This window comes from Scyliorhinus torazame, chromosome 4 (genome assembly GCF_047496885.1).
Source record: "Scyliorhinus torazame isolate Kashiwa2021f chromosome 4, sScyTor2.1, whole genome shotgun sequence".
In the NCBI taxonomy this organism is placed as follows: Eukaryota; Metazoa; Chordata; class Chondrichthyes; order Carcharhiniformes; family Scyliorhinidae; genus Scyliorhinus; species Scyliorhinus torazame.
Genome location: NC_092710.1, coordinates 208,238,584 through 208,310,672, shown reverse-complemented (window position 1 = coordinate 208,310,672; position 72,089 = coordinate 208,238,584). Strand labels below are relative to the sequence as shown.

At 49.4% G+C, this 72,089-nt stretch overlaps 1 protein-coding gene across 12 annotated transcripts; it reads left to right on the top strand.

The window, feature by feature from the left end:
- The first annotated feature begins 43,607 nt into the window (after window positions 1–43,607).
- Window positions 43,608–59,797, top strand: tmem200a (transmembrane protein 200A). Of its 12 annotated transcripts, none has more exons than XM_072499209.1 (3): window positions 48,584–48,816; window positions 51,600–51,631; window positions 57,765–59,797. In XM_072499209.1, exon 3 carries the CDS (start codon window positions 57,780–57,782, stop codon window positions 59,229–59,231), a length of 1,452 nt encoding a protein of 483 aa, XP_072355310.1. In that variant the 5' UTR covers window positions 48,584–48,816; window positions 51,600–51,631; window positions 57,765–57,779; the 3' UTR covers window positions 59,232–59,797. The 12 variants fall into 12 exon arrangements, with proteins under 12 accessions (XP_072355312.1, XP_072355310.1, XP_072355307.1 ...); XM_072499206.1 differs by having other exon boundaries at window positions 48,584–49,447; XM_072499202.1 differs by having other exon boundaries at window positions 48,584–50,030.
- The last annotated feature ends 12,292 nt before the right edge of the window (window positions 59,798–72,089 follow it).

The window sequence follows — 72,089 nt, the reverse complement described above, 5'->3', positions numbered from 1 at the left end:
TGTACTGCCTGAGAATCCACCTAGGGCCCGTAAGGCCAGAAAGGTAGACACCAGTTACGTTGGCACGGGTGCAGGCACAGTATAGCGATAGGGACTAGGGCACAGATCTGGAAATACATGTTCACCATTTCACAATAAACATCTGTTTACAACCTGCCTTGGTGCTCTGTCAGACGGGTGTGCGGGATAGGCTGGGCTGGCTGCAGAGTGGGCGCTGGGGCCAGGGAGGGGAGATGGACAGAAGATAGGGTGGATTTGGGCAGCGACCCAAGTTCCGCCAGCGCCCACCGCTCCGGTGCACCACCCACATCCTTCTTCATCCCATGTCCCCCGTCTCCCCCCCCGCACCGCACCCCCTTCCCACCATCCCCAACTCAGCTATCCCAAGTGTTCAGTGGTACTCTGTGATGGATGGCCAGCTCGCATGCAGGGAACACCCAGGTAGACATTGCAAAGTGCCAGCATGGGCAAGAGTCAGACGCTGTCAAACGGTGTGGAGCACCAGAGCTCATTGCAGAGCACGTCGTCATCATCCTCCATGCTATGGACCAGACCCGCAGTTACTGCCAACCCAAGACCCGCACCCAGTAGTGGTGTGGGGGTGGTGGTGGAGAGTGAGTAGTGGAATGTGGGGATGGTGCAGTGGAGGGTGGGGGATGGTGTGTGGGGTGGTGAGGTGGGTGCATCCATAGGGCCAGCGTCACTCTGCATAACCATGGGCCACAGAGGGCTGTGAGTGGGGTGCAGGCTGTGGCAGTGCCGTTCCCGTGGGGGGGTCACCCTGACCCCACGTCCCAACCCGATTACCCCCCACACCCCCTCCCCAACCAGCCAAGCAGATGTTTCCCACGCCAGCCAGCCAACTCTGCCAGTGGCAGGACCGGCAGCCATAGTCGTGCCTCTGTATGTCCTGCCTCCTCTTTCTCCCTCATCGGCCTGTTTCCCAATTTCTGAAACCACAAGTGAAAAACGCCGTCGGTAATTCTTCCTGGCAGAGGCGGAGCATTGCAAAAGCTCTGTTTGGGCCCGATAATGTTATGCGAACGGTGTTTATAGTATGTGTGGAGTAGAAGGCATTGACGGCGTTGTGGAGACACCAGAGCATGGCACTTCGGCTGGCGCCAGGCGGCGGACAGGGTTTTGGCCTCACAACTGATTCTCTGCCCAATCGTCTTTCCCGATTTCGGCGAAGGCCAATGGAGATTCCTGCCCATGCTTTTTCCTGAGGGGTTCAGGATGCAATCACCAGGATAGAAGCCCAAGACATACCTATTTCTACAATTGGGCAAGTATGTATACCTGGTTTCCTCAAGCGTACCTTTGTTGATAGTATGCTGAGTTTTTCTGAGGGTGGGGAAAGTGGGAACGCATGAATTTAGTGAGTCTTTGCTTCTTCTCATGATGATGAGCCCATTGGATGATGGGTGAAAACTCTGCCCTCAGTAGCCCATCCCAAAATCCAACGAGCAGGTTATAAGCTGCTCGAACTGTGTCTCAGCCTAACCTGCACTGTTATGATGCCCCACCATTGAAGTTAGCATGGTACGATGCAAAAAGGGCCACACAATTAATGTTTCACACAAATGGTTTGTGAAATCTACATCTAAAATTCCACCACTTTGAGGCCATCTACCAATAAGATTAGAAAATATTGAATGTTTCTGTTAAGTGTTGTGGTACTAACATCAAACATTAACAAAATAGCAGCTTACATTCATAGAATTTACAGTGCAGAAGGAGGCCATTCGGCCCATCGAGTATGCACCGGCTCTTGGAAAGAGCACCCTACCCAAGCCCACAACACCCTATCCCCATAACCCAGTAACCCCACTCAACCAACATGAAGGGCAAGTTTAGACACTAAGGGCAATTTATCATGGCCAACCCACCTAACCTGCACATCTTTGGACTGTGGGAGGAAACCGGAGCACCCGGAGGAAACCCACGCACACACGGGGAGGATGTGCCGACTCCGCACAAACAGTGACCCAAGCCGGAATCGAACCTGGGACCCAGGAGCTGTGAAGCAATTGTGGTAACCACTATGCTACCGTGCTGCCCCATGTATTGCCTTTAACAAAGAAATACCCGAAGCAGCTTGACCAATAGTAAGGAAAATGCAGAAACACAGAAGAAGCAATTAGGAAGAGTGAGCAAAAGCTGTTCAAAGAGACAGGTTTTCAGAAAGCTTTTACTGGGAGAGACAGAACTGGATTGATGGGTGGTGATAGTGGTGGGGGGAGGGGTGGTTGTGGAAGGAGTTCCTTCGGGTTAAGCTGGATCATACGTTTCATCAGTGATAGATGGGGAGAGATGCACAAAACATCAGAGCTGGAGGACCAGAGAGTGTGGGAAGTTGAAGAAAGTTGCAGAGAGTGTGGGACAAAGCAATTGGAGGTTCTTTAAATTATAAACTTGCTTTGGAGACAATGTAGGTCATTGAAGGAAAGGGCAGTAAAATTATCTTCATGTCCAGGAGCTCATATTAGAAACCTTGGTAGCATTGCTCATGACATCTTGACCATTCATTTAAAAGGACAATGGACTATATGCAATGGACACATGCAAATTCCATTGTAGACTTCTGGGGCGTCATTCTCCGACCCCCCAGAGGGTCGGAGAATGGCCGTTGGCCGCCGTGAATCCCGCCCCCGCCGGTTGCCGAAGTCTCCAAGGGAGAAAGGTCGGCGGGGCGTTAATGGCGCCGCTGACGTCGGAGAATGGCACGGGTGGGCGCAAGGCAGCCGATTTTGGGCCTGCCGATATTCTCCCGTCCGGATGTGCCGAAGTCCCGTCGACGTGATGACGGGTCACGTCGAGGTAAATCAAACCTCCTTTTAATCGGCGTCAACCTGTGCTCCAGGTTCACGCCGACCAGCGTGGAGGTGGGTGACGGCCTGGGGGGTTGGCCGCTGGGCAGGTGATGGCGTGGCCGCAGTCTGAATTTATGGGGAGAGGTGTGTCTCGGGATGTGTGTGTGTGTGTGTGCGGCGGGGGGGGGGTGGTTAGAGTGGGCTGGGCTCTGGGGGAGTGCCGGGAGGGGGGTCAGTGCCGGGGAGGGGGATGGGGGTCCGTGAAGGGGAGGAGGATGGGGGGTCTGTGCTGGGGAGGAGGATGGGGGGCCCGTGCCGGGGTGGAGGATGGGGGGCCCGTGCCGGGGAGGAGGATGGGGGGCCCGTGCCGGGGAGGAGGATGGGGGGCCCGTGCCGGGGAGGAGGATGGGGGGCCCGTGCCGGGGAGGAGGATGGGGGCCCGGTGCTGAGGAGGGGGATGGGGGGGGGGGCGTGCCGGGGAGGAGGATGGGGTCCATGCCGGGGAGGGGGATGGGGGGCCTGTGCCGGGGAGGGGGATGGGGGGGGGTCCGTGCCGGGTAGGAGGATGGGGTTTGTGCCGGGGAGGAGGATGGGGGGCCCGTGCCGGGGAGGAGGATGGGGGGCCCGTGCCGGGGAGGAGGATGGGGGGTCCGTGCCGGGGAGGGGGACGGGGGGGGGGGGTCCGTGCCGGGGAGGAGGATGGGGTCCGTGCCGGGGAGGGGGATGGGGGGCCGTGCCGGGGAGGGGGATGGGGTCCGTGCCGGAGAGGGGGATGGGGGGGGGGCGTGCCGGGGAGGAGGATGGGGTCCGTGCCGGGGAGGGGGATGGGGGGGTCCGTGCCGGGGAGGAGGATGGGGGGCCCGTGCAGAGGAGGAGGATGGGGGGGGAGGGGGCCGTGCCGGGGAGGGGGATGGGCATGCCGGGGAGGAGGATGGGGGGGGGGGCCGTGCCGGGGAGGAGGATTGGGTCCGTGCCGGGGAGGGGGATGGGGGTTGGGGCCGTGCCGGGGAGGAGGATGAGGAGGGGGGCCGTGCCGGGGAGGAGGATAGGGTCCGTGCCGGGGAGGAGAATGGTGGGGGGGGGTCCGTGCCGGGGAGGAGAATGGGGTCCGTGCCGGGGAGGGGGATGGGACCGTGCTGCCGGGGAGGAGGATGGGGGGGGGGGGGCCGTGCCGGGGAGGAGGATGGGGGGTCCGTGCCGGGGAGGAGGAGGGGGGGCCCGTGCCGGGCAGGTGGGGTGCAAGGGCAAGTGAGTTGGTCCACCTGGCCAGGTGCCAGCCTCCAACAGTTGGACCCATGCGGTCCATGCCACCTGGCTGGGGGGAGGAGGGGATATGGGCAATGATGACATGTCATCGGTCCCCCCGCCCCCCCAACCAGGCCGTCATGTTTTCCGATCATCCAGCGATGTTGGGCGCCGTGGCGGCAGCCGCTAATTTCCATGTTGCCCTGGATGAGGAGGAGGAGGATGAGCGTGCCAGAGAGGCGGCGCAGGCTGCCGCAGAGGGGCAGGCGGCAGCCGCCCAGGCTGGAGGGACACCTGACCGACAGGACGAGGAGGGGGATGAGGACGTCGCGGCCCCACGGCAACGGAGACACCCGAGGGCGCCCCGTGTGTACCGGCCCCGGCAGTCATACCAGGACCTCACGGATCGGGAATGCAGGAGGAGACTCCGGATGAGGCGGGAAACCGTGGCACACATCTGCCACCTGCTGGCACACCTGTCACCGCGTGGCACTGGCGGGGGACACCCTCTCCCCATGTCCGTCAAGGTTACGGTGGCCCTGAACTTTTATGCAACGGGGTCATTCCAGGCACCGAGTGGGGACCTGTCCGGCATATCGCAGACATCGGTGCATCGGGGCAGTGACAGATGCCCTATATGCCATGGCGCACCGTTACATCCGCTTCCCTGTGGACCGGGCCAGCCAAGATGCCCGGGCCGTGGGCTTCTCTGCCGTGGCCGGGTTCCCCATGGTCCAGGGCGCGATTGATGGGATGCACGTCGCCGTGCGGCCACCTGCAGATAACAGGGCCGTGTTCACCAATAGGAAGGGGACCTATTCGATGAACATACAGGTGGTCTGCGACCATCGCATGATGATCCTGCACGTCTGCGCCCGTTACCCAGGCAGTGTACATGACTCATACGTGTTGTCGCGGTCATCCATCACCGGCTGGGGGGCTGGTTGCTGGGCAACAGGGGCTACCCATTGCGATCGTGGCTGATGATGCCTATACAGAGGCCACGCAATGAGGCGGAGAACCGCTACAATGATGCCCATGTAGCGACAAGGGGAGTGATAGAGAGGTGCTTTGGCGTGCTGAAGATGCGTTTCAGGTGCCTGGACCTTTCTGGGGGCGCCCTCCAGTATCGGTCAGATAGGGTCGGCCGCATCATTGTGGTGTGCTGCGTCCTGCACACCTGCGTTGTGTCGTGCTCTTCGTCCCACTCTGAGTCAATGGCACTTTGGGGTGGGGGTTCGTCTTCACCCATCCACTCTGTGTCACTGTCCGGTATTTCGTCTTCCTGGGTAGTGCTGTCCCGGGTAGGGGTGTCCCGGGGAGGGGTGTCCTGGGTAGGGTTGTCCTGGGTAGGGGTGTCCTGGGTAGTGGTGTCCTGGGTAGTGGTGTCCTGGCTCGGCTGTGACGGGGGCCTGTGGCTTCCCCTCTCGTCGCTGGGTGGCACACGCCTGCGTCGTCGCACCCACACGTGACGGGGGCATCGTCGCCCTGTTGCTCCAGGTCTCTCCGTCTCCCGTGGTCTCCAAGGGACATCCTGCGGGCGTCGCATGCCGGAGGGTCCGGGTCTCTCCGTCTCCCGTGGTGTGCGAGGGGCATCCTGCAGGCGTCGCATGCCGGAGGGTCCGGGTCTCTCCGTCTCCCGTGGTGTGCGAGGGGCATCCTGCGGGCGTCGCATGCCGGAGGGTCCGGGTCTCTCCGTCTCCCGTGGCCTCCGAGGGGCATCCTGCGGGCGGTCTGCATCTGCGGGGATGGGTGCCTCGACGTTTGCTCCTGCGATACACAATGAAGCATGCATGGTTAGACATCAGGCAGTGATCAGGTGCTATGGGGGAGGGGGATATAGGGGAGGGGGGATATGGGGACGGGCTGTCGGTGGCTCACTTGCTAGTACGCCCCCGACCTCTGCATCAGCAACCTCCCGGTCCTCAGGTCCGCCAGCCAGTTCCAGGGCCCTTTCCTCGTGTTCGGTCAGTGGCCTCTCATCAGCGGGGCCTCCTCCAGTCCTCACATGCTCCCTGGTGTTGTGTGCGCGTTTCTCCTGTGACGGGGGGGGGGGGGGGGGGGCGGGCGAGGGGGGTGGTGGCAGGGGTAAAAGGCAACAGTGTTAGACAGGTATATGAATGCACGCCATCGGTTGCGCGTGTATTGCAGAGGTTAAGGTTAGGGCTGGATTCACTTGGGGATATGGGGGAGGGGGGATATGGGGGAGGGGGGATATGAGGGAGGGGGGATATGGGGGAGGGGGGATATGGGGAGGGGGGATATGGGGGATAGGGGATATGGGGGATATGGGGGAGGGGGGATATGGGGATATGGGGAGGGGGGATATGGGGGGGAGGGGATAGGGGGGAAATGGGGGATGGGGGATATGGATATCGGGCAGAGGGGGGAGGCTCTCCCTGCCTGCTCTGACGAGGTCATTCACCTTCTTGTGGCACTGGGTGCCTGTCCGTGGTGTCAGGGCCACAGCGGTGACGGCCTCTGCCACCTCCCTCCACAAACGCCGGCTGTGGCTTGGGGCAACTCTGCGGCCGTGCCCGGGGTACAGGGCCTCCCTCCTCTGCTCCACTGTGTCCAGGAGCGCCTCCACATCCCGTGACTGGAACCTCGGGGCTGAGCGGCGGCCGGCCATCGGGTCGGGTTTTCCGGTCGGGTGTTCCGGTCGGGTGGGGGGGAGCAGCGCGGCCTTATGAGCCGTCACGCCGTGCGGCGTGTATGACGCTGCACGGCGTGAACCACGTGCGCAAGCGTGAATCCCGTCACGTCGCTGCTAGCCCATTTCGGGCCGGAGACTTTGCGACGATTTTTGCGGCGTGACGCAGGTCGGATTTGCGCCGTTTTTTGCGCCGATCGGCGGACTTTGCGCCGATAACGGAGAATTTCGCCCCAGATGAGTGAGATTCCTCACAGGACTGAAAACTAAGAAAGTGACCCCATTAGGTATTCGGACTGTATTTTATTTAAGAAATAATCGTTTGAACGTGCATTGGGATTTCCTGGCTCTACTTCAAACCTCTCATTTAAATAAATGAGCAGCAGTGGTGTGCTCTGAAAGTTAATCATTGTCAAGTTATCAATGATTACACTCTGTTATTTTGTGATATTACATTAAAACTCATCCCTTGGTGTTTATTTTCAAAACTGCATAATTGCAGTTCTGCCTTTAGGTAAGATATGATTTGAATGCCAAACTAACCAATGGATGTTGTTGAAGGATGCTGTTTTGCTAAATAACGATCAGCAAAAATATTTTGTTTAAAAAGATAAAAGGGACAGAATAGCTGTCATTTTTATTCCATTCATGTCACAGTGTCAGAAACATGTTTCAAACTGATTTCTATTTTTCTGTTCTTTGTTTGAAAGCAATGCCCATTTAAATGTTGAATCAGCAGCAGTGGCCCAAATAATTCAAGCTTCAGGATGTGCTCTTTCATTAAGTTTGATATGGTATCAGTGAACACATTGAGCTGCTATTGCAAACCATGAACTGAATAGCAAACAATGCCTTCCATGATCACTTTTTATATTTTAAGACGAGTAAATTGCATTTGACAGAGAGGACCTGACATCCTTGGATGATTTCTAACAAGGGAGCTATGTATAAAGAAATTGATATCAGGCGAGATTCTCCGACCCCCGCCGGGTCGGAGAATGGCCGGGGGCTGGCGTGAATCCCGCCTCTGCCGGTTGCCGAATTGTCCGGCACCGGATATTCGGCGGGGGCGGGAATCGCGCCGCGCCGGTTGGCGGGCCCCCCCCCCACGCGATTCTCCGGCCCGGATGGGCCAAAGTCCCGCCGCTAAAATGCCTGTCCCGCCGGCGTAGATTAAACCACCTACCTTACCGGCGGGACAAGGCGGCGCGGGCGGGCTCCGGGGTCCTGGGGGCTCCCGCGCATGCGCCACCTGGAGATGTCATTTCCACGCCAGCTGGCGGGGCACCAAAGGCCTTTTCCGCCAGCTGGCGGGGCGGAAATTCGTCCGGCGCCGGCCTAGCCCCTTAAGGTTGGGGCTCGGCCCCCAAAGATGCGGAGCATTCCGCACCTTTGGGGCGGCGCGATGCCCGACTGATTTGCGCCGTTTTGGGCGCCAGTCGGCGGACATCGCGCCGATACCGGAGAATTTCGCCCCAGATAATTCCATTTACAATAACAGTGACCCTGGGCGAAATTCTCCGTAAACGGCGCGATGTCCGCCGACCGGTGCCAAAAACGGCGCGAATCAGTCCGGCATCACGCCGCCCCAAAGGGGCGGAATCCTCCGCATCTTGAGCGGCCGAGCCCTAACCTTGAGGGGCTAGGCCCGCGCCAGACTGATTTCCGCCCCGCCAGCTGGCGGGAAAGGCCTTTGGTGCCTCGCCAGCTGGCACGGAAATGACATTGCCGGGCGGCGCATGCGCGGGAGCGTCAGCGGCCGCTCACGGCATCCCCGCGCATGCGCAGTGGAGGGGGTCTCTTCCGCCTCCGCCATGGTGGAGACCATGGCAAAGGCGGAAGGAAAAGAATGCCCCCACGGCACAGGCCCACCGGCGGATCGGTGGGCCCCGATCGCGGGCCAGGCCACCGTGGGGGCGCCCCCCCCAGGACCCCGGAGCCCGCCCGCGCCGCTTTGTCCCACCGGTCAGAGAGGTGGTTTAACCCACACCGGCGGGACAGGCATTCCAGCAGCGGGACTTCGGCCCATGCAGGCTGGAGAATCGCCGGGGGGGGGGCCGCCAACCGGCATGGCGCGATTCCCGCCCCTGCCGAATCTCCGGTGCCGGAGAGTTCGGCAACCGGCGGGGGCGGGATTCACACCAGCCCCCGGTGATTCCCCGACCCGGCGGGGGGTCGGAGAATCCCGCCTCCTGGTCCTAACCTGCTGTCAATACAATTGTCTGGATGCTTTCCTCCCTTTTTCTTTTTACAAAGCTGATGCTCCCAAATGAGGTCTCATAATAAAATGGAATACTGACCCCAGTCAAAGTGAACTTTCTGAAATTTAGGGCTGTATTGTCGTGCTTACAAACGTACAATCTTGTACTTGCATAACACCTTTAACATACAGCAACAACAAAAATAGGTACCATCCTACAGAAGTAGATATTAGGAGTGAGTAAAAGCTTGCTGTGTTTTCAGGAGTGTCTTCAAGGTGGCGATGAAGATAGAGAGGTTTTGAGAGGAGATTTCAGAGTATAACATCTAGATGCTGAAGGTAGATCACTATTGGTGGAGCAAAGGTGGATTCGCAGAACACCAGACGCTAGGTTACAGCGAAGAACAATGAATTCTCAAAGCATTGCAGGGCTTATGAATGCCCCAGGGATAGGAGTGCCAAGGCCATGAAGTGTTTTGAACACAAGGAGGAAAATTATACCTCTGAATTTGTGGCTCTGTATACTGCTAAAGTGGCCAAAATAAAATAAAAAGCACAAAAATGATTTTCCTCATGGTATCATTCCTTTATGTTAAAGGTAAAATAACAAGCTCTGAAAATGCATTTGCATGGTTCACAATCCAGTAATTATGGTTGGAAAGGCATGATGCTGCTGGGGGCTTGTACCATTATAACTCGTATCTTGGACATTCACATGTTCCGTACTGCCAGATCTCTGGTATGGGGGGGGGGTCATGGAATTCCCAGCAACCCCCCATGGATCACTTCACCTCCATCCTACCCAATTACCTTGCGTTCCCCTGTGTCTCTTGGCTTTAGTGTATCAGATCTGATAGATGTGAGCTGAACATCGTATGTTCATGGGACCAAACTCATGACAAAACGGGGCTGGTTTAGCACAGTGGGCTAAACAGCTGACTTGTATTGCAGAACACGATCAGCAGCGCGGGTTCAATTCCCATACCAGCCTCCCCGAACAGGCTCTGGAATGTGGCGACTCGGGGCTTTTCACAGTAACTTCATTGAAGCCTACTTGTGACAATAAGTGGTTATTATTATTAAAATGGCATTTTCCAGGAAGGTAATAATAATAATTATCGCTTATTGTCACACGTAGGCTTCAATTAAGTTACTGTGTAAAGCCCCTAGTCGCCATATTCCGGCGCCTGTTCCGGGAGGCCAGTATGGCCTTGTTCTGCATTAGAAGCCAGCTGTTTAGCCCACTGTAATAATAATTATGATAACCTCATGCAATAACCTCAATGCATTCTATGCTCGGTTCAAGCAGGAAACCATCAAACCGCTGTCGACTGCCCCAGCAACCCCGGACACACCCGTACCCACCGTCACAGATTCCGAAGTCAGATCGGCCTTCGTTGAAAGTGAACCCTCGGAAGGCGACGGGTCATGACAAGGTCCCTGGTCGTGCACTCAGATCCTGCACGGACCAGCTGGCAGATGTGTTGGCAGACTTCTTCAACCTTTCCCTCCTCCGTTCCGAGGTCCCCACTTGCTTCAAGAAGACCACCATCAAACCAGTGCCAAAGAAGAACCAGGAAACGTGCCTCAATGACTATTGTCTGGTGGCCCTGACATCGGTCGTAATGAAGTGCTTCGAGAGGTTGATCATGAGGCACATCAACTCCATACTCCCAGAATGTCTAGATCCACTGCAATTCGCACACCGCCACAACCTGCCCACAGCAGACGGCATCTCCTTGGCCCTAAACCCATCCCTGGAGTATCTCGACAACAAGGACTCCTACATCAGATTCCTATTTATTGCTCCACCTTCAACACTATAATCACAACCAAGCTCACATCAAAGCTCCAAAACCTAGGACTTTGCTTTTCACTCTGGAACTGGATCCTCGACTTTCTGACCCATAGACCACAATCAGTAAGGATAAACAACAACAACTCCTCCACAATGGTTTTCCATACTGGGACCCCGCAAGGCTGTCCCCCTACTATACTTCCTTTACTCGCATGACTGCATGCCAAAATTTGGCTCCAACTCCATCTAAAGTTTCCTAACGACACGATCACAGTGGGCCGAATCTCGAACAACGATGAGTCAGACCTAGTGGAGTTCTCTATCTCCCTCCCCCTTTGGGCAGCACAGTAGCATTGTGGATAGCACAATTGCTTCACAGCTCCAGGGTCCCAGGTGCGATTCCGGCTTGGGTCACTGTCTGTGCGGAGTCTGCACATCCTCCCCGTGTGTGCATGGGTTTCCTCCGGGTGCTCCGGTTTCCTCCCACAGTCCAAAGATGTGCAGGTTAGGTGGATTGGCTATGCTAAATTGCCCTTAGTGTCCAAAATTGCCCATAGTGTTGGGTGGGGTTGCTGGGTTATCGGGATAGGGTGCTCTTTCCAAGAGCCGGTGCAGACTCGATGGGCCAAATGGCCTCCTTCTGCACTGTAAATTCTATGAAATCTATGAGTGGTATACCGACAACAATCTATCCCTCAATGCCAGGAAAACTAAGGAGCTGATCATTGACTTCAGGAAGTAAAAGTATCGTACACACGGCTGTCTGCATCAAGGGGGCCGAGGTGGAGATGGTTGATAGCTTCAAATTCCTAGGTGTGCACATCACCACCAATCTGTCCTGGTCCACCCACGTCGACGCTATGACTAAGAAAGCACAACAGCGCCTATACTTTCTCAGGAAACTAAGGAAATTCAGCATGTCCACATTGACTCTTACCAACTTTTATAGATGCACCATAGAAAGCATCCTATCTGGCTGCATCACAGTCTGGTATGGCAACTACTCGGCCCAAGACCATAAGAAACGACAAAGTCGTGAACACTGCCCCGTCCATCACACAAAGCCGCCTCCCATCCATTGACTCTGTCTACACCTCCCGCTGCCTTGGGAAAGCGGACAGCACAATCAAAGACCCCTCCCACCCGGCTTATTCACTCTTCCATCGGGCAGGAGATGCAAAAGTCTGAGAACACGCATTAACAGATTCAAAAACAGCTTCTTCCCCACTGTTACCAGACTTCTAAACGACCCTCTTATGGACTGATCTGATCTCTTCACACACCTTCTCTACTGAGTAGTACTACACTCCTGTATGCTTCACCTGATGCCTGTGTCTATGTATTTACATTGTGTATTTTATGTTTGCCCTATGTCATTTCTTCCCATGTACGGAATGATCTGTCTGAACTGTACGCAGAACACTGCACCTCGGTACACGTGACAATAAACAAATCCAACTAGATATTTCACATATGCAATACTTCATTTCCCTAAAAGTACACTGTGGTAGTATGTATTGGGGGTCATGTGGGACTGGAAGCCCTAATGTCATTGGCTGACAGATCCCGGGTCCTGGTTGGCCGTTGACCTCATGCTCCGCCCTGAAGGCGAAGTATAAGAAGCCGGAGTCTTCCCCCGCAGGCCAGTTTACTATCGGGCTGCTGGGGAACAGACACGCTTAATAAAGCCTCATCGACTTCACTCTATTCGTCTCACGGAGTCTTTGTGCGCCACAATTTATTAAGCGTGCCTAAAAAGGACTATGGAGCTCAGGATCATTCCAGAATGCCTGAGGATCAGCCCCCACGCAGTGAATGCGGCAGCAGCCTTCAAACACTGGCAGACTTGCTTCGAGGCCTACATCAGATCGACCACAGGCCGAGTCTCAGACGAACAAAAACTGCAGGTCCTGCACTCGAGGGTGAGCACGGAGATTTTCACCCTCATTGAAGACACCCACGATTTCCAGACGGCGTTCACAGCACTGAGAAGTCTCTACGTTCGCCCAGTTAACCAAATCTACGCTCGCTACCAGCTCGCGACAAGACGGCAAGCTCCCGGAGAATCGATGGACGAGTTCTACGCCGCGCTGCTGATTTTGGGAAGAGCCTGCAGCTGCCCGTCGGTGAATGCAAACGAACATACGGACATGTTAATGCGCGATGCTTTTGTGGCAGGTATGCAATCCTCCCAAATCCGCCAAAGACTTCTAGAAAAAGAGTCGCTAGGACTCTCAGAGGCACGGGCCCTGGCAGCCTCGCTGGACGTAGCCGCGCGTAATACCCGCGCCTACGGCCCCGACCGCGCGGCAGGCCATTGGGCCCCATACATACCCGCCGCGGCAAACCCCCTACCCCCCCCCGGACACCCCACAGGCTTGCGCAGTCCAAACGCCGAGTCGCTCCGGGGGTGCCCGCTGTTATTTCTGCGGCCAGGCGAAGCACCCCCGACAGCGCTGTCCGGCCCGCGCAGCCATCTGCAAAAGCTGCGGGAAAAAGGGCCACTATGCGGTGGTGTGCCGATCCCGCGAGGTCGCCGCCGTCCCGGGGCCACAGGGAGCCCTACAGGCAGTCTATGCGTACCAACCCCCCCAGCACGCCATGTGCGACCCGCAGACGCCACCATTTTGGGTCCCGACCACCGCGGTCCCGGGAGAACTGGGAGCCCTGCACGCCGCCTACGCTCCCCAACCCCCCTCCCCGCAGCCCATGTACGACCCGCCGCCGGCGCTCCCGATTTGGGTGCCGGCCAACACTCTCCACGGAGAGGAGGGGGTGTTTCGCATCCCGAACGCCACCCTCACCCCCGTCCCGCGCCCCACGCCTGACCCGCCGGCGCAACCTACCTGGACCCCGACCACCGCTGTCCCTGGCGAGGGAGCTCCGCATGGTCCCAGCGCTCGCGGCCCCACGACTGACCCGCCGGCCTGGGCCCCAACCACCGCTGTCCCCGGCGAGGGAGCTCCGCACGGTCCCAGCGCTCGCGGCCCCACGACTGACCCGCCGGCGCCGCCGACCTGGGCCCTCACCCCCGTCCCGCGCCCCATGCCTGACCCCCCCGGCGCAACCTACCTGGACCCCGACCACCGCTGTCCCCGGCGAGGGAGCTCCGCACGGTCCCAGCGCTCGCGGCCCCACGACTGACCCGCCGGCCTGGGCCCCGACCACCGCTGTCCCCGGCGAGGGAGCTCCGCGCGATCCTAGCACCCGCGGCCCTGGCGCTCGCAGTCAAGGAACTCCGCACGGTCCTAGCGCCCGCGGCCCTGGCGCTCCAATGCAGGAACTCCGCGCGGTCCTAGCGCTCCCCAGACCCCCCAGCACACCATGTGCGACCCGCAGACGCCGCCATTTTGGGTCCCGACTACCACGAGGGGAGAAGGGGCGCCGCCATCTTGGACCGCCCCCGACCTGTACGACGCATGGGGCGGCCATTTTGTCCACCCCCGACGCCATCTTGTGACCCCTCAGCCACGTGCGATGTATGGGGGTGGCCATTTTGTCCATCCCCGACGCCATCTTGGACAGCAACAACGGACCCCACCCCACTACTACAACCACGGCTCGCTTCGTTTACGCTCGATCAGGCTCGGCCCCGGACTCTCCAGACGACGACGACAACGGTCCTAATTAACGGCCACGAGACGCCATGCCTAGTCGACTCCAGGAGCACGGAAAGTTTTATACATCCCGACACGGTAAGACGCTGTTCCTTAACTACCTTCCCCAGCGCACAAAAGATTTGCCTAGCTGCAGGATCCCACTCCGTACAGATCCAGGGATTCTGCATAGTTACCCTAACGGTACAGGGGAGGGAATTCAAAAACTACAAACTTAACGTCCTCCCCCAACTCTGTGCCCCCACCTTGCTGGGCTTAGATTTTCAATGTAACCTACAGAGCCTTACGTTTAAATTCGGCGGCCCCATACCCCCACTCACTATCTGCGGCCTCGCCACCCTCAAGGTGCAACCCCCGTCCTTGTTTGCGAACCTCACCCCAGATTGCAAACCCGTCGCCACTAGGAGCAGACGGTATAGCGCCCAGGACCGGACCTTCATTCGCTCCGAAGTCCAGCGGCTACTAAAGGAGGGCATAATCCAGGCCAGCAATAGTCCCTGGAGAGCGCAGGTGGTAGTAGTGAAGACAGGGGAGAAACAAAGGATGGTCATTGACTATAGCCAGACCATCAACAGGTACACACAACTAGATGCGTACCCTCTCCCCCGCATATCCGACATGGTCAATCGGATTGCCCAGTATAAAGTCTTCTCCACCGTGGACCTCAAGTCCGCCTACCATCAGCTCCCCATCCGCCCAAGTGACCGCAAGTACACAGCCTTCGAGGCAGACGGGCGATTATACCATTTCCTACGGGTCCCTTTTGGCGTCACAAACGGGGTCTCGGTCTTCCAACGGGAGATGGACCGAATGGTTGATCAACATGGGTTACGGGCCACGTTCCCGTACCTCGACAATGTAACCATCTGCGGCCACGATCAGCAGGACCACGACGCCAACCTCCAAAAATTCCTCCAGACCGCCAAAGCCTTGAACCTCACGTACAACGAGGACAAGTGCGTTTTTAGCACCGATCGTCTAGCCATTCTGGGCTACATAGTGCGCAATGGGATAATAGGCCCCGACCCCGAACGTATGCGCGCACTCATGGAATTTCCCCTCCCGCACTGCCCAAAAGCCCTGAAACGCTGCCTGGGGTTCTTTTCATACTACGCCCAGTGGATCCCCCAGTACGCAGACAAGGCCCGCCCCCTAATACAGACCACGACTTTCCCGCTGTCGACAGAGGCTTGCCAGGCCTTCAGCCGCATCAAAGCGGACATCGCAAAGGCCACGATGCGCGCCATCGACGAGTCCCTCCCCTTCCAGGTCGAGAGCGACGCCTCTGACGTAGCTCTAGCGGCTACCCTTAACCAAGCGGGCAGACCCGTGGCCTTCTTCTCCCGAACCCTCCACGCCTCAGAAATCCGCCACTCCTCAGTGGAAAAGGAAGCCCAAGCCATAGTGGAAGCTGTGCGACATTGGAGGCATTACCTGGCCGGCAGGAGATTCACTCTCCTCACTGACCAACGGTCGGTAGCCTTCATGTTCGATAATGCACAGCGGGGCAAGATCAAGAACGACAAGATCTTGCGGTGGAGGATCGAACTCTCCACCTTCAACTATGAGATCTTGTACCGGCCCGGAAAGCTGAACGAGCCGTCCGATGCCCTATCCCGCGGCACATGTGCCAACGCACAAATTCACCGCCTCCAAGCCCTCCACGAGGACCTCTGCCACCCGGGGGTCACTCGGTTTTACCACTTCATCAAGTCCCGCAATCTCCCATACTCCTTAGAAGAGGTCCGTACAGTCACAAGGGACTGCCACATCTGCGCAGAATGCAAACCGCATTTTTTCAGGCCAAATGGAGCGCACCTGATTAAGGCTTCCCGCCCCTTTGAACGCCTCAGTCTCGATTTCAAAGGGCCCCTCCCCTCCACCGACCGCAACGCGTATTTCCTTAATGTAGTGGACGAATACTCCCGCTTCCCTTTTGCCATTCCCTGCTCCGACATGACCGCGGCCACAGTCATTAAAGCCCTGAACAGCATCTTCACGCTGTTCGGTTACCCCGCATACGTCCACAGTGACAGGGGGTCCTCTTTCATGAGTGACGAGCTGCGCCAGTTCCTGCTCAGCAAGGGCATAGCTTCAAGCAGGACGACCAGCTACAACCCCCGGGGGAACGGGCAAGTAGAAAGGGAGAACGGCACGGTCTGGAAGGCCGTCCTACTGGCCCTACGGTCCAGGGATCTCCCAGTTTCACGGTGGCAGGAGGTCCTCCCGGACGCTGTCCATTCCATCCGGTCGTTATTATGTACAAGCACTAATCAAACGCCTCACGAGCGTCTCCTTGTCTTCCCTAGGAGGTCCTCCTCTGGAACGTCGCTGCCGACCTGGCTGGCGGCCCCAGGACCCATCCTGCTCCGAAAGCACATGCGGGCACATAAGGCGGACCCGTTGGTCGAAAGGGTTCTCCTCCACGCAAACCCCCAGTACGCCTACGTGGAGTACCCCGACGGCCGACAGGACACAGTCTCCTTGCGGGATCTGGCGCCCGCCGGCACCACGCACACCCCCCCGACACCATCAACCCAACCGCCCCCCTTCCTGCCACCGCCGCACCCCGCGACCGCCCCCTTCCCAGGAGGATCAGTCCCCCTCCCCTTTGCACCGACAGCTGAAACCGTGCGGCTCCCGGAGGCGACAAGGCTGGTACAGGCACCACCACCACCGCCGGGGCCGAGGCGATCGACACGGACGACCAGACCGCCCGACCGACTCGTGGCGTCGATGTAAAACAAAGATGGACTGTCCAATGAACATTTTGTTTTTCCTATACCCTCTGTAAATAGTTGTAACAGGACGATACTGTCCAATACTGTACTACCATGTAACTGTTCTATCCTCCCAGGACCAGACCTGTAAACCCTTACCACCATACGAAGCATCACCCCGCCGGGTTCATTTTTGACAAAGGGTGAATGTGGTAGTATGTATTGGGGGTCATGTGGGACTGGAAGCCCTAATGTCATTGGCTGAAAGATCCCGGGTCCTGGTTGGCCGTTGACCTCATGCTCCGCCCTGAAGGCGAAGTATAAGAAGCCGGTGCCTTCCCCCGCAGGCCAGTTTACTATCGGGCTGCTGGGGAACAGACACGCTTAATAAAGCCTCATCGACTTCACTCTATTCGTCTCACGGAGTCTTTGTGCGCCACATACACCAAGCAATTAATCAAGTGAATCAGAGTTTGTGGGTTCAAGTATCACCCCAACACAAAATGCAAAGCTGACATTCTAATGCAGTATCAAGAAGTTGTTGCATTGTTAGAGGTGCTGTTTTACAGATGAGACGTTAAACTGAGGCCTCGCCTGCCCACTCAAGACATAACATACCCATGGAAATATTTCAAAGACGAGAAGGGGAGTTGTCCCTGGAGTCTTTGCTAATATTTATCCCTTAGTCAACATGACAAAAACAGGCCAGTAACCTCCGTTCAATGTTCTGGCATACAGAGATCACACTCTGCACATGCATGTTGACATTATGTGGAACTCCCAATGCACGCTGAAAGTGTGCCACATTTAAGCTCCCGGGATGTTTTTTAAAAAGTGTTTTCATGGATGCGCTGTACTGAACTGGCTGAACGAAAATTAATGGGACAGCGCTAAATTGGCTTGCTTGCACCGATGTTAGGTAAGTTTTACGCGTGTTTATTTGCACATTTTTATCCCATTCAGAATCGTCGAGCAGAGACAGGACACATGGAGGACCGTTTTTTTTCGGTGGGTTAATGTTTTATAATAGCGTTTATAAATATCTTCTAATTGCACATAAAGTGAACAAAAGATTTTATTTGGTTTGTCATGAGGTTGTTAATTCCATTAAAGGAACTATAATAGATGGTTATGGAGTGTATTTAATCTAGGGTGATCACTCCCCAACGAGTATGATTGCCCACATAAGAAATCGGTGTTACTAGTCATGGATTCCGTAAGTCCTTGCATCTTTGACCACAGACTTGGCAGGTATTTCCAGGAGGTTGCATTGGTCCTTGGACTCTAGTTATTCCTTTCTCAGGCTCCTTTTCTGGGCCTCCTCTTTGTGGTAGTACCAGGTATTGCGGTACCTAAGAGGCTGATGACCATTGGTTAGACCCAGGAGTCTACCATTGGCTGTTGTTACGTAGCTCCGCCTGTAAGAAACGGTGCCATCCCAGCAGCCTTCACTTTCTGTATCGAAGCTGCTGGGGAAAGAGTTCTAGTAGATTAAAGCCTTCAGTTATGAAATCACTTCGTCTTGAGTGTAATTGATTGTGCATCAATTTAATCTACTACGACTTAAGCTGGAAGGATGGATCTCCGAATCAAACCGGAGTGCCTCCAGCTCAGCCCCCATGCGGAGAACTCTGATGCAATTTTTAAACACTGGCTGGCGTGCTTTAAAGGCTACCTCGAGACGGCCGTAGGCACCCCCACAGAAGGACAGAAAATGCATCTCCTGCGCTCACGGGTCAGCCCTGGGATCTACCCCCTTATCGAGGAGGCGGAGAACTATGCTGCCGCGATTGAACTGCTAGAAGGACATTATTTCCGCCCTGTAAACCAGGTCTATGCTCGTCACCTGCTTGCGACTAGGCGGCAAAGCCCCGAGGAAACGTTGGAAGATTTCTATCGGGCGCTACTGGCGCTGGGACGGAACTGTGGCTGCCCGCAAGTTTCGGGGATCGAGCACACGGAACTTTTAATCAGCGATGCTTTCGTAGCAGGTATGAGCTCCCCAGATATCCACCGAAGACTCCTAGAAAGGGACACTCTGGGACTTAGAGAGGCACGGGCCCTGGCAGGGTCCATGGACGTTGTCTACAAAAACGTGCAGTCCTTTGCGCCCGACCGCGTGGCGGCCCCCTGGGCTGCGTGGCACCTCGCAGCGGCAGCCCCACAGACCTTCCCCCTGACCCCGCAGGCCTGCGCTACGAGACGGCCTGCTAACGCCGCCGGGCCCCGCTGTTTCTTCTGCGGGCAGGCGAATCACCCCACCCGCGCTGCCCGGCCCGCACCGCTGCCTGCAAAGGGTGCGGCAAGAAGGGCCACTTTGTGGGGGTCTGCCAGGCCCGTGCTGTGGCCGCGGTCTCCAGCGACTATGGACCGCCGCAGCAACCCCCCTTCAGGCCCCGACCGGCCAGCGCTCACTGCCACCCCCGTATCCTAGGGCCACGTGCGACCCACGGGCGCGGCCATCATGCCTCCCGGACACCACGCTGGACGGGTGGGCACCGCCATTTTGTCCATCACCGCCGCCATCTTGTTCAGCCCCGGACACCACGTGCGAACCATTGGTGATGCCATCTTGGATGGAGCCCCAGGCCCCCACCACGGCCGACTACACGCTGCCCGATCAGAACTCGCAACTGCTTCATCTGGCCTCGGTGACACTGGACCAAAGTCGACCCCAGACACTCGCAACAGCTACAACGATGGTCTTCATCAACGGCCACGAGACGTCTTGCCTGAATGACTCTGGGAGCACGGAAAGCTTTGTTCACCCCGACACGGTAAGGCGCTGTTCACTTGTCACCCACCCTGTAAATCAAAGGATCTCTCTGGCCTCCGGGTCACACTCGGTGGAGATAAAGGGGTTCTGCCTAGCGAACCTCACTGTCCAAGGCAGGTAATTCGACAATTTCCGTCTGGATGTCCTGCCGCACCTCTGCGCGGCTACCCTCCTGGGGCTGGATTTCCAATGCCATTTGCAAAGCCTGACCTTTAAATTCGGCGGCCCTGTACCTCCCCTTACTGTCTGCGGCCTCGCGACCCTTAATGTCGACCAGCGTTCCCTGTTTGCGAACCTCACCCCGCATTGTAAACCCGTTGCCACCAGGAGCAGGCGGTACAGTGCCCAGGACTGGACCTTCATCAGGTCAGAGGTCCAAAGGCTGCTGGGGGAAGGGGTCATCGAAGCGAGCAACAGTCCCTGGAGAGCTCAAGTAGTGGTGGTAAAGACCGGGGAGAAGCGTAGGATGGTCATTGACTAAGCCAGACCATCAACAGGTTTACGCAGCTGGACGCGTACCCTCTCCCCTGTATAGCCGACCTGGTAAACAGGATCGCACAATACAAGGTCTTCTCCACGGTGGATCTCAAGTCCGCCTACCACCAGCTACCCCTCCGCACTAGTGACCGCAAGTACACTGCCTTCGAAGCAGATGGGCGGCTCTAACAATTTTTAAGAGTTCCCTTTGGTGTCACTAATGGGGTCTCGGTCTTCCAGCGAGAGATGGACCGAATGGTTGACCGGTACGGCTTACGCGCAACGTTCCCGTATCTGGATAACGTCACCATCTGCGGCCATGACCAGCAGGACCACGACACCAACCTCCGCAAATTTCTCCAGACCATGAAAATCCGTAATCTGACCATACAATAAGGATAAATGCGTGTTTAGCACCGACCGTCTAGTCAATTCTAGGCTACGTAGTGCGAAGTGGAGTTATAGGCCCCGACCCTGAGCGCAAGTGCCCCCTTCTGGAGTTCCCCCTCCCTCACTGCCCCAAGGACCTGAAGCTCTGCCTCGGGTTCTTCAGCTATTATGCACAGTGGGTCCCCAACTACGCAGACAAAGCCCGACCCCTGATCCAGTCCACAACCTTCCCCCTGTCGACGGAGGCTCGCCAGGCCTTCAGCCGCATCAAAGCAGACATTGTAAAGGCCACGATGTGCGCCATTGACGAGTCCCTCCCCTTCCAGGTCGAGAGCGATGCGTCCGACGTCGCTCTGGCGGCCACCCTCAGCCAAGCGGGCAGGCCCGTGGCTTTCTTCTCCCGTACCCTCCATGCTCCCGAAATTCACCATTCCTCGGTTGAAAAAGAGGCACAAGCCATAGTAGAAGCTGTGCGACACTAGAGGCATTACCTGGCCAGCAGGAGATTCACTCTCCTCACGGACCAACGGTCGGTGGCCTTCATGTTCGATAATGCATAGCGGGGCAATATTAAAAACGACAAGATCTTGCGGTGAAGGATAGAACTCTCCACCTTCAACTACGAGATCTTGTACCGTCCGGGGAAGCTAAACGAGCCTCCTGATGCCCTGTCCCTCGTCACTTGTGCCACTGCACAAGTGGACCACCTCCGATCCTTCCACGAGGACCTCTGCCACCCGGGGGTCACTCGCTTTTTCCATTTTGTCAAGACCCGCAACCTGCCCTACTCCATCGAGGAGGTCAGGACAGTCACCAGGGACTGCCAAATCTGCGCAGAGTGCAAATCGCACTTCTACCGGCCAGAGAGGGCGCACCTGATAAAGGCTTCCCGTCCCATTGAACGCCTCAGCATGGATTTCAAAGGCCCCCTCCCCTCCACCAACCGCAACACGTATTTCCTGAACGTGATTGACGAGTACTCCCGGTTCCCATTCGCCATCCCCTGCCCAGACATGACCACAACCACCGTCATCAAGGCCCTCCAGGGTATCTTTACACTGTTCGGGTTCCCCGCGTACATACACAGTGATAGGGGGTCCTCCTTTATGAGCGACGAACTCCGTCAATTCCTGCTCAGCAAGGGCATCGCCTCGAGCAGGACGACCAGTTACAACCCCCGGGGAAACGGGCAGGTAGAAAGGGAGAACGGAACGGTCTGGAAGACCGTTCTACTGGCCCTACGATCCAGGAATCTCCCAGTCTCCCGCTGGCAAGAAGCCCTCCCGGAGGCCCTCCACGCCATCCGGTCGCTGCTCTGTACAACCACAAATCAGACACCTCATGAACGTCTCCTTGTTTTTCCCAGGACGTCCTCCTCCGGGACCTCGCTCCCAACCTGGCTAGCGACACCCGGACCCATCCTGCTTCGGAAGCACGTGCGGGTGCACAAGTCGGACCCGTTGGTCGAGAGGGTCCACCTGCTGCACGCTAACCCCCAGTACGCCTACGTAGCGTTCCCTGACGGCCGGCAAGACACAGTCTCCCTTCGGGACCTGGCGCCCGCCGGAACCCCACACGCACCCGAACCACTGCCCCCCCCCGCCCCCCGCCCCCCCCCCCACAGCACCTCACTGGAAGGTCAGTACTCCCGCCGCTCCTGCCTAGGCCCGACCACCCACCGACGCCCCCTACAGGCGCCCCCCACCCGTGTCAACCTTTTTCCCCCACAGCGCCGCCTAGGGGTGACGAAGTTGCCAGGGAGGACAAAACCACGCTCCCGGAGCCGCAACCGCCGGGACCCCCATCAGAATCACCGCCGAAACCCAGATGCTCCAGGACGACCAGGCCACCCGATCGACTGATTGCTCCACTATGAACACTTTGTAAATATCCTCAACATCACGGTACCTCCATACCTGGTCATACCATGCTAAAGGCGACTATTAACACTGGCCACCACCCCCGCCGGGCTCTTTTTTTAACAGGGGGTGAATGTGGTAGTACCAGGTATTGCAGTACCTAAGAGGCTGATGACCATTGGTTAGACCCAGGAGTCTACCATTCCATTGGCTGTTGTACGTAGCTGCGCCCTGACAGGCGGGGTATAAGAACCGGTGCCGTCCCAGCAGCCTTCTCTTTCTGTATCGAAGCTGCTGGGGAAAGAGTTCTAGTAGATTAAAGCCTTCAGTTATGGAATCACTTCGTCTTGGGTGTAATTGATTGTGCATCCCTCTTGCCATTGGATGTCCTCTGATTGAGTTTTCCGAGGGTCGCTGCATTCCGAATTCCTTGGGCTGCCAGATTTGGAAGACCTGGGTAGAAATGCGAATGAGCGTTGGGTTGGAGAAATTCCAGGCGCAGCGGAAATCTGAAGAAGATTCAGGTTTTACTCCTTGAACTGAGTTTTTTGGAATTAATGTGGAAATGCAGCAACTTCATGAATATCATGGGATGTTAAGGATGAGGTGCCATTTTCACAGTGGTAGTGCTGGAATTCGCTAGAAATTTGTGGCAATTTAAATTTCTAGGACCTTTCTTCCTCGCCCCAAGATGTTGGTTGGTTTGCATATTAATAATGGTGTGTGTTGCGCCAACACTGTTAGTTTCTTATTAAAACATGGCCTAATACAGTGTTTTTCAAACTGTTTTGCCTGGGATCCATATTTACCAACTGGCCATCCTTCGGATTCAACGCCGGCCGACCTTTGCGGCCCACGATGGCCGGACTTCGTGGCCCACCATTTTCACTTGCCTTTAATATGACAGGTGAGCCTGCTTGGTCCTCACAATCCCACTTGCTTTGCTATTCAATGTTACATTTCTGATAATGACTTCAGCTGGTGATTTAAGATTTCACTGCATCCATTGGGAAAAAGCGAGAGGTTTGTCCTTGAATTTGCCATGTTTAGTCTCCAAATGTCTTCGAAGTTTTGAGGGCTTTAAGTTTCATTTGCCAGTGCTGCCCTGTATATAACACATACATTTTGAATCCTGATTTGCAGTGGCATGGCAGCATAGTGGTTAGCACTGTTGATTCACAGCGCCAGGGTCCCAGGTTCGATTCCCGGCTGGCTGTGCAAAGTCTGCATGTTCTCCCTGTGTCTGCGTGGGTTTCCACTGGCTCCGGTTTCCTCCCACAAGTCCTGAAAGACGTGCTGTTAGGTGAATTGGATATTCTGAATTCTCCCTCTGTGTAAACGAACAGGCACCGGAATGTGGAGACCAGGGGCTTTTCACAATAATTTCATTGCAGTGTTAATGTAAGCCTACTTGTGACAATAATAAAGATTATTAGATTATTATTGGACAATTAATAACTCATACCTCAAGTAATCATCTTTATGCTGCCTTGTTCCTGTTTTTAGCTTCTTGATGGATTGTTCACAAGAGGCCTTGGAGTTCACATAGCACTGCTATGGAGGAATCTTCTTGCGCCTGTCGTGTTAAGCACACTGAGATAACACGGGCTGCAGCTGAATGCAGCTCTAGCTGAAAGATACTCCAGACCTTGAAGTTCGTTCAATCTGATTTATTGAACCTGTCACACTGTTAGCACAGTTCTCTGTGAGTCCGACTCTCTGCTAACCTAAGTGTGATTACTCTGTCTGACTGAACTAGACTAGCTCTTCGCCACGTGCTGTAGGTGTTAAGTGATATATACACCTGACTCACTCTGTCGATGTCCCCAGTAGAAAGAGGCGGAGTGTGAGTGCCTCGTGCCTTTTATAGTGGGAAAACACCCCCAAGTGCTCTGCCTGCTGATTGGTTATGTCCTGTTCTCTGTGTTCATTAGCTGCCTGTCTGTATCTCATTATGTGCATGCCTGCATATCATGACAGCGCCCAGAACACGGGGGGCGGGATTCTCCAATAATGGGGCTATGTCCCCACGCCCGCGAAAAAACGCGCGCGAATCGCTCTGCACTTACCTGGAGTAAGTCCAGGGTGATTCTGCGATTTGCAGGGGGTTAGCAGAGACATGGAGTACTCCACGCAGCTCCGGCTGCTGATACGGGGCCCTGCACTTCTGGTCAGGGGTCCGCGCGTGCGTAAGCCGGCGGCCTGTGTTGCCCGGGGGACATGGCTGACCCACACCGCGGAGCGACAGCAAGAATACAGCTGCCCTCTCCGTATCGCGCGTGCCCGCGGATCAGTGGCCCCCGACCAATAGCCTAGCAGTCCTGGAGAGGCCCCACCCCTCACCCCGGTGAATGATCCCCCGCCCCCCACCAGAGCCGCCGCAGACTGAGTCCGCAGCCGCCACGCCGAGTGCCCACCGGGTGGAACCATGAGAGAACCACGCAGGCGGGATCTCGGCCAGCTGCACTGGGAGAATCGCCACGGGGGCCTTATACACTGGGACATGGGGCACTGTGGGGTGAACCCCCTGCCCAGTCGAGCAGGGGCTGCAGGCAGTGTTCGCCGCTCCACCCTCCTCAGCCGGAACCTATTTACCTGCAGGCGACATGTCTCCGTGTGCAACACACGTCTGCCAGTGTGGGGGAAACCACGGACAACCGGGACCCCCCGAGATTCCATCGGCCCGGTCGGGATTGGCGCCAGCCCAGAGATTGGGCTTGCCATTTGGACACTCACATGCTCCGGCGATTTTTGGAATTTGGCATCCTCCTGCAGTGAAGAAGTGTGTTTTTCACATTAAAGAGGTCGTCTACCTGGGCTAGCACGTGCACCGAGCTGGGTTGCACCAGTTCGAGGACAAAGTGCGCGCCATACAGCTGGTCCCAGCACCGGCGGACGCGACAAGACTCCGCTACTTTCTCGGTCTGGTGAATTACTACGGGAAGTTCATCCAGAACCTGGCAACAGGGCTGGCCCCTCTGCACCTCCTGCTGAAGAAACACCAGGACTGGCTCTGGGTCACCGCCCAGGAGGCAGCTTTCCGTCGTGTCAAACAGCAACCATTCTCATCCGGCATGTTGACCCACTATGACCAGGGTAAGCCTCTGGGCGTCACTCGCGGTGCATCGCCCAAATGGATCAGGGCTGTCCTGGCCCATCGGATGCCGGACTGTAGTGAACGACCGATCGCCTCCGCGTCCAGGAGACAGGCCGCCGCTGAGCGCAAGGATGCACAAATAGAAAAGGAGGGTTTGGCAGTGGTCTTTGGAGTTAAGTGGTTCCACCAATATGTCTATGGTCACGGGTTGATCTGGTTCTGGACAACAAACCCCTCCTTGGTTTTTGTGTGAATAAAGCAATTCCAACTATAGCTTCGGCACGCATCCAGTGGTGGACTCTGCTACTCACTGCTTATGAGTATTCCCTAGAATGTAGGTGAGACTCAGTGCATACCGATGCATTGAGCTGACTGTCCCTGCCAGCCTTGGCCTCGCCTCCCCCTCAGACAGATGAGATGGCTGTGTTGAACTTTATGGAGTTCTTGCCAGTTACCGCATCTCATCTCAGTGACTGGACCTGGACGGATCCCATCCTTGTCCCGGAGCGACACGCATCTTTCGGGGTGGTCAGCATCACCAATTGGCTGGGGAGTTGCGGGCTTTTTCTCCCCGGATGTCAGGACTAATTATTGAGGACAGGGTTCTACTGTGGGGTACATTGGTCATGATCCCGGCTAGGGACCAGGCACTTGAGTTACAGGATCTAAACACCGGGCATCTGGAGGTGACCAGGATGAAGATGCTAGCAAGGAGCTATGTGTGGTGGCCGTGCCTCGACACTGACATCGAGAAGTTAGCGCAGCAATGCTCCATCTGCCAGGAACACCAGCGGCTCCCTGCTGCTGCAACCCCTCCACCCCTTGGAGTGGTTGGGCCTCCCATGGGACCGAGTCTACGCAAACTTCGCCGGCCCGTTAATGGGCTCAATGTTCCTTCTAAATGGTTAGAAGTCCAGCGGATGGCGGTGATCACCTCTCACGCAACGATGGAGAAGGCGCTTCGCTCTTTTTCCACACATGGCATCCCGAAGGTCCTTTTGACGGACATTGGGGTGTTCTTCACGAGTGCGGATTTTTTGGAGTTTCTTCGGACCAATGGCATGTGAGGACAGCCCTCTATCATCCGTCCTCCAAGGGGTTGGTAGAGAGGGCCCTCCAGACTTTCAAGCAGGGTCTCCGCAAACAGCAGACTGATTGTTGGATACGCGTTTGGCCCGATTCTTTTTCGTATACTGGACCACACCACATACCATGACCGGGGTGGCTCCAACGGAGCTGCTCATCAGCAGACGCCTCCGCACCTGCTTCGGGTTGTTACTCCCAAACATCGGGGCAAAGTTGCAATGTGCCCAATATCGGCATGTCGTCTGGCCTGTTATTTTGTCCCGGGAGACGAGGTTTTTGCCCAAAATGTAGCCCTTGGTGCCGTTGTCTATCCGGCACTGTGCTGAAATAAACAGGTCTGATGTCGAATCGGGTTTAGGTAGGGGCCCAGTAGTTATGACGACAGTTAGATCACCTGCGGGCGTGCCGCTGGCTTGGTGTCCGTGACCAGTGGTAAGTCCCATTCCGGAGGATCCAGGCCCAGTGTTCTGCAAGCCCATGACTCCATCGTCCGCCTGCCCACGGACCTCCCGCTGGCAGTGTCCTCTTCTGATTCAGAAATGGAGTCTGAACCCACTGGGGGGTCTGGGGAGGGAGCCAGAGGTACAGGTGCCCGTCACTGTCCTGCCACGGCCTTCCAATCGTAAGAGACTTTCTCCGGTGTGATACACTCTGCCGGGAATGCCACCACCCCGGTCTTCAGAGGTTCCTCTGGCACCGAAGAGGCACCCTCTTCTCCCTCGATGTCTCCTTCTCCCTCTTGTCAATGGCTCAAGGAGGGAGTTTTGGACTTTGGGGGGAGGGATGTCATATCCTGGACCTGATGAAAGCCTATGGAGTCAGGGATGTGGATATCCCAGAATCCCTCCCCGCTGAAAGGGGGCAGAGCTTCCGAGGACTTCCAGTATAAAGCCAGCCAGCTAGAAACAGCCAGCACTCACTCGGCAGATTAACTTGTACAAAAGTCTCTGTAACAAACTTCAATAAATCTCCTGTTTATCCTGCAACCCGATGTGGACTCCTTCCTTTGGTGATGGTAACAATAGGCACAATCTCTAAAATTTGATACACATTTCTGAAAATGGAACAAAGGCCCCCTGACGGACAGATTTAGGGGACCAAAATTATAATTAGCCATGGCAGCAGCACAAGGAAAAAAGACTGAAATGTTTAAGCACCTTGGAAAATGCAGTTTATCATAATAATAGGATAATCCAAATGAATTCAAAATTTGAAAAACCATCATCTATTCTTATGTGGCAGTCAGGGTATTTGACACATATAGATAGAACATTAACATTCAACATCAATAAAATAAATATTATTTTAAAATATATTTAAAACCAGGGGCAGGTTTAGCACAGTGGGCTAAACAGTTGGCTTGCAATGCAGAACAATGCCAGCAGTGCGGGTTCAATTCCCGTACCAGCCTCCCCGAACAGATGCTGGAATGTGGTGACTAGGGGCTTTTCACAGTAACTTCATTGAAGCCTACTTGTGACAATAAGCTATTATTATTATTAAATCAAAGGCTTTATTTCAACAGGCAATCTATTATAGACAATTTAGCGTGCTTCTCTGTTGTAGTTATAAAATTCTCCAATAGCTAATAGCCCATTTGAAGTCAAACTAACCTATTTAATAATCACAATTAGAAAATTCAACATTTATTTTACTAACCCATATAGACAATTGCAGGTGATTATGCTTATTATTCACAATGAACTGCCCATGGCATCTTTGGGACTTGTGTCAATTATAATACCAGAAGAGAATGATATTACAACCAGTATCACACACTCTTTGTGAATGTGCATGCTTTGTAATTCACTGGGCTGTCAGTACTTTGTTTCTTTGAATCCAATGGTATTTTAATGTTACTCTAATAAAAACAAATTAAGGAAAATCAGATATTTTCAGAGACTGGTGGAATGGGGAAGACCAGATCTGGACGAATTGAATTCAGAGGCAAAAATTTAGACAAGGGTTGTAGGGCCCGCCAAAGGTCCCCGATGAGGTACAGGGGCAGGAGTACTCCACCAGCTCCCACAATAACAATCTTCCGAGACCCCCAATGCCTACCTCAGAATCTGTTTCTCTTCCGGAGGCTGCCTGCAACAGTCAGATGATTCTGCTCCTGATCAGACTGGCAAGCCATAGCAGAGTAGTCATTGATATCAGGAGCTCACAAAATCATTTTGACAAAGCCTGTCTGGTCTTGAAAGTGATTCTTTCAGGTTTGCTGCATTGGCTGGGTGCCCTGGGCATGTGAAGTGTCAATTATACCCATGTTGAACATGTTTACCATCTAACCCCAAAACCTCCCTACATGCCTGGGGAGTGACACGGTGGCACAGTGATTAGCACTGTTGCCTCACAGCGCCAGGGATCTAGGTTCAATTCCAGCCTTGGGTGACTGTGGAGTTTGCACACTATCCCCGTGTCTGCGTGGTTTCCTCCCACAGTCCAAAGATGTGCAGGTTAGGTGGATTGGTCATGATAAATTGCCCCTTAGTATCCAACGGTTAAATGAGGTTCGGGGGATTGAGCCTAGGTGGGGTGCTCTTTCGGATGGTCAGTGTAGATTCAATGGGCTGAACAGCTTTCTGCGCTGTCGTGATTTTATGAAAATTGTATGCATTGCAAATACACACAAAATTGACTGACTTCAAAGTGACCGGGGGGGGGGGGGCACGAATCCCTCTGCACCCTCTTCCTCACTGGCTTTGACAAAGGATAAATTTTGATGCCCCAATTAGGTAAGGATTACCCTAAAAATCGCATGTCCTAATATATCTGAAAAATATCACATTTTCTCTGATTACGTCATGTAAAACATCTTGGAATGTTAAAGGTGTTTCATAAATGCAAGTTATCGTTGTTCAACATGGAGGTAACACAATGAAGGTAGGAGGAAATCATTTACTGCCCTGTTTCTACTCACATCCCTGTCTTTGCCATTTTGACAAAGCCTTTCATTGGACACCCCAAGCACACACTTGAAACCAGCAAGAGCTTCACTCATGTATGCAAGTTGAGGCTCTGCAGTATCAATAGAATGCCAATGAAAATTTGAAGTACCAATGTGCTTCAATCATACGTCACATTTATGTGTCTATCTGGGGTTCCTGTGAAAGTTAAGCCAGATGATCAAGAGACACCCTTCCTACTCCCCCAGCATCGGCCTAATCCCTCAAACACACAAATTCCCAATGTACAATGTTGAAAAATAGATATTGCTTTCAAAGAGCTTTATATTCAAACATTCCGATGGGATGTCTAGAAAGAAAACAGTCCCTAAAAGGCACCATCAATAATTAATCAAAGACAAACATATATACTTCAATGATGGTGAGGAAGAATTCCAGATCAATTGCTGGAATTTATAACTCATGCAGAAGCCGGTAAGGCATCGGCCTTGTGTGGATGTTCTGTGGGAGATAGAGCACGATGGCCAAGCAGCATGAACCAATGTACAGCAGCAAACATGGAAAGGACAAGTAATTCAACATAAATATTCCCAATTTACTGCAAGTATCCAGTCAGTGTGTTGTGCTAAATGCTAATCAAATGCTGAAGAGTCCATCTCAGTACACATTAATTTAAAGATAAAACAGGCTATTTTCGTATCATGGAACTAACAGGTTATGGCAAGATGTAAGATTTTATAGTGAGCGGCAAAACAACAACACTACTACTGACCTCAAAGAGAGCTGTCCAAAAAGATGTAGTGATCTCTACACAGAGTTCCCTTTTCCTGATGGCACTTTAAATTTGGTGCCAAGCCAAGGGTATTACAAGTTGTGCAGCTGCAGTGATGTCAGCAAACAATGTTAGCAGCCAATCAGATTGAAGTGTTCTCACAGCCAACCAGCAAATTAAAAGTACTGAATCCCTATGCATTCAATGTGACATTGCAGACAGCAAAATAAATTATCTATAATTGTATTAAGAGAGATACAACTTTAAGGATATGTTGAATGGACGTCAAGGTAGCACAGTGGTTAGCACTGCTGCTTCACGGCGCCAGGGTCCCAGGTTCGATTCCCGGCTGGGTCACTGTCTGTGCGTTCTCCCTGTGTCTGCATGGGTTTCCTCCGGGTGCTCCGGTTTGCTCCCACAAGTCCCAAAACACATGGGCCGGGATTCTCCCGGAATTGGCGGGGCGGTCCGTACTGGCACCAAGAGTGGAGTGAACCACTCCAGCGTCGGGCCGCCCGGAAGTTGTGGAATCCTCGGCACTCCCGGGGGCTAGACCGGCACTGGAGGGGTTGGCGCCGAGCCAACCGGCGCCGAAGGGCGCATGCGCAGGATTGCTGGCGTGTTCTGGCGCAAGTGCAGAACCGCGTGTTTCCTGCGCGTGCGCAGGGAGGTTTCTTCTCCACACCGGCTATGGTGGAGCCTTACAGAGGCCGGCGTGGAGGGAAAGAGTGCCCCCACGGCACAGGCCCGCCCGCAGATCAGTGGGCCTTGATCGCGGGCCAGGCCACCGTGGGGGTCCCCCCGGGGCCGGATCCCCCTGCGTCCCCCCGAGGACCACGCTAGTCGCCCTCCAAGCCAGGCCCCGCCATGATGGACCATGTCCATTTCACGCCGGTGGGACTGGCCGAAAACGGCCGGCTGCTCGGCCCATCGGGGCCTGAAGAATTGCCGGGGGGTGCCGCTGCCAATGGCCGCCGACCAGCGCGGCGCGATTCCCGCCCCCGCCCGAAAACCGCCGCCAGAGAATTCGGCAGCCGGCGTTGGAGCGGCGGGATGGGATTCACGCCACCCCCGGCGATTCTCCGACCTGGCGGGGGGTTGGAGAATCCCGCCCATGCTGTTTGGTAATTTGGACATTCTGAATTTAAGAATAATAAACGTTATTATTGTCTCAAGTAGGCTTGCATTAACACTGCATTGAAGTTACTGCGAAAATCCCCTAGTCGCCACATTCCGGCGCCTGTTCAGAGCGAGATTTCTGAATGTCCAGTTCACCTAACAAGCATGTCTTTCAGGACCTGTGGGAGGAAACCGGAGCACCCAGAGGAAACCCACGCAGACACGGGGAGCATGCAGACTCCGCACAGAATGTGACCCAAGCCAGGAATCGAACCTGGGACCCTGGCGCTGTGAAGCAACAGTGCTAACCACTGTGCTACCGTGCTCTCCCTCCGTGTACCTGAACAGGCGCCAGAATGTGGCGACTGGGGGCTTTTCACAGTAACTTCATTGCAGTGTTAATGTAAGCCTACTTGTGACAATAAAGATTATTATTACTATAATGTTTTATTGTATTGGAAAAATATGACATTGCACCAAAGATACTTTTAGTCTTTCAAGGCAGGTTAGTGTATTTAGCACTCATCATTACAACGTTTAAGATCTTTTTTTCAATTTGTGTTTATTCATTCAAGGGATGTGTCTAAGCAGGCAGGGCTGCATTTATTGCCCATCCACAATTGAGAGGTTGAATAAACACTGGAACGACGGAGGTTGAGAGGTGACCTGATAGAGATCTACAAAATTATGAGGGGCATAGACAGGGTGGATAGTCAGAGACTTTTTCCCAGGGTAGAGGGGTCAATTACTAGGGGGCATAGGTTTAATGTGCGAGGGGCAAGGTTTAGAGGAGATGTACGAGGCAAGTTTTTTACGCAGAGGGTAGTGGGTGCCTGGAACTCGCTACCGGAGGAGGTGGTGGAAGCAGGGACGATAGTGACGTTTAAGGGGCATCTTGACAAATACATGAATAGGATGGGAATAGAGGGATACGGACCCCGGAAGTGTAGAAGATTTTAGTTTAGATGGGCAGCAGGTCGGCGCGGGCTTGGAGGACTGAAGGGCCTGTTCCTGTGATGTACTTTTCTTTGTTCTTTGTTCTTTACCTTTGAAGGTGGCGGTGGGCTGCTTTATTGATCTGCTGCAGTATGTGATGTAGGTACACCCGCAGTGCTTTTACAGAGGGTGTTACAGGATTTTGATCTAGCAATAGTGAAGGAACAATGATATATTTCTGAAACCAAAAGAGAAAATGCTGATATATTTCTGTTATAACCCGCACAAGACCTACAGAGCAGTAGCAATTAGCCTCCCCATGTGCCTTGTGGAGTATGAGCTCCCCGCTGAGGGGCGGAGAGCCCATGGACACTCAAATAATCTGTAATATACAGGTCGGTCAATTTTGGTACCAACACCTCAGACCCGGCTGGGACCTGGGAGCATTGTACTTACAATAACTTCATAATAAAACTAGGTTCTCTTATCCACTCGTCTTGGACTCGTCTGTGGTCATTAAACTGGCGATGAGCATAAAAAGTGGAGCTACTGTCAATGCGGCTGACCTTCGGACGAACAGTAACCTCCTCTGCACTACAAGATTAAGGTTGGAATTTATTTTTACATGACGCCGTTATTTGTGGGCATTGAGGATTGGTCACAGTATGCTGAACATTTGCATTATTTTTTCGGGCGAATGCTTTCACCAGTGAAAACCGACAGATGGTAACCTTTTAACTGCCTGTAGGACCCACACTTTTGGGGGCGATAAAATGCTTGATATATCCTGTAGCCCCAGACACCAGGACTTTCTGAAACTGATGATCTGGTTGCACAGCACTATAACCTCAGTCATTGTGCAGAGATACCATTTTAACACAGCAGAGAGGACCCCAGGAGATTCCATGACCGAGTTTCTAACATGGTTGAGAAAACTAGCCGAGTTTCGTGAGTATGGCACATCATTCTCGGAGATGCTACGAGGCCGCCTGATCTGTGGCGTCAACAAAATGGCAATCCAAAGGAAATTGTTGGCTGAGCCATCTTTATACTTACAACAGGCCGCACAGATTCAGCTATCAAGGGAGAGCGCTGAAAAGGGGTGCAGGAACTCCAGGGTATGGGGGTGAACGTTGTTGGGCGTGCCCATCCTGGCGTGCAGCACCCCCCGGCATGGAAACCACACCTTGGGCCGATAACCGTAGGGGCCTGGTCCAATGGTCAAGGACCGAAGCAGCCAGGCGTGACATGTCCTTCAGCCAGTAGAAGGGGAGCCCAGGCGTTGTGCGGCATGTGGACATAGGAACCACAGGGAACGCAAATCCCAAAGTAACCAGCAGCCCCGCCACCTCAACAGAGATAGGCTCCAGCCCAGGGTTTGTACTTTCCACATTGACCGGCAGGATGAGATAGTAAGCAGTTAAGTTGCATCGCAGCACCCAGAGTGGCCCACATCTTGATCACTGTGCGAGACAATGGTCACTCTTTGGAGATGGAACTCGATGCAGGTGCTGCAGTTTCGGTCATTGGGCAGCAGTTATTTGACAGCATGCAATTTGGGATTCAACAATTGACTTTTCAACACACGGAGGCGAGGTTGGCAACTTATACGGATGAGCCGCTTGCATTTGCGGGACCACAATAACCCCAGTGATTTATGAGCAACAGTCGGTAAGACTCCCGCTGATCTGAGTGAAGGGAGACGGCCCCAGTCTGTTAGGCCGCGACTGGTTGCAGAGCCTCCACCTGAACTGGCAACAAATTGTCTACGAGGTGCTGGGGAAGTACCCCGATGTTTTCCAGTAAGGATTAGGGAAAATCAAGGGAGCCATGGCAAGGATTCAGGTGGATCGGATGCACAGCCAAAATATTTCAGGGCCCGCCCAGTCTTTTATGCACTAGTAGGTTGACGCTGAGTTACACCGACGGGAGGGCCTCGATATCATCCGTCCGGTACAGCTCGCTGAATGAGTGGTGCCAGTTGTTCCCGTGCTTCAACCAGACAAGACAGTAAGACTCTGTGGAGAGTACAAGCTGATGGCGAATAGGACTTCCAGGTTGGACAGATACCCAATGCCATGCATCAAAGATTTATATACCAAGCTGGCTGGCGGTCATTCATTCACAAAATTAGACATGAGCCATGTATTTCTACAGTTCGAATTGGACCCTGCATCACGGAAATATGTCACTATCAATACCTAGTTCCACTAGTACATGATTGGCCATCAGTTCATGATCCTCACAGCCCACAAGCCGTAATTGGGACTTTTTAAAGAAGACAAAGCAATCCTGCCCCTCGCCTCTGCGAGAATACAGAGATGGGCCCTTCTACTGGTGGCACACGTTTGATCATTGGCCAGGAACCAAATTGCGAATGTGGATGCATTAGGCAGCCTGCTATTGCCGATACGCCCTCCGTCTCCTCCTCGATCCGATGAACATAGAACATAGAACATTGCAGCGCAGTCCAGGCCCTTCGGCCCTCAATGTTGCGCCGACCTGTGAAACCACTCTAAAGCCCATCTACACTATTCCCTTATCGTCCATATGTCTATCCAATGACCATTTGAATGTCCTTAGTGTTGGCGAGTCCACTACTGTTGCAGGCAGGGCATTCCACACCCTTACTACTCTCTGAGTAAAGAACCTACCTCTGACATCTGTCTTATATCTATCTCCCCTCAATTTAAAGCTATGTCCCCTCATGCTAGACATCACCATCCGAGGAAGAAGGCTCTCGCTGTCCACCCCATCCAATCCTCTGATCATCTTGTATGCCTCAATTAAGTCACCTCTTAACCTTCTTCTCTCTAACGAAAACAGCCTCAAGTCCCTCAGCCTTTCCTCATAAGATCTTCCCTCCATACCAGGCAACATTCTGGTAAATCTCCTCTGCATCCTTTCCAATGCTTCCACATACTTCCTATAATGCGGCGACCAGAATTGCACGCAATACTCCAAATGCGGCCGCACCAGAGTTTTGTACAGCTGCAACATGACCTCATGGCTCCGAAACTCAATCCTTCTACCAATAAAAGCTAACACACCGTACGCCTTCTTAACAACCCTCTCAACCTGGGTGGCAACTTTCAGGGATCTATGTACATGGACACCGAGATCTTTCTGCTCATCTACACTGCCAAGAATCTTACCATTAGCCCAGTACTCTGTCTTCCTGTTATTCCTTCCAAAATGAATCACCTCACACTTATCTGCATTAAACTCCATTTGCCATCTCTCAGCCCAGCGCTGCAGCTTATCTATGTCCCTCTGTAACTTGTAACATCCTTCCGCACTGTCCACAACTCCACCGACTTTAGTGTCATCTGCAAATTTACTCACCCATCCTTCTACGCCCTCCTCAAGGTCATTTATAAAAATGACAAACAGCAGTGGCCCCAAAACAGATCCTTGTGGTAGACCACTAGTAACTGGACTCCAGTCTGAACATTTCCCATCAACCACCACCCTTTGTCTTCTTTCAGCTAGCCAATTTCTGATCCAAACTGCTAAATCACACTTAATCCCATGCCTCCGTATTTTCTGCAGTAGCCTACCATGGGGAACCTTATCAGACGCTTTACTGAAAAGCGTTTGATAAGGTTCCCCACCGCTCCACCTTTGGGAGTGGCCAGGGTGACCTTGGGTGCAGCTCCATGCCGATTTGCTGGACCTTTCCTTGGATCTATGTTCTTGATTGTAGTGGACACCCACTCGAAGTAGTGGCCACGCTAACCTTTTTGGACACGTTGCCAGTCACAGCATCCCAGAAACGGGAATGGATGCAGATGGATCCCATACTGTCCAAAGTCCGCTACATTGTCCTGTATGGGGACCAGCATCACAGATTGCCCGAGGAACTACGAGTATTTTCCATCAAAATATCCGACTTCTGTGTCGAAGATGGCATCCTGCTATGGAGAACACGCATTGTCATCCTGAGCAAGGGCCAGGATTCCATCTTGTGGGACTTGCATAATTGCCACCTGTTTGGTGTCCGGGACTGAACGCAGAAAGAAAGGAACAACAGTGCAGGGTTTGTGACGAGCAGCAGCAGCTTTCGCCCGCCGCACCGCTCCACCCTTGGGAGTGGCCAGGATGACCTTGGGTGCAGCTCCATGCCGATTTGCTGGACTTTTCCTTGGATCTATGTTCTTGATTATAGTGGACACCCACTCGAAATGGCTTGAAATCCATAAGATGGCATCGATTACCTCGAGGGCGACTATTGAAAAATTACAGCTCTCATTCAACACACACGGTATACCAGAGGTGTTGGTCACCGATAATGGGACGCCCTTTACCAGCAAGGAATTCACGGGATTTATGAAGACATACGGGGTACGGCATATCCATATGACCCCGTATCACCCAGCTTCGAATAGGCTGGCAGAATGGGCAGTGCAAACATTTAAATGGGAACTGAAAAAGCTAACTTCCGGATTGATGCTAGCCCCGTGCTGCAATCGGGTTAGTACCAGTGGAATTGTTGATGGGCCGGCAACTTTCTCAGTCTTACGTTCCCAGATATTGGCGGGAAAGTACTTTGCAGATGGACACAAGCTGACCAGACTGTTTGTACCAGGGGACTCAGTCTATGTTCAGAACATCGCAGACGGTGCCCAGTGGATCTCAGGAACGCTTTTTTGCCAGACTGGACCAGTATCGTACCAAGTTCAACTCAAGGTCACAGCAGGAAAAAAACATGTTGATCACATCCGAAACAGGAGGCCAGTAGTCCACAGAGCTCCTTAGAGCCAATTACTGACCAACCTACTCCAGCTGTTTGAGACTCAAGAGCTTTGTCCCAAGGGGGACAGGATACATAATCAGATACGGATTAGATATGCATTTTGACATGGACACCCAGGTGTCGGAAGTCTCCGGTGGGGAACAAGCCATTCAGCAGCCTACAGCAGTACCTCCACCATAGCGGAAACAATGTTCACCATCCAGATATACGCCGCCTGGTCCATCTCAGCAGGAGCCAGAGGTGCAGTTGCGAGCGAAGAGGTGCAGACATCCTCCTACTCCATCGTCATCGGTAACGTATTCGGACTTTTGGTGCCAATTCATGTTCCCGTCTGGACCTGGAAAAATGTAGTCATTTTGCTTCCAATTTCCACTTCTCTATCTCCTTCACATGGCTCACTTCAGACACTTCCATAATCTTCCTTGACTTTTCTATTTCAATTTCTGGGGATAGACTATCCACTAGTATCCATTACAAACCCACCGACTCCCACAGCTACCTCAACTACAGCTCTTCACATCCCACAGCCTGTAGTGACTCCACCTTATTCTCCCAGTTCCTTCGTCTCCGTCGCACCTGTTCCAATGATGCCACTTTCCAAAATGATGCTGCTAACATGTCTTTCTTCTTCCTTAATTGTGGCTCTCCCCCACTGTGGTTAAGAGGGCTCTCAACCGTGTCCGACCCATCTTCCGCACCTCTGCTTTCACGCCTTATCCTTCCTTCCAGAACTAGGATAGAGTCCCCATTGACCTCGCTTTTCACCCCATCTGCCTCCGTATTCAAAGAATCATCCTCTAATTCCTCCAACTCCAGCATGAGGCCACTACCAAATACATCTTCCCCTCACACCCCTGTCAACATTTCACATGGACCATTCCCTCCGGGATGCCCTGGTCTTGTCCACATTCCATCTCCCCCAACACCTCACCCTTCCCATGCAATTGTGTAACACCTGCCCCTTTACTTCCTCTCTGCTCAACTTCCAAGGGTCTAAACACGCTTTTCAAGTGAGGTAGCACTTTGCGTGCCCCTCCTTCGATCTGGTCTATTGCTCCTGGCATGCTCTCCTACATTCTTCATTGAACCAGGGTTGATTCCCGGGCTTGGTGGTAATGGTAGAGTGGGGGATATGCAGTCTCACCAGGTTGCAGATTGCGATTGAGTACAATTCTGCTGCTGCTGATGGCCCACAGTGCCTCATGGATGCCCAATCCTGAGATGCTAGATCTGTTCAAAGTCTATCCCATTTAGCCGGCGGTAGTGCCACACAACATGATGAAGGGTATCCTCAATGTGAAGACAGGACTCTGTCTCTGCAAGGACTGTTCAGTGGTCACTTCTACTACTCCTGTCATGGACAGCTGCATCTGCAGCAGGCAGATTGGCGAGGATGAGGTCAAGTATGTTTTTCCCTCTTGTTGGTTCCCTCATCACTTGCTGCGGTCCTAGTCTAGTAGCTATTTCCTTTAGGACCCAGCCAGCTCGATCTGTAGTGGTACTATCGAGCCACTCTTGATGATGGATGTTGAAGTCCCCCACCCAGAGTATATTCTGCACCCTTGCCACCCTCAGTTCTTCTTCCAAGTGGTGTTCAACATGGAGGAGTACTGATTCATCAGCTGATGGTGGACAGTATGTGGTAATCAGCAGGAGGTTTCCTTGCCCATGAGACTTCATGGGGTCCAGAGTCAACCCCTCCACCACTGATGAACAGTGGCAGCCGTGTTCACTATCTACAAGATGCAGTGTAGTAACTCGCCAAGATTCCTGAGAGCACCTTCCAACCCCATGACCACTATCATCTAGAAGAACAAGAGCAGCAGATACCTGGGGACCCCACCACCTGGAGGTTCCTCTCCATGTCACTCACCACCCTGACTTGGAAATACATCATCGTTACTTCCCTGTCGCTAGGTCAAAATCCTGGAACTCCCTTCCTAACATCCCTGGTGGTATACCTATCCTCAGGGACGGCAGCGGATGAAGAAGGCAACTCACCACCACCTTCTGAAGGGCAACTAGAGATGGGCAATAACTGCTGGTCTAACCAGTGACGCCCACATCCCGTAAAACTGAAATTTTAAACATGTTTCAAGTACCGCTTGATAGAACAGTCAGCAACACCTTCCACATATGACCTTCACTGCCAATAAAACTGAAACTTAAAACGGTATTTTCCATAGAGCAATATATATGCAGATAGCTTTCAATCAAAATTAGAGTTCAAACCCTACTAGAATCGTACAAATGAGAGCTGAGAAATATATATTTTAAAATTATTTTGTACCAGAATAAACTGGATTGCAAGATTGAACTGATATCCTGATGTTTTCAGTGAATTACTTTACAGGTGATAAGAACTTTCAAGCGGTTTAATATTTTTCCCTGTGGTTCTTCAATCCCTTCAGGACATTAAAAAAGATTAGTGAATCACCTGCGGCATTGCGTGCGGTGACTTACAGAATAGGGCATAAGTTCAAGATTTGTGTTATATTGAAAGAAGGAGAACGCTGAGGTGAAAAACAGTCCTGGAATAGAGAAAGAGCTTTGTGAGATATGTGCTGAAAGACAGCAAAATGATTTTTGATTACTTCCTGGGAAATTTGATTCCTGAGGATATGAGAAGCATTTGGGTGATTTTTAAAATTTGTGGGTAACATTCAAAGTGTGCGCTATGCTGCATCCCAGATTTACTCCATGACCATATTACTAGATCATCGACTGTGGCAGTGCCCATGGATAGGTTGGGCAGCACTATCTGGTTGCAATGTTTGCAGCAGTACTTCACAAGGTCTCCTCTGTTGGAATATGGCCCAAATAAGCAGATCCAGAAGTCGATTTTTGGCTATTTGCTTGGGCATTTCTGGAAATTGACAGCTGCTTGTAAATTCCAACTCTAGTTCCTAGGAATGACAGGGCAGCAATTAACAGCTGGTGGGGTTTCCCACTCCTGCCATAAATAATGTCAGTGGAGAGCTCAATCTGGCTCCCAACTGCTGCCCTGCAGCCATTTAACACATAATGGAGTGTTAACTGGCTGAAGGTGGGCCATCCTGTGAGCAAGTCCCACCTCTGGGAGCTGCCAACTATCTGATTGGTTGGCAGTTCTCTGGTCCCATTAGTACCACTGAGAGCAGTGCATCCAATCCTGATGGAGAAGTACCAGGAGCAAGACAAGTCTTAAGGGCTCTCAGAATGGCAAGATAATACACACCTGGCATGCAGGTTGGAGGTGGGCAGGGGGGGAGGATGGCAATGGTTTTTGGGGTTGGGCACAAAGAACAGGTGCGGAAGGGGCACCTGGAAGGGGCCCATCAAGAAAGCAGCAAGCTCCTATTTCCCAATCCAGGCCCAGGCACACTAGCCGGCTGGGATTCCCCTCTCACCCCTGCCAGCCCTGACCTCCTCCCAGTAGCCAATATATTGCATCTGGGTAATTGGCCTCCTAATGACCTCAACTAGGGTGAGAGCAGGTGGGATGCCCCAGGCCCCGTCTGCACGACTAACAACCCCCCCACCCATGTAAAATTGTGGCCAGGTTGAGGGGCCTGTCGGTAGTCAGCTGGAAAGTCACCTGTAGAATATGATCGGCCCCTCGTCTGCAAACCCACCCACAGGGGCATAAAACTCTGCCATCGAATCATAGAATGGTTAAAACAGAGAATGTGACCATTTGGCCCCCATTGCTTTTGCAAGAGCAATTCAGCTAGTGCCACCCCTCGCCTTTGCAAATTTGTTTCTCTTTTGATTATGGTTATAGAATCATACAGCACAGATTCAGCCCATCGCATCTGTGCCGGTCAAAAACAACCACCTAACCATCCTAATCCCATTTTCCAGCACTTGGATGCCCTTGGAATGCAAGTGCACATCTAAATGCTTCTTAAATGTTATGAGGGTTTCTGCCTGCACCACCCTTCCAGGCAGCTAATTCCAAACTCCCACCACCCGCTGGGTAAAAATGATTTTCCTCACATCCCCTCTAAACCTCATGCCCTTACCTTTAAACTATGCCTTCTGGTTATTGACCCCCTCCACCAAGGGGAAAAGTTTGATCCTGTCTACTCTATCTATGCCCTCATAATTTTATCCATCTCAATCATGTCCCCCCTCAATCATGTCTCCTCTGCTCCAAGGAAAACAATCCAAGTCTATGCAATCTCTCTTCCCAGCTAAACCTCCCCAGCCCAGGCAACATCCTTAAATCTCTGCACTGGATAGCACCCTTTCCAGTGCTATCATATTCCTTCTATAGTTTCCAGAACTGCACACAATACTCTAGTTGTGGCCTAACCAACATTTTATATAGTTCAGCATAACCTCCTTTCCCTTAAACTCTATGCCTGGTATAATAAAGACAAGTATACCATATGCCTTCTTAGCCACTGTATCTACCTGCTCTGCTACCTTAAGGGGCCAGTGTACATGCACACCAAGATCCCTCTGATCCACGGTGCTTCCCAGGTTCCTGCCGTTTATCATGTATTCCTTCTCTGGTCAAGATATCAAAGGCTGGAAAAGGGCAGGAAATAACAGGCTTTCCTTTCATTTTTTAAATATCTTTGAGATTTGTTTGTGACATCAGGGGCGTCATTCTCCGACCCCCTGCCGGGTCAGAGAATCGCCGGGGGCTGCCGTGAATCCCGCCCCCGCCGGTTGCCAAAGTCTCCGGCACCGGAGATTCGGCGGGGGCGGGAATCACGCCGCGCCGGTTGGCGGGCCCCCCCCACTCGATTCTCCGGCCGGATGGGCCGAAGTCCCGCCGATAAATTGCCTGTCCCGCCGGAGTAAATTAAAGCACCTATTTACCGGCGGGACAAGGCGGCGTGGGCGGGCTCCGGGGTCCTGGGGGGGGCGCGGGGCGATCTGACCCCGAGGGGTGCCCCCACGGTGGTCTGGCCCGCGATCAGGGCCCACCGATCCGTGGGCGGGCCTGTGCCGTGGGGGCACTCTTTCCCTTCCGCCTCCGCCACGGTCTCCACCATGGCGGAGGCGGAAGAGTCTCCCTCCACTGCGCATGCGCGGGAAACTTTCAGCGGCCGCTGACGCTCCCGCGCATGCGCCGCCCCGACATGTCATTTCCGCGCCAGCTGGCAGGGCAACAAAGGCCGTTCCCGCCAGCTGGCGGGGCGGAAATTCCTCCGGCGTCTGCCTAGCCCCTCAATGTTGGGGCTCGGCCCCCAAAGATGCGGAGCATTCCGCACCTTTGGGGCTGCGCGATGCCCGTCTGATTGGCGCCGTTTTGGGCACCAGTCAGCGGACATCGAGCCGTTTCGGGAGAATTTCGCCCCAGATGTTCTATTACATCTGTAATTGGACAGATGCAGATTACATGTAAACCTTTCGCATAACATTTTAAATTGGGAAGATTTGAGAGGAATATAAATTGTGGCTTTTCTTTCAGAGGGGTGGGTATAATGAGGCCAGTGTATTTTACAAACACTCACTTTGTGAAGTATGGCTGGGTCTGGGGTCAAGGCACTGCAAAGTCCAAAGATGTGCAGGTTAGGTGGATTGGTCATGCTGCAATTGCCCCTTAGTGTCCATAATTGTGCAGGTTAGGTGGAGTTAAGGCAGGGAAATGGGCCTGGGTAGGGTGCTCTTTCAGATGGTCGGTACAGAGTCGAATGGCCTCCTACTGCACTGTCGGCATTTTATGTCTGTTGGAAGGCAAACTGTTCACAACGTGACATTCCTCAAACTTACCAAAGTCCCAAAGGCCTAATTGACAATTCCCATTCCACTGTGGTGCAGGAGCTTTCCACATTCCCATAAAACCGACTCGATGGATGCAACCCGGGATCATCCCCCCCACCCCCCCCCCTTCTAATATGTTACATTGCTGCCCTAGACAAAATAATGCAAGATGATTGGCGGCAGCAATGTGTCTGCGGATGGCGGGGCATTAGAACAAGCTGCAATAAGGCTCCGGGAATGGAAATAGTCTTCATTGCAAAGATAAAGCTATGTCATAACAGCTTGCAGTTTGTAATTAATGTTTTTAAGGTTTTGTTTCTTCCAGCACCAGAATCTAGGGAGACTCTGGATATAACTCTCAAATTGTGCATCTGGAGTGTAACAGTGCATGTTAGTCAAAACGGTATGCAGATTCTACACAGAATCTACCCGAAATATGTTTAGTCATGTGAGTTCAGACTCGTCCCCTTCAATGCAGAGCAAAGAACCTTACAGATAAAATAAGTTTTTAAATAAAACCGCGTCTCGGAGGACCTCATTCATTAGGTACAATTCTGCAAGTAGCTCGAGGTCAAAATTTATCGAATTACAATTCCGCCATTAATGCCTGAATTGCGCCCGCTCGTGTCCTGAAGAATGCCCCGGATGGTCCATGATCAGGAGAAAGAAACCCGAGAGATTCGGCTTCTTTACATTACAAATCTAACACATCAGGAAGAGGCAGACAAAGAAAACTCCCCACACTCGAAGAGTCTCCAGCACTGTGCAGGTAAGGACACGGTGACCCAGCTCCTGCCCGTTTCCAATGACACTGATTTACACCTCTCTTCCAGGAATTTCAGATCTAGTGTTCCTAACCAGAATTAATTATTGGCCCAATAATGAGCGTTGACCTTTAGCTGCAATATGGATAAGTAGTTCCAGGATGTCGAGCCGGAATGTCGAGCTTTTTTTTCCACATTTACACTAGAAGCTGCTGTGACTGATTCTGGATGACTCATTGATCCATAGGGAAATGTTGCTAGACAGGAGATTGCTTTGGTTTCCAGGCAGTTTTATCTTTAACTGATAAGAAATCACAAGTCGAGTCACGTGCAAAAACATAATTTGAAAATAGCCACCCTCGCCTAGATACCAAGAAATCCTCCTTCCTCGTTTCATTTGTAGCTTTGGAATATTTCATGAAAATAACAGGGGTGGGTTTTTCTGTTTGAAATTATATCTGTAGATGGAAAAAAGTCAACATTTGTAGAACAGCAGGAAGTATACAATTACAATAGAAAAAAGCAAAATGCTACAGGTGCTGGAAATCTTTTTTGCCAAAGAAAACATTGGCAACACTCAGCAGGTCAGGCAGCAACTATAGAGGGAGAAACCGGATTATTGATTGGTATTTAATAGAGGCGATGGAGTCTTATCGACCAGAGGGTGAGCCAGCCAGCCCCCCACGTTGCCCAATGGGCAGCGGCAGGCCTTTCCGAAGGTCATAGGCCCTGAGGCAGAGGTGCCAGCCACTGAAAGCTGCTGGCCAATCAGAGGTGGCAGCTACTGCTGACCTGACCCACCGTGTTTGGATCCTAGGCCACAGGTGAGTGATGGCAGAGAAAAGGAGTAAGAAGGGGATGTGAAGTTTCAGGGTGGAGTCGCAATGGAGATAGGGAGAGGGGTTTGACAGGAGAGTTGGGGGAATGGTGCTCGGTGAGCTGCCCCTTGGTGCTGGGTTCCCTCGATTAGATATTGAGTGCCTTTGATTGAGGCCTTGGGTGACTCTCCGCGTAGAGTCTGCACATTCTCCGGGTGCTCCATTTTTCTCCCACAGTCCAAAGATGTGCAGATTAGGTGAATTGGCCATGATCAATGCACGAGGGTACAGGGACAGGGCGGGGGGAGTGGGCCAAGGTAGAGTACCCTTTTGAAGGATTGGTACAGACTTGATGGGCCATATGGCTTCCTTCTGCACCCGAGGGATTCTATGGATCTATGGTGGAATGCGGCCCATAAGTGGGTCTCAGCTGGTGGCAGGGTAGGAAGATCCCAACAGCCTTCTATCTGGTTAAATTCCCCCTCCCACCCTCTGCCTCCTAGCACCACCAGTCTGGCATGAGGAAGTGCACATGATTCCATCCAACATTTCAGATTGATGATCTTTCATCAGAACCCTGAAACATTAACTGTGTTTCTGTCTCCCTTGATGCTGCCCAACTAGCCACATATATCCAGCTTCCTCAATATATATCCTAAAATATATTTTGGTAATATTTTTCAAAATCTAAGTTTGATATCCCAAGGATTCCAGGGAGAGTGTCCTTGTGTGATCCTTTTAATTAATGACCTATTTTTAAAATTGTACAGTGAGAGTAAGGGGCAAGCCATTTATTAAATTTAGATCCGGGAATGAGCCCATCAATCTGAACAACAAATAAGCGCAAACACGAAAAGCCTCGATTGTTTGACTGGTGCAATTGGCATTATTTGTAGAAAATCAGAACATTTCGGCACACAGTCAGTACATCATATTGGTGTTTGATATAGCTGCTGAGTTCCCTTTAAGGCAACAAACACTGATTCAGAAGCTAACATAAGAAATGGGATCAGGAGTAGACCATTCTGCCTATCAAGTCTGTTCTGCCAACCAATAGGATCATGGTTGATTTGATTCAGTCTTATCTCTGCTTTCCACACCCCAATAACCTTTGACTCCCTTGTCAATTAAAAATCTGTCTGACTGAGCCTTAAATATATTCCATGACCCCAACATCGATTGCTTGCCGGGGAGAGAATTCCAACATTAACGAACCTCTCAAAGAAATCCCTCCTAATCGCTGTCATAAAGGGAGACCCCTTATTTTTAAAATGTGCCCAGAGTTCTAAATTCCCCCACAAGGGGAAACATTCTATCATCAGCAGCTACGCTGTCAAATCCCCTTGTGATGAAGGATGTTAGTTTTAAAACATATATTTTGGGGAATACGGTGGTAAATAAGGATGTGTATGTGTGGGTATGTGTCCATGCTTAGTTAAACTGGGGGAAGGTTAATAGAGACAGCTTGTTTGTGGGAATTGAGTGATAAAAGAGTAAATGTGTTAGGTTCATGTATTTATAATAAGAGATTATGGTGAGGGTGGATTAACAAGTAAATACTTTGGGTTCAAAATTTGCATTCTGAGATAAGTAGGGACTTGAATTTTCAGATGTTGAATTTCAAATAGAGGTTCAAATGTAACAAGAAACTTTTACAACTTACAAATGTTTCATAAATAAACAGAGGAAGGTGTATTGAATTTTATTGTCCCAAAAGTGGAGGCAATAGGAAAACATGAAAGGTGGTATATTTTGGAAAAGTTGAGTTCAAAAATAATTTTTGAGAACAATCGGGGACACAGTGGCGAGCATGGCTGCCTCACAGCTCCAGGGACCCAGGTTCAATTCCGACTTCGGGTGACTATCTGTGTGGAGTTTGCACTTTCTTCCTGTGTCTGTGTGGATTTCCTCCGGGTACTCCAGTTTCCTCCCGCAGTCCAAATTAGTGCAGGTTAGGTGTATTGGCCATGCTAAGTTGCCCCTAGTTTCCATAAAATATTAGTTGGTGTTACTGGGTTATGGGGGTAGGGTGGAGACACGGGCGTAAGTAGGGTGCTCTTTCCAAGGGCTAGTGCAGACTCAATGGGCTGAATGGCCTCCTCCTGCGCTTTAGGGATTCTATGAAGGGGGGGGGGGAAGACATTTAAGGGGATATGTTTAGATAAGTGGTGTTGGTTGTATGGGGCGAAATGTCCTGAGACCAGATCTGTGCTGGGAAAGGTGTGACAGTTGTGAATTTGAAGCAGCCATCAGTCACACCAGAAAATATTTGTTTTATAGAAAGCAGTCTGCTTCCGAACCTTTCTTTTGGATTTGCACATCAGAGTGGAAATGTCTGAGGAGTCATGGGGTACACCTTTACTAAAGTGATAGCAGTTTTTTGCCTTGTGTAATGTTACTGGATTTTTATAGTTAAAAATCTGTAAAGGAGTTGCTGCCAAGAAGGTAGCTTGCTTGTGTGTTCTGACTAAGTGGGTTTTTGGAGGGTTGTTCTGTAAACCATTTTAACTGTGTAACTTCAATATTGTGTGCTTAAGTTTTTTCTTGTTAATAAGTACTTTGATTTTTAAAATCTTATAGGAGGTCTATAGAAATCCATGCATCAACCTCGTGAATCCTCTCAAATACTTCAAATGCAAATATATCCCTCCTTAAGTAAGATGACCAAAACAACACACAGTATTCTAGGTGTGGTCTCCCCAATGCCCTTTACAATTTCAGCAAGACCTCCCTACTTTTATACTGCCCCACTCTTGCAATAAAGGCCAACATCTTCCTAATTATTCCTAAAGCCTTCCTAATTATTTGCTGTATCTATGTTCTGACTTTTTTGAGTCATGTGCAGGCCTCACATTTTCCACATTATACTTCATCTGCCAATTGTCTGGCTACTCATTTAACCTATCTAGAGGGGTTCGGTTAGCTCAGTTGGCTAAATGGCTGGTTCATGATAAGGAGCAATGCTAACAGTGCAGTTCAATTCCCATATCGGATGGCATTATTCATGAAAGCCCTGCCTTCTCAACTTTGTCCCTCACTTGAGGTGTGGGTGACCCTCGGTTTAAATCACCACCAGTCAGCTCTCTCTTATGGGCGAGAAGCAGCCTATGGTCCTCTGAGACTATGGTGACATTTATTTACTGTATCTCTTTGCAAACGCTTTATATCCTCCTCACAACTTGCTTTCCAATCTATCTTTGTATTGTCAGCATATTTGGCTACAATACAGTTGGTCTTTTCATCCAGGTCATTAATATAGATCATATATAGTTGAGGCCCGAGCATTAATCCTGGCAATAGTCATTGTAAGTTTGCCAACCTGAAAATGATCCATTTATCCAACTCTGTGTTTCCATTTAGTTTGCCAGCCCACTATCCATGCTAATACTTCACCCCCAAAACTATATGCCCTTCTGTTGTGTAGGAACCTCTTATGTAGAACTTTATCGACTCGTTTCCCTTTATCAACTCTGCTTTTACATCCTCAAGGAACTCTAATAAACTTGTCAAATATAATTTGGGATGCATTATTTTGTCTTCTGGTATGAAGATGGATCCAGCATATTTGCCTATAACCTTTGCCATTTCCTCCTTTCTCATTATTAATTTCCCGGACTCACCTTCCAAGGGACCAATGCTCACTTTAGCGACTCATTTCGTTTTCACATACTTGTTGATGCTTTTACTGCCTGTGTTTTATATTGTTTTGCTAGTTTTCTCTCGTAATTATTGAGTAATCACAAACAGATCAACCTGAGATTGATCGTTATTTGATCAGGACGGTATTTGATTAAAGATGTGAAGAGGTAAAAGTGCAAACTGCGGAATTGTTACTTTGCTAGGAGAGGCCTCCTGTGTCAATTAAGGGGGTACTGTAACTGTCATTCTGCGCCCTTATATCATTGGACTGCATGGACTGAACTCTAACCAGTGAATTCACATTCAGGGCATTGTATCCATGTCTTGTCCAGCGCTCCCAGAGAGAGGTTTCAGCCCGGGGGGGGCGGGAGATGCTGTAATAACGCACAGCAGACGTAGGAAATCTAAGTGACCAATGAGCGCCAATCCGGGATGGAAGTTGCTGAAGGTTAGGTTGGGGAGTGGAGAGTGAGTGATCGGCAGACAGAAAGAGGTTCTTAGCTTCAATGTGCGTCATGTTCGGTGTGAGGGAAGCATCGCGTGGTGGCTAATAGTCCCAGATTGAATGTGCTCCCCGACACCTCCAAAGTCAGCCTTCAGCCTGAGCTCTGGAACCTTATCCAGCAAGCCAAAGGAGAGAATATCCTGGGCTGAGGACTCAAATCTGATCAAGTAAGTGGCATCTGATCACAGGAAGCAAGTTTACAAGAAACCCTAAGCCCTTTAATTTAAAAGTTCGCCGTTTGAAACTAACTTGAAATGCGAGGACTGATGCTGATTGCCAGATTTATACAGTTGTTTGCACTCACTCTCGCTCTGCAGACCTGAACTGATAAAAAGTCAACTTTTCCGCCCGCCATGCGGGCTGAGAGCTGGAGTGTGAGTGCAGAGCAGCCAGTGACTGTGTGACCATCTCACCCTCCAGGCTGTGCGCGGGCAAACTCGGAGCTGGCCGCCTCTTTGTGGAACTGGTTCCATCGCGGTGACAGCTTTCCCCAAGCCTGGGAATCGCTGCGGGGCTACAAGCTGAGCCCAGCTCCAAATGGCCAACATGAAACCGACCGAAGGCAGTCCGGATTGTTGCAAACCGCGATGTGCATATCTAGTGAAGGGGCCGTTCCCTCCGCGAAGGGCAGAGATGTAAGGACACCACAGAGAAAGTTTGAATAATAAAGGAGGAGCTCGATCTGGTGAGCAGATTGTGCTTACAATAGGATTGCGCTCCGCTGAACGGATTCCTTCCTCCAGTTTCGACCCGTCTACACGGACTTATAATTCTCCAGGAGTTCGCTCTTTCATCCAGGTGAGAGCTTCACATTTAAAATGAAGGCAATGCAAATATACCAATCCAAAACATCTATTCCTGCCAGAGAAACAGACTATTTAGCTGCATTGTGTAATGAACTAACTGCGAAAACAGACTGCCGAGGGTGTTGCTGTGAAGTGTAAATGAGGACAGATATATGACTGTGCCTCTTTAATTCTCGATGCTAATTTAGGAGCTTTTTATAGAGTAAGTGGTGAAATCGCTGCTGTTAAATGCGAGGTGGATTCCCAAAGCTTGTGAATTGGAAGGCTATCAAAACAGCTAGCTGCAAAAAAGACGATTCCGCGTTGATACTTGTTGCAAATGTAGATAACACATTCGGACTGAAACTGGCGACTAGAGGAAATGAGAGGATCTCCGTACAGTTTCCAAGGTGCTGCAGCTCTGCCCTAAATAGGGACACAAATAAAACATCTTGGAATTTCAAATCGACGCCCTTTATGCTTGAAAGCACTTGGACAGCAAGTCCAACGTTGGTGCCAACACTGCTTTTTCCCGATTCCAATAGAATAGGAGAGTTCAGTATCCACTCAAAGGACAATTGGTTATTGTTTTAAAGGTACATGCATCAGGCCGCTAATCAATAAACACGGAATGCGGGGAAAATGAGCTTCAGTTTAATTGGAATTTAATTTTGACAGCGTTGATACCATAAAAATGTATTTGTTGTTGACTATATTTCATTTAGCTTTAAATCGCCGTTTTTCTACCCAAAAATGTTATTTTAATTTCAAGAAGGTTTTGCAGATTATAAATCAATGAATACTCTCTTTGTGATTATAGATGAAGTGAACACATTCAATGGAATGCAATCGGATAAAAGGCAACATTCAGAAATATTGCTGGAAAGTTAAAGATAGCTCCATTTTTATTTATTTTTAATTAACTCAACCCACATCCAATATAACTCTGTAAAGACTTAAATAATGGATGGCACAGCTATAAGAAGGAAAATATAATGTGAAAAGAGGTAGATTGACTGACTACCTAGAATTAATAGTTACCTCATTAGCAGAGAGAGATAGTTTGTTCGTACCTCAGTCAAAGTCACAGGAACATGCTATTGTGAACTCAAATGGCTAGTCTGTTAAAAAATAACTAGGAACTGGATTAATAGTAAATATGCAAATAGCTCTTGTAATCTCTTCTGGTTTATTGCATTTCATTCAGTTCCATATTCATACTGAATTTCACATCCCTATTTAATACTACACTGAAGTATCACCCACACTTGGTTAATTGGCTGTATTTATAGTCTGTTGCCATCATCCATCCCTTTGACGATTGAAATGGCGATGCTGGAGACGCCTCACTGATAACCTTATCCCCACTGAGACCTCAGTGCAATTGGTAACATTTAACTTTAGGCAAAGTAGAGCAGCACGGTGGCGCAGTGGGTTAGCCCTGCTGCCTCACGGCGCCGAGGTCCCGGGTTCGATCCTGGCTCTGGGTCACTGTCCATGTGGAGTTTGCACATTCTCCCTGTGTTTGCGTGGATTTCGCCCCCACAACCCAAAGATGTGCAGGCTAGGTGGATTGGCCACGCTAAATTGCCCCTTAATTGGAAAAAATGAATTGGGCACTCTAAATTTATTTTTAAATACTTTAGGCAAAGTATAAAGTAAAATGAATAGTGCTTGTTTTTGATGTAGGACTACCTACCAACCACAGTGTCATCCTCTAATGTCTCTCCTCTGATGGCAGTTGAGTAGGATTGCCACTTCCTAGTTGCACTCCTACCTTCAGAGAATCTTCTGCAATGGTCTGCCTTAACAACCCCACAGTTCCCCCTGGAATTCGCCCAAAATCTTATTCATGGCGGCATGGTACCACAGTGGTTAGCACTGTTGTTTCACAGCACCAGGGTCCCAGGTTCGATTCCCAGCTTGGGCCACTGTCAGTGCGGAGTCTGCACATTCTCCCCGTGTCTGCGTGGGTTTCCTACGGGTGCTTCGGTTTCCTCCCACAAGTCCCGAAATTGGGGGAATTGGACATTCTGAATTCTCCCTCTATGTACTCGAACAGGCACTGGAGTGTGGTGACTAGGGGCTTTTCCCAGTAAAGTCATTGTGTTAATGTGAGCCTACCTGTGACATTACTAAAGATTATTCTTATTCTTATTTTTCAGCTGCATACTGACACTCTGAGACATAATTGAAGGCAAGACATCAAGTTTTACATATATACCTATGAATCACAGCTGTACCTCACTGCCTCCTCTCCACTTCTCTGGCATCCAGCTATAGATGAGCCCCAATTTTCTCCTGTTAAACATTATGAAAACCAATGCCTTTGGCCCAAGCCACAAACGGCATACTCTCGCCACAATCTGTCTGCCTCCACTGGCACTGTCTCAGGCTAAACCAAACTGTTGACTCCCAGGCTACCTCTAATTTAAACTCTCACCTTTTTGATCAATGCACCCCTCGCCCCCCACCCATAGATTTACCCTCCCTATACTCTCCACCTTTCCTCTTTTAATATTTTCATTCAAAATTATTTAAGTCAATATTTTAATGATTTTAGTATCCCATTCATTGCCTTGGTCTGTATAAGAAACATAGAATCCCTACAGTGCAGGAGAAGGCTATTCGGCCCATCAAGTCTTGGACCAACCTCCGAAGGAGCACCCTACCTAGACCCACTCCCCCGTCCCATCCCCGTAACCTCACCAACCTTCGGACACTAAAGAGCAATTTAGCATGGCCAATCCACCTAACCTACACATCTTTGGACTGTGGGAGGAAACCGGAGCATCCGGAGGAAACCCAGACAGACAAGAGGAGAATGTGCAAACTCCACACAGACAGTTACTAAGGTCAGAATTGAACCAGGGCCCCTGGCGCTGTGAGGCAGCAGTGCTAAACACCGTGCCGCCCCTATATTCTTATGTGATTTCACTTCTGTGAAGCCCCTTTGAACCTATTGCCATGTTGAAGACATGTTCAAATTCCAAATTGCTGATATTGGGAATGCCCTGGTATACTTGGGCAAATTTTAAAAACTACATTAACTATAGTTGTGATTCAGTAACTCAAATTCTTGTGATTCTTAAAAATAATTTGCATTACCATGTTAAAGACTTTTTGGAATTAGAAGATTAAATCTTCTGGGTTACAAACATTGATCTACAAGTCTATAAAAGATAAGAAAGCATATTTCACATGTATCATAACACTAGTTTATCTTATAGTTTAAAATTTCTATTCTAAGCTCAGAACATTAATTTGTTGATTCCACGAAAAGTAAAGATTGTGCTTATATTCTCGACAGTTTCACCTGTCGCTAGATACTTCAGTCAATGAGATTTATTTTATTACAATTTTGTTGTTTCTCTTTTTCCAGTGATCAGTTCTTAGTGGACCACAAGTTTAAAAAGTATTTTGTTGCCTTAGTCAGTGATGAAAATTATTAATAATTAATAATAATCTTTATTGTCACAAATAGGCTTACATTAACACTGCAGTAAAGTTACTGTGAAAAGCCCCTAGTCGCCACATTCTGGCGCCTGTTCAGGTACACAGAGGGAGAATTCAGAATTTCCAAATTACCTAACAGCACGTCTTTCGGGGCTTGTGGGAGGATGCTGGAATACGCGGAGGAAACCCATGCAGACACGGGGAGAACGTGCAGACTCCGCACAGACATTATTCTAAGGATCCAGCACCGTGCCTTTAAAAAAATTCACTGCCATGAGAAGGCTTATGAAAAATTTCCCCAAGGAACATGACTCATATTTATGTTACTGTGGTCATTGTTAAAACCACAATTCTGGGTATTTAGTGAAAGGCCCACAAACACCTAGAACACAAATGGCCTTCCAACCAACTCCCACAGCACACAACCTTCACCCTGTCAATTCAGATCAATGGTGAGGTCCTGGAAAATATAGACCATTTTACATATCTTGGGGAAACTCTTTTCAACGAAGGCAGACATAGAGGACAAAATTAATTTTCACTTCAGACGTGCCAGTTCAGCCTTCAGCCATCGAAGGAAAAAGATATTTGAGGACTAGGACTAAGATATTTGAGGATTGTCCAAGACTAAGGTCATGGTTTACCCACACACTCATATGTTTCAGACATTTGGCCAATCTATAACAGGCACCTCAAAGCACTGGGCAAGTACCACCAGCGATACCTTTCCAAGATCCTCCAAATCGGGTAGCAAGAAAGATGGTTCAATGGCAGCATCCTCTCTCAAGCCAACATTTCGGGCATCCAGGTGATAATCACTCAAAACCAGCTCTATTGGGCAGGACATGTCATTCATATGCCTGACACCATATTCCCAAGGCAACAACTCTATTTGGAAGTTGGTTGTGGCAGGAAACCCGCAGGAGGACAACGGAAACACTCTCAGGATGTCTTTAAAGCATCCCTGAAGAATTTCACATACCGACATAGAGAGCCTCTGTCTTGTGACTGTCTAAAATGGAGAAGGTTTATTGGGAAGGCGCAGAACACATTGAGAGACCTCTTTGGGAGCATGCAGAGATGAAGTCGAGACATCAGAGAGTGCACAAACCTCCCAACATCCATTTACTGGACTCTTCAAGCACCGTCCACCCCACATGTGGCAATGTCTACAGATTGCACATTGCACTTATCTGCCATCTCAGAATCCATCAAATTGGCATGGCAGCAAGCCATCCTTGATCCCAAGGGACTGCTTAATACGAAGAACGCCACAATTATCGGTACTTATTACTTGTACTTAATGAAGCAGTTTATTGCAGCATGTGATTTTGAAGCAAAAAAATCCAATACTTGCTCAACATTGTTTATTCATTCTTGGGATGAGGGCATCATGGCTAGTCAAGCAATTATTGACCATCACTAATTTCCCTTGAGCAGGTTGCGGTGAGTGGTGAGCTGCTGCCTTGAACCTCTGCAGTCCGTGTGGTGTAGGTACACCCACAGTGCTGTTAGGAAGGGAGTTCCAGGTCTTTAACCCAGTGACAGTGAAGCAATGGAGATATATTTCCAACATTAGGATGGTGAGTGACTTGGGGTGGAACTTCCAGATGGTGGAGGTGTTTCCATGTATCCACTGACCTTGTCCTTTTAGATGGGAGCAATCATGGGTTCGGAAGGTGTTGTCGCAGGAGGCTTGGTGAGTTCCTACAGTGCATCTCATACATGTTGCCACTGTGTGTCGCTTGTGGAGGAAGTGAATGTTTGTGCAAAGAATGCCAATGAAGCAGGCTGCTTTGTCCTGGATGGTGTCAAGCTTCTTGAGTGTTGTTGGAGCTGCATTCATCCGGCAAGTGAGGAATATTCCTGACATGTGTCTCATAGGTGGTGGACAGGCTTTGCGGGGGTCAGGCGGTGAGTTACTCACGACAAGATTCCTAGCTTCTGACGTGGTCTTGTATCCACATTGTTTATATGGCAAGTCCAGTTCAGTTTCTTGTCAATAGTATATTGATAGTTGGGGATTCAGAGCTGGCAATGCCATGAATGTCAAGGGATGATGGTTAGATTCTCTCATGTAGGAGGTGGTTATTGTCTGGCACTTGAGTGGTGCAAAGTTACTTGTCACTTGCTATCTCAAGCCTGAATAGTGCCCAGGTTTTGCTTCATTTGGACATGGAGTGCTTCAGTATCCGAGAAATCGCAAATGGTGCTGTCATCAGCAAATATCCTCACTTCTGACCTTATGATGAAGGCAAAGTCATTGAAGCAAATGAAATTGGTTTCACCTAGAACCACTGCAGTGGTGTTTTGGAACTGAGGTGATTGACCACTGAAGTGTAAGGTGAAGAAAGCAGTGCAATGCTAGCATTTCTAACATTTTAATTCCTCTCTTCTGTAGAATTTATAGTACTCAAAGTAATGGATGATATTGGGATATAGAAGCAGTCAGGAATGAGAAGCTATAGCTACAAGGTTAAATGTAGGAGGTTTAGAACTGAAGGCAACAAAATGCTTCTTTACACAGAGGGTTGCAAGTTCCATGGAATTTAACTTCCAGACACTGTATTGAGGCAGAAATTATTCCCACATTCAAGATTAGACTGAAGAAAATTGCTGGAACTGACATGGTAACAGGGTGGGTAAATATCACAAACAATATTTGACATGGACTGGTTGGACCAAACTACGTATCCCAACACTGTAACTGCTTTGCATTTTAAGGAAAATGGATTGTTTTCTAAACCGCTGACCATACAAAGAATTTCCAGGTCAAATATAACACAAGACAAAAGTAATGTCTGACAATATATCCAAATCCTAATCTCATCAAGTCATCTGCTCCTGCATCATCAATAACTGTATCCTGCATTTTCTAAGTTTACAGTGAAATTGCTCAATTCTTAACATTATATGATTGTTTACACTTAATTTAAAAGTTCTACATGATTTATTTGGTGTCAGCTGTATCAGGCATAATTTATCATTGAGACCTGCAATCAAACAATCTTGAAAAGCATTCCTCCTTCCTAAAATATATTGGAAAGAAGAAATTCCTAATTTAATTCCAAAAGGAATTCTGAGGAACATACCCGGAGCAAGTTCTCAGTGACAATGTGCTATTGTTATTCATATTTCACATTAACTTAATTACTAAGCTGCAGGAAGACAAATGCCACATTCCAGGATATTGCTGTACCAGGCTATTGACCAGCTTCACTTATCTAGGCTCCACAGTCACCAGGGATCTGTCCACTTGGTGCTGAAATCAACACTTGCATTGCAAAATCTGCAGCTGTTATATCTAAGCTGAAAAAGAGAGTGTAAACAAGTAGCAACCTAACCAAGAACACCAACCTGTGAGCCTACCAAGATTGAGGCCTGAGGGCACCCATCTACAGTAGTGAGACCTGGACAGCATTTACTAGGTAGGCAAAAGGCAGAAGTTTCCTCCTTTTATTGTCTCAGATGCATCTCTTGGCAGGACAGGGTGACCAACTCAGAGGTTCAGAAGCATGCTAATTCCATCAGTAGATATTAATTACTAATCCAATAATATCTGCACTGGTGCAGCCACATTCAGAGGATGGATGACGGCCATATATCCAAAAACCTTCTGACCAGTGGACTGGCCACTGGGTCGTGATCTGCTGGATGTCCATACCTCTGCTACAAGGACTCCTGCATGCAAGATATGACAATGGCAGACATTGACACAGACAAAATGGGCGATACTTTCTGAGGGATGTGACCTCTGGAGGCTGAATGGTTGAAGAAGCATTACTAGAGGCAAGGAAAGTATAAAGCTCAGTCAGCCCCAAAGAGGGACCAAAGAAAACCAATAAGTTGGTGAATTCTGTATTTTCTTAGCCCACTATCTCCCTCTGCAGCAAATGTGGCAGAGGCTGCCAAAGCAGAGTGGGGCTCCCGAACCACATCAGATGATGGATGTTTAACACAGAGTTGACCACCAAGGAGCAAACCATCAACTCACGTGATGGAAGGATACCAAATCAGTTAACAATGAATTTTAACTACGGAAAACCGAAAGAACTTAAAATTTTTAATGATATTGTTTCCTCTTCCCTTCCTACCGCTTCTCTGTGCCACCCACATTCAGAGCCAAGGAGGAAATGCAATAATTGATCACTAAGACTCTGAAAGTTTGGCTTTATAACCTGACACTCGGGGGTATTTGAGAATGGCCTACCATAATTGTGCTTCAATTTTCCATGCCTTTCTGTGGGAAAGTGCTTTACTTCCATGTACTATATGGCCGTGTTGGTTTGGCTGCAATGGTAACTCAGCAAGAGGTAAGAATTCCTCTGGTTGCTATGTGCAGCACAGTTGCTGCTGCATTTATGCAGATTTTTTCTTTGATATTTTAATAAACACATTTTAAGTAAACATTTTCCTGATTTCATTAGAAATACCTAACTGAAGAAATGTTCACAAACAGACCTAGCTGTCGGCACGGATTAGTGATCAGAGAAATGTTTAACCCAGTGTGGGAATCACAGGTGTAAGCTTTCACATAGCCAACTTACGGCCCAATGTTTTGTTGCATCTGTACTATCCATAATGAGTTTTCATTTTAATTATATATAGATTTAGTTCAAACACCTTCATGTAAGGGGACAAGCAGGATGTACTTGATGTAAATGTGCAATTCTTTGCCAATAGTAAATTTAAAGCAATGTCAGTTCCTTATTTAATTAACTGATGTTCCTCATTTTAACATTTACCCAATAGGCCCCCTAAGAATAATATTTCTGAGTTATTGTACATGGTTATTTAGAGAATGCGTCTTGTGCACATTGATCAAAATTCAGCTGTAGCATCTGAAGATATATTATCCTGTTTTTGTATTCAAGGAAGAAGACAACACTATGATAGCAACAGGGGGTGTAATAACGGGACTGGCAGCCCTGAAGAGACAGGACTCGGCTCGATCACAGCACTTTCATCCTCCTCCTCCATCCTCTGCTCCAGAGAAAAAGAAACCTAAACGTAAGCCCAAAGCCAACGTTGTTGTAGTAAGAGGCAAAATCAGACTCTATTCGCCTTCAGGCTTTTTCCTTTTTCTTGGAATTTTAGTTTTGATGGTTGGGATCGCAATGGCAGTTCTTGGTTATTGGCCACAGGAGGCAGATAAGAAACATCCTGTCGCTTCGAAATCTGGAATTCCAGATAATGGGTCTCATGTGATAACAAATCATGCTGGAGTATTAATGGAGTTTTTTGAACAGCACTTACATTCTGCTAAAATGAAAATGATTGGCCCTTTCACCATGGGGATAGGGATATTTATATTTATTTGTGCTAATGCGATACTACATGAAAATAGGGACAAAGAAACAAAAGTGATACATATGCAAGATATTTATTCCACTGTCATTGACATTCATAGTCAAAGAGTTAAAGAGCAAAGACATATGAACGGGGCTTGGATTGGCCATTCTGGGAATTCTGATGTCAAATGTTCTGACAACCAATGTGCTGCTAAGCTGGCTGCCAGTGTATTATTGTCATTTTCTGGGTCGCCTAATGATAGAATCACTCCACAGAAATGGAATGCTTATGAGGAAGAGGATGGCCTACCTAAGGACATTAACACACTCTTATACCCAAAAACCCTAACACCATCAGGCTCCAGCTATCGGCTACAGACAGAATCCCAAAGCTACCTTAAAAAGTGTGAGACAAAGTCTATTGTTTCATCATCCATCAGTGCTTTCACACTCCCAGTTATTAAACTTAACAACTGCGTGATTGATGAGCCTGAACTTGATAATATCACAGAGGATTTTGACCTCAGTAAAGGTAGGATTAGACATTTTTCTACGACATCTTTAACAGTGCCATCAACTGATGTTAATGACTCATATAAGCCACCAAACCCACGTTTGTTAAGAAGCAACACCACAATATCAGATGGGAAACCACCCAGTGCAGCTTCTGGTGCATCCATGGGAATATTTCTATCGCCAGGCTTCCCCAAGAAAGAGTTTGGATCAAACACTTCCCTTCACATGCTGTCCTGTCATTCAAAGTCTTTGGACTTGGAGAGAGGTTCCTCGACGCTTACGGTACAAACAGAGCAAAGAAAACACCCAAGCTGGCCAAGGCTTGACCGTAGTAACAGCAAGGGTTATGTGAAACTGGAAAACAAAGAAGATCCAATGGACACGCTACCTGTACCACAGGCTGCTGTAAAAAGCAGTTATACAAATAAAGAGAAATTACTGATGATCTCAAGATCTCATAACAATCTAAGTTTTGAAAATGATGAATTTTTAGGTAACAAGTTAAGGCGTGGAGCTTCAGAAACACGATTTTGAAGGAGCATTGGTTTCTACCATGTGTTTATATTTTAAGACACTTTTAAGAACTGTATTTATGTGAGAAGTGCATGTCTATTTTAAAGAGATGTTATTTTCAGTACAAATTAAAGATTGACTATTTGTAGATTGTGATCTGAACTGGTACCTTTGCATCAATAGGATTTTTTTTTCATGCTGGTTTGGAGTGTCGCAGACATATTTCATGCTGTGTTTGTCAGTTCCGCATTAACCAGCTGCTCAGGTATTGACTGAGTTCAAATCTCAGTCCAGACAGACAATGACACAGAATGGCATTTACCTTTTACTCTATTTCTCATCCCTGATGAAGAGACTGAATTTATAAGTCTAAAGTGCAAGTGGCATTAAATCAACACCGAGGAAGTATTATTTTAATGTCCATTGAACGATTAATTGGGATGTGAGTGGCCGTACCTGCGGTACAAAACTTGAGTGTGTGTATTGGACAGTAATTCGCCAGATACTCTGCAATCAATTCCATATTAGTGTCTTTAATATACATTTTGCTATTTTTGGAACAAAATAAAATGTGTATATCATATGAATTTTGTTTTGCATGTTTCTATTTTATTAACCACCAGCAATCATTTGGACCTGTGAGTAGAAATTTCTGGTGAAATGCTCTTGTCACCAGGAACTGGACTGGTGGTGGGTCGAATATCACAGAACTCACCAACTGCTTCTGTTTCACATGGCACACAAGCCTGATCCGGAGGTCCACCACCTATGCTTTCACTTGCACAGAATGTATGAGAACTTTTATTCGACAGGTCAATTTTATTCAGTAACAGGTGTAATGAAGCAGCCATTGGTTCATTGGTTTTGTATTTTGCTGCTTGATACTAGGTTTATCTCTTTTTTTAAATAAATATTAAAGGCCAGCAATATGCATAGATATTTTTATTTCCATTCCACTGAAAATTCTCCACGACACATCATCAGAAGAACAAGAGGTGACATGCCAAGGAAGGTGTCATTGGTACAAGGCTGCCTGCACTGCCACAGGCTTAGGTACACCTTGGTAATGCCTATTCAAGGTAAGTTGATGAGGGAGACAGTTGCGTGGCTGTGTTAGCTGCTGAGAGGAAGCCTGTTGCTATCCCCTATGATACTTATAGCACGGTTATTGGCAGTCAAGGTCATCTTTTTCCTCAACATCTTTTCAGGCTAGCATGGAGGACACATGCCAATTTGCATCAAACCAATGTATCAGCCAAGCCATTGACGCAACGATGAGAAGTTCCATCACTTTCATCTGTTTTTTTCCTACAGAATAGCAACAGGAACATGATGGTATGGCCCAATCCCAGCCCACAGCCAGATTTTCTAATTGAGCAGTGGTTTGTTTAGGACATCAAAAAGCTCATTTTGATTACAGATTAATACTTCTCCTTTGGGACCATCATTTTCTCCTGCTCACTTATGCATTATAATATCCCTTTACCAGCTTCTCCTGTTCACTGGGAAAAATGTTAACTCACTCAAAACCCACCCACTTGCATTCAGTTAAAATCAGGCCTTCTGAACGTAGGTGCTTTATCTGAGCTATATGAAGCTATGCCAAGGTTAACGAGCAATACTGAGAGTGATAAAGGATGCTGTGAAATGTTGATTTTCTCAGGGCCACTGACGACGTATGCTATTTATTTTCCACAAGGATGCAGCATTTTTTCAGCTGTTAAGTTGCCAAGTAAGAATTCAGTTAACAACCAATTTGGGAACCAAGAAACCGTTGTCTGTTACTTAAAATTACAGAGTTTACAGCACAGAAACCACCGATTCATCCCTATACATTCATGCAAGGTTTTATGCCACTTCCCACCTCTCTCTATTTAACTCGATCAGCATAAACTTCTATTCCTGCCCTCTGTTCATCTATTTGCTGCCACTCGGCAACATCACCCAAAAGCACACATCAGGTTTTATGGATACAAGTTATCAATCTTACCACTACCTCATCACTCCACTGTCTCTAAATTGTCAGACTGCTTGTTCAAATTCCAATACTTTATGACCATAAATTTGCTCCAACCAGTTGGTGGGAAGATTGAAGTCATTGGATTGGATTCTCCGGTCGCCAACGCAAAATCGTGGGGGTGGTGCCGCTTTCGCGATGCTCTGCCCCTCCAAAGTGGCGTACTCGGAGAGTACCCTGTGCCATGTATCGACGGCCTCAGGACATTGCCTGAGGTCCACACACCCCCGATGCTCCGCTCCCGACCGACCGGGTTCCCGACAGCGTCGGTCGCGTGTGGTCTCACCCGTCTGGAACCCAGCGTGGCTGCTGCGGACTCAGTCCAGTGCCGCCACAGTCGGGAGAGGGCTGATCCACGGTCAGGGGGTGACTTTATTAGGGGTTGGGGGCGTTTCGGGGCACACGAGCCGGCCAAAGAGGGGGGCACTAATTCACGAGCTGCGTCCGCGAGCGGCCTCCACCATGTAGCACGGCTTGGTCGCAGCATGCCGTCGCCGTGCACATGCGTGACCACGGACCCGGCAATTCTCCGGGCATATCAGCAGCTGGAGCCTGGCGCTCTACGCTGCTGTCCTGCTAGCCCCCAGCAAAACGGGGAATCGGTGGCCATTTTACACCAATAGTTCTGGCGTAGAACGCCACCGTTCCCACGCCAGCGTGGGGACATAGCCCCATAATTGGAGAATCCAGCCCAGCTTATGATTCCCACCACAAGCTCCATTCCATAGCTACAGATTCTATTATTTCCCTGAAAGCTGTTTTGGGGCTGAAACAGATTTTTTGTAAAGAAAAGTAAAATACTGTAGGTGCTGGAAATCAGAAATAAAAACAGAAAATGCTGAAAATACTCATGTGTTTGGAAGCATCCTTTCACAACGTTGGTATTGCAATTGATCCTGAGATATGTTTCCGACCACACATCCGCAGCATCACTGAAATGTCCTACTTTCACCTTGTCATCAGCAGGCTCAGCTCCTGCCCCAGCTCACCAGCTGCTGAAACACTCATCTGTGCATTTTGTACATCAGGATTGGACTATTCCAATGGAGTTTTGGCCATACTCCCATCTTCTATCACCTGTAAACCTAAGGTCATCTTCTGCTCGTATACTAATTCGCACCAAGTCCCATTCAGCCATCAGCTCTGTACTCCCTAAACTCCATCGACTCCTGGTTGAGCAAAGCCTGGACTAAAATTCTCATCCTTGCTTTCAAATCCCTCCATGACCTTGCCCCTCCCTATCTCTGTAATCTTCAATTCTACAACCTAGAGAGATATCTGCACATCTTACATATCTTATACTTACACATCCACAGTTTTAATCACTCCAATATTGGTGACCATGCCTTCAGCCACTGAGGCCCTAAGCTCTGGCATTTCCTCCCTAGCCATCTCTGCTTCTACCTCTCTCTCCTTTAAGACTAGTAAAAAAAACCTAACTCTTCTTCCTTAATATTTCTCTTGTGTGGCTTAGTGTCAAATATCTTTTAATAACTCTCTTGAGAAGCAGTTTTGGACATTTTACGTGGGCAAATATGCTGTCCCTAAGTTGTTGTTATTGCATCAAGTTTCAACTTTAATGCATTTACGCAACTCACCTCAGTTACTCCATGTGTAAGCTCCACATTCTAATCATTGTCTGGATTGTTACAGACAAGGTTGAGAGAAAACTGAAACTCTTGTCTCCTTTCTCTTGCTGTCAGTAATAAGTGTATTTTTGGAAAGGAAGATGTGTACGTTTTTTATAAATTTAGAGTACCCAATTATTTTTTCCAATTAAGGGGCAATTTAGCATGGCCGATCCACTTACCCTGCACACCTTTGGGTTGTGGGGGTGAAACCCACGCAGCCACGGGGAGAATGTGAAAACTCCGGGTATGTTTCTTAACACCTGAATGTGTGGCCAATCTTTGAATAATCCGCAACAGCTAGCTTCCATGGTTTTAAATAAAGAGGATTATTTATTCATTCATTTACCTCAAAAATCTAACCATGCCATCACTTGACAAAAATACATTTCAAGAGAATAGTACACTTTTACAAGTTGTAAACCAAAATATAGTTCACAGTGTGTGTGTTTGGCTTCTCAGAAAAATCAGTCATTGTGGGCTCTTTGAAGATAGTGTTTTCATTCCAAAAGGGTAGTTTAGGTGGATTCAATACCTGAAGTTGTATATCAGGGATTATTGTAGGATTTCTTCAAATAGCTCAGCAGGTTGCCTAGTTAGTCACTGGTACTTAACAGGAATTCATATTTTTTTACAGGGAGACTTGGAATAGGAATCGGGCTGAGAGACGTTTTAGATGTAGCCGTCTCCAGTTTTAAAATGGCAGATGTGATACAGCCTTGTTTTGCAGTTGGTATACTCAGCTGATGCATGTAGATTGATGAGGTTCTCTCTGGTCCTTGGTATATTAGGTTTGTTACTTGCAGCCAGTTCTCGCCACATAGTGGCAAGTTTCAGTGCATTCTACAGAATGGGTTGGAGCCAGTGTGATTGATACACAATGGGGGAATGGATAGCCATCAACATAACAGCTACAATTAACTCACCGGAAGACTTTATTTGATATTCTATCCTCAGGGTTGTTTGTTAGATCTTTTCCTTTGAACTGGTAAGTATGCTCCCTTTGCACTTGCAAAATCCATTTACATTGGAGAAATTTCCAGAGGCATTTTTAGACATGAGTTAATTCCTTGTCTGTGCAGAAATTGCAAAAGTCATCGGACCATTGGGATCCATCTTAACCATCTTATTAGTGTCCATTCCTAAATAAAAGACAATTACAGAAAACCAGATTCTGAATGTAGCATGCGTAAAGATAAGATTAGGACATCTTCACTGGGCATGACTACAGGTAATATGAACACATTTTTCTCACAGTCATTCAAATATCCACACATTAATCTTATACTCCAATTGTCAATAACATTAGTTATTGCGTTGGTGATGACATTGTTTTTATGGGTGATCTTTAAGTTGAATGGCACATTGAAGTGTCATTGAAGTAAGCATTGCCCACTTTAAATCTTACCAGTAACTTCAAGAGGTTATGAGCAATGTGTGTTAGGATCCCCTCATGGGCATTGCTGACATAAACCTCAAAGTGCTGGAGGGCTAATAGGAGTCCTACCGTTTCCTTCTCCATAATGGAATATTTTCTTTCAAGTGGTTTTAGATTTCTTTTGAGAAGCAGCCCATTGGAATACTTGGGTTTCATTTCTGAGTTGTCCTGGAGTAAAATTACTTCTATTCCTACGCCTTTTTATTCATGGAATCCATAAATGATTTATTCAAGTCTGGGGTGGCCAATGTAGATTCAGAGTCGCCTTTAATACTTCAAGAGCTTTTTTGCATGTGTTTGTCCAAAGTATCTTAGCGGTTTTCTTGAGCAAATCAGTTAGTGGGTCAACTCGAAATTTGGGACAAATGTCCAATGGAATCCATACATTCCTAGAAATTGCATTATCTTCCATTTTGTTTTGGGGGTGGGGATGTCAACCTGGGTGCATACTCTTGCCGCCTTCGTAGAAATCGATCTCACATGCCCCAAAATAGGTTACTTTGACTATGTTCACTATGAGGTTAGCCCAATGTAGGCCTTTGAATGCTGCCTCCAGGTTGTCTTCCCAGGTGTCATTGTAAACCAGCAGGTCATCCATGTACATTCCATAGTTGTTTAATCCAGCTTGATTGGTTAGTCTTTGGAAGGTTGCTGGGCCAATTTTGAGAGCATTTGGTATTATCTTGCACTAGCATAAGCCATCTAGGGGAACACCAGCTGAGATTTCTCTCACTCTGTGGACTTGCCAGTCCCCTTTTAGAAGTCAATTTTGCTGATGTCGGCAGAGTTGCCTCTCCATTCCGTGAAATCACCAACATGAATAATTGGGTATGAGTTGGTTTGGGTCACTGCGTTTTCTTTCTGATGCAGAGCCAAACCATTCAGTTTGGAACTAGCACAATGGGGGAGCTCGAGCTGCTCTGTCTGGGCTCGATTATGTAATTTTCTAACAGATCCTGGATTCCTTGGTGGACTTGAGTCAGTTTCTCCAGGCACAGACATGTAGCACCTTAGCAAATGCTTTTTGAAAATCCAAATACACCATATCCTCTGGTTTCCCCTTATCCATTACGCTAGGTACAACCGCAACAAACTCTGAAATCATTGATTAAACAAGATTTCCATTTCATAAGACCATAAGACATAGGAGCAGAATTAGGCCATTCGGCCCATCAGTCTATTCAATCATGGCTGATATGTTTCTCATCCCCATTCTCCTGCCTGCTCCCATAACTTTTGATCCCCTTATTAATCAAGAACCTATCTATCTCAGTCTTAAAGACACTCAGTGACTTGGTCTTCACAGCCCTCTGCTGTTGATTTCCTGTTGATTCTGCTCAATCGTGTTATGATTTTTTAAGTATCCTGTTACCACATTCCTCATAAGTTCTAGCATTTTGTCTACAACTGATGGTAGGCTAACCTAGTTCCCCATTTTCCCACATCCTCCTTTCTTAAGTAGTGGGTTCATATTTACCACCTTCTAATCCTTGGGAACTGCTCTGATTCTAAGGAATTCTGGAAGGTCAAAACCAGAGTATCTTTTTATCTGTCATGAGAGGTGAACTTTGCAGGCTAGGCCAGCATTTGTTGCTCATCCCTAACGTCCCTTGAGAAGATGGTAGTGAGCTGCCGAGTATCATAGAAATATAACAGCCCCGAACGAGGCCATTTGGCCCATCTTCTCCAAGCCAACCTGAAGACACCCAGGTGCCCTTACTAATTCCATCTTTCTGCATCTGGCCCATAACCCTGTAGCATACAGCACTCCATGTGCAGATTCAGCTCCTTTTTAAAAGAGTTTAGGGTCACTACCTCCATTACCAACTCAGGCAGAGAGTTCCAGACTCCCACTACCGTCTGCGTGAAAGCATTCTTCCTCATGTCCCCTCTACACCTTCTGCCACTTATCTTGAATCTAAGTCTACTTATTCTGGAATTCTCCACCAAGGGAAACAATTTTATCCTGTCCACTCTTATCTCTTCTCATAATTTTGTACACCTCAATTAAGTCACCCTCTTTGTTCCAAGGAAAATAGCCACAACCTATCCAATCTCTCCTCATCGCTGCACTTTTCTAAGTCCTGGCAACATTCTTGTAATCCTCCTCTGCACTCTCTCCAGAAATTTATGCCTTCCTGTAATTTGATAACCAGAATTGCACAAAATACTCCAGTTGTGAATCCTCGCATTCATGTCGCATGAATTTATGTTGCATTGTATTCACCCCGCACCATCTGGCCTGGGCTTGTGAAATCCTACCAACTGTCCTGGCTTGAGACAATTCACACCTCTTCAACCTGTGATTATCCCTCTCTCCAGTTGCTCCGTCTGGACCTGTAAAGACTTAATTACCTGCAAAGACTCACATTCAAAGTATTGTCTTGCATCTTTGACTTATCTATATATATGTTTCTGGTACCCACCTCTTCATTCACCTGAGGAAGGAGCTGTGCTCCGAAAGCTAGTGATTTGAAACAAACCTGTTGGGCTTTAGCCTGGTGTTGTAAGACTTCTTACTGTGCTCACCCCAGTCCAACGCTGGCATCTCCATATCATGGTTAAGAGCATTGTAGCCCTTGCAGTTGTGGTAAATCACCCACTAATATGTGGAAGCTGCAGAGCCACATACATGGATGGAATATTGCACCACTCAGAATTTTATCAGCCTGGCAAAACCATGAACGGGATTCTGCATCCTGCCAGTCCCGTTTTCCTGTGCGGTGCACCCTCATGCGGCGGCAGCGGGATTCTCCGTTCACACAGCCACCCCACGGCATAGGGAAGCGCAGGGGCGAGGGTGCGCTGCTGGCGGGGCGGAGGATCCCACTGACGGAGAATCCTGCAGCATGTGTCTCCTCCTGCTTCTCTCTGCTAAGAGAAGACTATTAAATCCGTCTCATGTGGTGTCTGTGCTTCTGTCACCTCCGTGATGCATGGCCGGCTGGGAAATATTGGCAATGTCACCTGTTCCCATCTGGAAATATCCCCTGGCATGGAGATTGAGGCACATGGTTATCTTCACAGCACCATCCTCTGCCTGGTGCCTGACTGTCGGTCAGGTTGTAGGAAGTGGCACAGTTCAATATTTGTTTCCTTGGTGAAATGCAAATGCCTCAGGCATTGCTCCTGGCTGAGGTGAAGGTAGGAGAATTGCTCCCTGAAGATTCTTTGTCGGTACAGCTTTCTACTGAGAGCCTTTCAGCTCCTCCCCCTCCCCCTCTGCACAGCTTTCCCTCTCGACTACCTGTGCTCCATCTCATGTTGCGCTGCAGTCAAGAGAAACTGCAACCATCGCTCCCGTTAGTAAAAACTAACTTCCTAAAGACTCCACACTCCTCTGACCTCCTTCTCACAGCCCAGCATCCCTCCCTTACGAATCCAAATTTTTTTGAAATTCCTCCAACAAGTACACTTTATTTCCACTCTCGGCAGCAAGAGAAAAAAAGTCAAGCGTAACTCAACAGGAAATTGCATGGTAGTTCATTTAAACATTGCTAGTGGGTGTGGGCATTCCCTTATGTAGCTGAGCACGCGTTAAGTCAAGAGAGTTTAAGAGGGGGTGATAACAGGTAACTGTGAGTTCCAAAATGGTGGATCATGTACCAGATCATTGGAAGATGCTGTTAGACGTCATGATCTTCCCTCTCTGCATGCGGCCTGCACCAACGCTAGCATCTTACAATCATGGTGTACTGCAGAGGCCATTTTGCATGCACTGGCATCCTGTTGCACCAGCACACTGACACCATGGACTCATTTTTTACTGCCCAACTTTATTCTCTAGTTTGAGCTGTATTTTCCAACTTAGTGGCAAATGAAGTTAGGGTTTGGGGTTTACCTGGGTTACACCTGTTACTGAGAAATCAGCAAGGCACCTGTGTAAATTTTATCCCGTTATGTGCCAACATACTAGCTGATTCTTTCACTGTAACTACTGGTATACCATGCAAGACATTTTGAAACCTAGTCCATTAATAGACTTCTGAAATGTTTCTCAAAAAAACATCCTCTTCAGAATGAGGGACACATTCATGGGCGGTAAAAGAAGTGGGAAAAAGTTCTGGTTTAGTAAAAGTCTGTCCCGTTGCCAGGGTCCATGGAGATTTCAGGCTCAGGTGTCAAAGGAATGACTGACCTTAGTTGATAGACAAGCTCTGTTTTTTAGGACAGATTAGTATAGCACACAACACATAGAGTTAATAATCTAGGTTTTTCCATTGGGTTTTAGTAGGGATGTCATGAATTACTCATTGTTCATTGTGAGATCATTCTGATCAGTGAAAGCAACATAAAAAAACATCTAAAATAAAAACAATTTTTACCAGTACCTTAAGTTGTATTCTGACTCCAGCACAATAAATTATTCTGAAATACATAGCTCCGTTTTAAAAAAAATCTTTTTTTTACTTGCAAATGGAGTCATTTTATGAGCACTTTATGTAAACGTACAGCTTTATGTTTTCAAAGTTCTATCTGACCAATATGATCACACAGCTGAGCTAATGGATTAAATATAAGCATTCATGCCAAAAAAGAGCGTTTCATGTGGCAAATGATAATTTAGGAATCTCAATGCCTTCCAAGGCCAACAATAACCTACGTTTGTTTAGAAACTTCTCCAGAGCAATTATAAATGAGCAACCAATACTGCCCATGCCAGCAACTCACATCCCACAAAAGAAAAAAAAAACTTGAAAGTCTCAAAATGCTGAAGATGGCAGGAAAAATACACAACAGAATAAACGAGCCATCATGGGAGAGCTTCGAAAATGTGACTGATTGCTTTGTATGAAGACATGTTCCTGCCTCACAGTGCTGAGGACCAGGGTTTGATCCCGGCCCTGGGTCACTGTCCATGTGGAGTTTACACATTCTCCCCGTGTTTGCATGGATCTCACCACACAACCCAAAAAAGATGTGCAGGGTAGGTGGATTGGCCACACTAAATTGCCCCTTAATTGGAAAAAGAAGCAATTGGGAACTCTAAATTTTTTTTTTAATGAAGACATGGGGCGGGATTCTCCAACCCCCCGCCAGGTCGGAGAATCGCCGGGGGCTGGCGTGAATCCCGCCCCCGCCGGTTGCCGAATACTCCAGCACCGGATATTCGGCGGGGGCGGGAATCGCGCCGTGCCGGTCGGCGAGCCCCCCCCCCCCCCCCCGGCGGTTCTCAGGCCCACGATGGGCCGAAGTCCCGCTGCTGGAATGCCTGTCCCGCCGGCGAGGATTAAACCACCTGGCGGGACTAGGCGGTGCGTCCGCGATCCTGGGGGGGGGGGGGGGGCGATCTGGCCCCGGGGGTTGCCCCCACGGAGACCTGGCCTGTGATCGGGGCCCACCGATCTGCGGGCGGGCCTGTGCCGTGGGGGCACTTTTTTCCCTCCGCCTCGGCAACAGTCTTCACCATGGCCGCCACAGAAGAGACAACCCCCTACGCGTGCACGAGCTTGACGTCAGCAACCGCTGACGCTCCCGCGCATTCGTTGACTTCCGCCGCCCGGCAAAGTCCTTTCGGCCCCAGCTGGTGTGGCGCCAAAGGCCTTTTCTGCCGGCTGGCGGCACGCCAACCACTCCGGCGTGGGGCTAGCCCCTCAAGGTGAGGGCTTGGCCCCTAAAGGTGCGGAGAAATCCGCACTTTTGAGGCGGCCCGACGCCAGAGTGGTTCACGTCACTCCATCCCGCCGGGACCCCCGCCCCGCCGGGTAGGGGCGAATCCCGGCCCATGTTCTGTGAAGGCTTTAGGGACAGAGAAGAAGAGATGTGGAGCCAGTAAGATAGTGTTGAGCTGAGGTGGCTACACATTTTGCCACAGATGGTAGGGTAAAAAGAAAGACAAAATAGGTAACTGGTGGGAGACCAAAGGATGAAGGAGGTAATAGAAAACTGGAGATTTCAGAAAACGGATTAGGCGTGGCATTGCAGGGATTGGAATGCATGAAAAAGGATTTAAAATTTCATGCAGTGGGATAGAGGGAATCAATGTTGCTCAGTAAGAACAGGGGATGATGATCAGGAAACAATGGCTTTAGCTCCCCCTATCCTCAAATTGAGACTCATTCATGATTTGGCGCCAGACAGTCTGAAAAGCAGTCCTTCCTGACAAGATACTCCCCAGTGGGACAGTCATTACAAATATTGGCTATCTCTTTTTCACAGTGACAAAGCTCTTAGATTGGGGAATAAATCAAATCCACATCATGTCCAGCTTTAGCTCATAAAAGGCACATGCTGGCCTTTTGTAGTGAGCACCATAGTGTTGAGAAATGGCTAACTTGTGACAGATTGTACAATTACAACTTCCAGTTAATATAGATGTTTATTACTGTGCACTGGTATCGCCTCATGGGGTTCAATCTCCCAATATTTAGGAATCTGATAGTTATTTTATTTCTGGAAAACTCTAGTACATGATGTTGTTGGAAAATGATTCTTGAACATTTAATACAAGATTCATGGGGAGAGATTCTCACTCCCTTCACCCAATAGAGATATGGCAAAGGAGTTAAAAACAAGGCAATTGAATTACTTCCCCTTTCCAGCTGCACTAATTTTTCTGGGCCCTTGGCTGGGTGGTCAAGCACCCATCCAAATGGGACAATAGTTTAATTACTCTATGTTGATCAAGGCCCTATGACATACACTGAACAACAAGGTCATTTCAACTGTGTGTGTCCCATGGGGACTTTACCATGTAAAACCGAGATAAGCAGCAGAACAAACCTGAAAATGTTTGTGTGGACCCAGGAAAAGCAAGAATACTGGATGGTAGCCACCCAGGCTAGCTCCTGTGTTTGCAAGCTCCCACATGACCTACCATTTTTCTCCTGAGCCAGCCTCTGAACTAGTCAATGTGGAGTAGGCTCAGAGTTGGCAAACAACACTGGAATGTCCATTTGGTGCTTGATGCCCAGGGCAGATTTTGAATGAGCCCTTGGCTTCAAGTTGGACTGGAATTTCCGTAAACATTTTTGGGTCGTCACTAGTTAAAATGTACCTCTATGTTGTTTTAGTTGTTATGAGAAATTAGACAATATCAGAAAATGGATCTTTTGTTATTGATTTTATATATTGGATTGGAGTCGTAATGATGACTGGTTTAAACTATATACCAGGGCAGCACGGGAGCACAGTGGTTAGCATTGCTGCCTACAGTGGCCATGGGTCACAGTCCGTGTGGAGTTTGCACGTTCTCCCCGTGTCTGTTTCACCCCCACAACCCAATAAAACAATGTGCAGGGTAGGTGGATTGGCCATGCTAAATTGCCCCGTAATTGGAAAAAATAATTGGGTACTCTAAATTTAAGAAACCGTGGAATTTATATCATCTGTCTGCGAGGACAATATTATCCCTCTTTCATCTTAGAAAGCAAACTTTCAAGTAATGCCTGTATTATTGATTTGCAATTGTTGCTGGAATAAATTTGTCTAAATCCCCTCAGCATAATCAACCCTCCATTGTCCAATGCTGGTATTGGGGTTAACAATCAGGCAGAGAATGGAGCCTTCAGGTAAAAAGGGTTTGGTGCCCAGCCACATCAGTGCTTTCTGCTGTGACAAACAGGAAGTGAAAACACTTAGCTGCTTTTGATGTAGTGAGGAACTGTGAATCATAGTATGAGTGTTCATAAACATTGTGGTTATCATCAAACCAGAGTACTTGAGATGCATTCAAGTGTGAGGGGAAAAATAGAACAACAATCCACCCAGCATCTGTGAATAAAAGAACTGTCAATCACTGGCAATGTTTTGCTGTGTGAAATTGAATGGAAGATTTGCATTTCAAAGGCTGTCAA

Excerpts from the sequence above, each read along its gene's own strand:
- tmem200a (XM_072499199.1), top strand. The coding sequence starts at position 54,048 with ATGTGGCAATGTCTACAGATTGCACATTGCACTTATCTGCCATCTCAG. Across the intron at positions 54,174-57,764 it reads GAAGAACGCCACAATTATCG|GAAGAAGACAACACTATGAT; the intron begins GTACTTATTACT and ends TTTGTATTCAAG.